The sequence below is a fragment of the Amborella trichopoda genome, chromosome 6 (genome assembly GCF_054954075.1).
Source record: "Amborella trichopoda isolate Santa Cruz 75 chromosome 6, AtrichopodaSantaCruz75HAP2 v2.0, whole genome shotgun sequence".
NCBI lineage: Eukaryota > Viridiplantae > Streptophyta > Magnoliopsida > Amborellales > Amborellaceae > Amborella > Amborella trichopoda.
Window position 1 is genome coordinate 34,685,704 of NC_142341.1, and position 72,089 is coordinate 34,757,792.

The following is a 72,089-nucleotide window of genomic DNA, read 5'->3' on the forward strand; positions in this document are numbered from 1 at the left end:
ATGAATCCGTAGTTATCCTGAAAAAATGTTTACCATAGTTTGATGAGTTTGGCTACTTAATAAGTGATCATCATAATCCTAAAAATAATCATGATTGAAAGATATCAATATTTTCCAAAATGAGATCTATTAGCAGAAATGCATCAACAGTTTCACTTTCAATAAATGCATAATTAAGTATAATCCGAGTAATTGAAATGCTTATAACACTTTTAACGGCAGTACATAATTCAAAGGATTTCACAAAATACCCTACTGGCGTCCCAAGTAGGTCACTTATATACCCCATCAGCGTCCTGATGGGTCCACTTAATCCCTATCGGCGTCCCAGATAGGTCCATTTAATTCCTGCAGGTCCACTTCTACCTCACCGGCGTACCGGATGAGTCCACTTAATCCCTACCGGCGTCCCAGATAGGTCCACTTATACCTCACCGGCGAACCGGATAAGTCCACTTGCATACTTAAATTATTTCTAAATCTCTTTAAACATTCGAAAGCAGCAATATCATGTACTCAACATATCACTGAAACCATTAATATGAATTTCACTCAAACCATTAATAACAGTCACTCTCTATAATATTTCAAAAATAACCAATCAAATATTTTGAGCTCAAATTTAGAAAGGTAGCAGTTTGTAAAGGCATTCTAGCATAATTGCCAATTTAATATGTATAGAAAAAAAAACTCTTATAAAAATTCAAGAATACGGAATTATCACAATTTATGGAATATCAATTCACAAATAAACATTTCACAACAATACTATAATCAATTGCAAAAATGTCAATTTTTAAATAATAAGGCAGTCATTTGCACATGAATTTTACAATGTCTAAATATTCAAAACAGTAGAAAGAAATACCACAATTTTACTAAAAGCAGAAATATCACATTTATTTCTAACAATAGACAAGAAAAATAAATAAATTTATTTTTCTAATTTACAGCATTCAAAATTTCTAACATAGATAAAATATCACAATTTTTATTAAAAAGATTATTTTTCAAGATAATGAGGTCACGTGCGCATAAAATTCATCGCGCCTAAAACTCATGATAATAAGCAGAAATAATTATTTCATTTTATTTTTTAAAAAGAATGGATTATTTTTCGAGACAATGAGGTCACTTACACACAAAACTGATAAAATAAAGATCCTAGACGGAAATATCACTATTTATTAAAAATAGACTATTTTTCAGAAAGATGATGTCACTTACCCACAATTATTTGAGAGGGAGCGTCCGATAAAAAAATTCGGTTCGAGAGAGAAGTTCACTGTGTTTCGACCAGAGAGAGAGATCTCAAAATTTTGTTTTAGGGTGGGAGTGCTCACATCCCCTATTTAAATTCTTATAACGTATTATTATATTGTTTTATTACGCGCTACCTCATACCTGAGGTGTCGCGTTAAAAGCAGACTTTTATCGTACGAAAACCACGTCCGCTAAAGGACGTTGCCAGTTGCAAGCAGCAGGAGGCAAAAGAAAAAAAGTAAAGGCAAAGGCAAATCTTTTGAAAATAGCGATGGTCCTCAAGGACCATCATATTCAAACAGAACATCACCTATTTAAAAGCATATTTTCTCCTCTCTTTTTTTTTTTTTTTTTTTTTTGAAATTTTAGGATTGTTACACTATTACAACCAATGCTTGAATACCATCAAGGTATTACTAGAGACATGGAGTCATGCAACCAATACATGGCTCCTCGGTCATGGTGAAGCAAGGATCTCCTTGATAGATTAAATTTGGGTCATTTGGTTCATATGAACTCATATGTGCATATGAGCTAGTAGGCTATTCTCAGCATTTTTTTATATAGAAAAATGCTGATATTAGCTCGCTACCTCATATGAACATATGAGCCCAACGGCCCAGATTTAATTTGGGCCGACCTAACTTTCACGACTTCATTTCGTGTTTGAATTTTAATATTTTTTTATACACATCCAAATAACTTGAAATTTTAGACATCCATTCTTCTCATCAAGACTCACCTAATAAAAATATTTTAAAAATAATTCACAATAAAGAAATTGAACAAAATACCCCAAAACATTTCAAGGGTAATTTGGTCAATTTATTTTTTGTAATTATTTTTTTTATATTTTTATTAGATTATTATATTTTTGAAGAGAACACGCCTAAAATTTCAAACTATTTGAATTTGTAGAAAAAAATAAAAATGAAAAAATAAAATGAAGTCGTGACCGTCAGATCGGCCAAGATTCAATCTAGGTCATTGGGTTCATATGAACTCATATGTTCATATGAGCTAGTAGGCTATATATATATATATATATATATATATATATATAGGAAGATACTACAAAATGCCTATAAGTGAAAATGAATAGTGATTTCGTCTACCCTCATCACCGTCCAAAGTTCGTCGCACCGTCACAACTGTCTGACAAGATTTTATTTTTCATTTTTCTAAAAAAATTAGAATAATCTGAAATTTGGAGCGTGTGTTCATCAAAAATAGGCTAATCTATAAAAGATATCAAAAAAATATTTTACATAAAACAAATTGACCAAAATACCTCCGAAAAGTTTCAAGGGTATTTTGATCAATTATATTTTTGAGAATTATTGTTTTATATTGTTTTAGGTGCGCCTCACTAAGATGTATATATGCTTCAAATTTCATGTCATTCCGATTTGTAGAAAAAAAATGAAAAATGAAACACTATCTGACAATCGTGACCATGTGATAAACTTTGGACAATGATGAGGGTAAGCGAAATCACTATTCATTTTCGCCTATAGGCGTAAGAACGATTTTTTCATATATATATATATATATATATATATATGAGGCCATAATTACTCAAGCTATTAGATGTTCTATTGAATTGGATGGCTTGAGGTGTTTCAAGAAATTCAACAAAAAAAATTTGAAACATCCCAACATGTTGGTTGGAGGGGCTGAAAATCTCATAATTCATTTCTAAAACATATGTCATTATCAAGTTCAAGTAGAAAGGATGGTAACTCAAGAACACCTTCTGGGAAGCTCCCAAATCAACTCCTTTGTGGCAACTTTCTAAAGTCCCCAAATCAACTCCGTTTTGGCAACTTTCTAGTCCCCATGTTGGACCCTACTTGCTTTCCCATTAAAAGGTCAATATAGTAGCTTTGATTACTTCCAAAAACGTGTCGTATGTCTCAAACTATCTAAAGATCAAGTTACTTCATATCCAGTTGAGTTTTATCAAAGTTGGTTTTCCATTAAATCTTAAGATATTTCCAATAGATGACATGCTCCTTCCAAAATCATCTCATATATTCTTTCGAACGCATTTGCACCCTTCCCTATGCCATATTTCCATATTTCTTCAGGGGTAAAGTTGGCATACGGATGCATCCGTAGCTGTAGAGGTAAGGTGCACCTTCAAATTTTATCATGGTATGTAATTTTGATGTAAAATGTTAAGATTATCTCAAAATCTATTTTTAAATCTAATTATAAAATTTAAATTTAAAAATTGGTTAAAATCAAGTAGATCTATAAACATATGAAAATCTTGAAAATAGACGGTATAGATAATATGTTGTAAAATGTACTATTACTGAGACTTAAAACCTTTTTATTTTTCATGGTCATACATCTCAATGTCGAGATGATCAATCAAAGGGTTTTTCAACATGAAAACTACTTTTTCCAATGGATTTTTGAGGTGCTCTGTAGTTCTACATTATAAGGTTGTATCCGTATATAAACGTTTTCCTTTCTTCATATTTCGTATTCAAGAACCTAAAGCAACATAAAAGTTTACTATTATGTTTAAAAAGTCGGCCACCTAAGCAGTTGGGAGGCCTCACAGCCTCGCACTGGGACTATTCGGCCCAATGCAAGAAAGTGTCCTTGGGCGGTCAACAAATAATCTAGGGCGGCTGACTAATCACCTAGGGCGGACTAATCGCCTAGGGCAAACTAATCTCCTAGGGCAAACTAATTGCCCAGAGCGGCTGACTAATCGGCCGACTAATCATCTTGGGAGGCCAATTAATTGCCCTGGACGACCCCTAACACCCGTGCCCCCATTCTTTTACATGATGACGGCCTATGTTACCAAGCTGCCACCCACGCGGTTCGGACCCTGGACCGCCCAGGCGGCCACCCCCGCCTTTTTTAACATTGTTTACTATTTCCATCAAGCTTCCTCAATTCAAGGTTTAACTTAACTAAACATTTCTCAGATAACTTAAAAAGGGTTTCCTTGCTAGACTATTGTGGAACCCACAATGAACACTTTCCATAGTTGTACCATCACCACAAGCGACGAGCTAGAGCATCCAATTTTCACCGAGTTTCACAAAATTACCGACATTTTATCAAAAAGTGTAAATCCTTTCCCATATTCTTAATTCATCATTAGTAAACAGCTCCAATCTACACCCCATTTGGATCAATATAACATGGAAAATGGTCTGATAGGGCTGCAACTTTAATTCAAGTGTTGAAAAACCTTTAAAATCAATCATTTCAGCATGAACATTATGATTTTAAAAAAAAATTCAAGTTTTAAAAATCATCTAAAAAAAAATTCAAGTTCTAAAAAAAAATTTCAAGTTCTAAAAAAAAAATTCAAGTTCTAAAAAAAAATTCAAGTTCTAAAAAAAATTCAAGTTTTAAAAAAAACATTATGTTGCAATAGTATTTATTGCAACAAATCATCTAGACCATCCCTTTCACTCTAAAATAAATGTTCACAAATCCACAAGATTTGTACTATTTTTTTAATTTGAAATTTTATTGTCAGTATTGAAAATTGCTTTTAGAGCCATCATGAAAATTTCCAATACCCAAAGTGCTTTTCGAATGAAAATTTACGGTGGGGCTTTATTTTGTTTTCATAAATCTTGAGCCCTATAAAAACTTCATATAAACTTACCAATGCAAGCTCAGCGACAGGCAATTTGTGCTTTATCCGTGGCTCATCTCAAACTTTTAAAGCAACAAAAAAATCCAACCCAACCTATTTGAGTCCTACTTAACACTCATAAAATTGTCACCATGAAGCTCTCCTGAGAATTACACTGCATTGGGATCAAGGTAGACCCTAAATTGCAAGTCCACTCCGAGACACACACTGGTAAATTTTCATCTGCCCTAGCCCAGCCCCAAGGCCGTAATTGGCTTGGAATGGCCCAAAATTTCGGGCCGGACCAAAAACCTGAGATCTGATCCTGGCAACATAAAGATGGCACAGTTCCTTATAATTGAACGCTTTTAAATAAACAATTTTATTCACCGAGAGATTTGAGGAAGAGAATGAGATTATGTCGAGCGCATGAGACATTTTTCAACTGTGTTTCACCAAGAGATTGAAGGACAGAGTGAGAACTTGTCAAGTGCATGAAACATTTTCAATTGTGTGAATCTTTACATGTTTTTCTTACTCCTTAACCATTTGCGCATTGTTTGTGCATAAAAGGAGGAGAGGCCATCGCCTCAACCTACTACCCGGTTTGCACCTCGACTTGCTATCTAGCAAGTTGTCTCACCACTTGTTTAGACACTGCTCGCACAAGTATGGCCCATCATACTCCTGCAGTTCCGGAAGCTTCCCATCGCTCTTGATTTCATCGCCAAAAATTGTTTGAGAGCAAGTCTTTGCCAATCAACTATTAATCTACAATGGCAAGCACCTCTTGTGTTGGGTTTATGTAGCCTTTAAAGGCCTTATGAGTTCTTGTAAAATGAAATGATATAGTAGAAGATGAACTCAGTGGAAGTGTGGTCCCTCGTGGACCATACTAAACAAACGACGGTTTGCTGATACCGATCTGTACTTAACGATCTAGGCCAGTCGGTTGAAAAAACTCATGTTATCTGCGCATGAAGAACAAACCGATGAGGGTTTATGAGTTAGCCCTTGATGAGGTAGGAGAACATGCCCGAATGAGTGAATCGAGGGACTGTGTTACCTTTGTGTGTGATGGTGGCCTACAAAGACGAGGGTCAAAGCCTCATCCATATGCCATCACACGACATGCATATTGATAGATCGTTCAGGAAAGCCAGATATCCACCTTTAGGTGAAGCGTATGCATATGCGAGAGATACCCCTATACGCCATAGAGTTGTGGTCGCATCAAATCGTGGTGACCTTAACTAGTCTCTAGGGGATGACCTGTAATCCACAGACTGGGATTGTGACCTTTTTGATTTATCAACCTGACTTTGGTGACCCGCTAATGAGCCCCTGCTTGGACTGTGAGTCATGAAAAACACTGGGTCAGTTCGATAAAGCTAGTGTGGTTTGTAGTCCATAGTTGAAGGTGGAGTACCCCGTTATTACAGATTGGATTCCTAAAACCATATAGATATTTTTCCCATCATATTAATGTAATTGTGTTCATTTATTATTGAAATGATTTTAGTTTTATTATTTGAATTTTTATGAATCTCTCGATATATTATTTGTGATTTTTGGACTTATAAAAATACGGTTATTGTTCTTACAAAGTTATAAAAATTCAAACATATATATTAAAATTGTTTTATTCAATTTTAAAAATAATATTTTTTAAAAATATTCCATGGGGGGCATAGTGCACATGAGCCCACCATGTGGCATGTGGGTGGGGGGCCCACATGTGCCACAAAAAGGTGGCACACCCCACCCTCGTTTGATTATCTTATTTGCTTTTAAGATAAGGTTAGTTTGATTTGTAGCATGGAGTCAAATCTTTGAAGGGATATATTGACCATGGCTTTATCTATTTTGTAACAAGTTTGAATTTGAATTGATATGGATCTTACCTTATTTATATTTGGTAGTATTTATCTACTTGATATTATTTGATATAACCTTATGGAATATGTGACATGGATCGTGCAATTTTATAAAATGCATGATATTTATTTTATTTAAATATATTGATAGGAAAATGGATTTTATAAAATGCATGATATTTATTTTATTTAAATATATTGATAGGAAAATGGTTTAAAGAAAGGGGGATAATGGTTCAAGCACCTTCCATAATGTTGATAGCCATCTATAGAATAGATGGCTCAGATCTCTCACCCCACAAGTCACCCTTGATCGACGGTCTATGTTCAATCTCACAAGAAGAGGCAAGCCAAAGAAAACCCTAATAAACCCTAATCTTATTCAAAAGCCTATAAACATGGATTGTCTTTACCAAAAATTCTCTACCCCTGAAAGAACCTAAGGGTTTCGGTTATGAAGTTCTTCTCTCCTATCTCTTAAATATAGATTTATCGCTAAGGGTTTTAGGGTTTGCAAAAAGAGAATTTATCTCTCTCAAACTAGGTTGTTAAGATAATTCACTTAGGGTTTGAGTTTGTGATCAAAGGGGTTCATGTTTCATTTGTGTAGCTTGGCCAAAATTTGCTTTTTCGGTTCGAGATTGAAGCTAGACCGTTAATCCCGTGCCATCGGATGGTGGTGACTCAGTGTGGGCCGTAATACGCCCGATTGAAGTAATCTCCGGCACTCTTTCTTTTGTTTCTTGCAATCTTATCTTTTATTCTCAAACATAAAGGATAGTTGTTTCAATGGGATCAAGTTGATAAGATTTTGGTTTTATTATTATGGTGATTTTATTTTGAAATTTATTTTATTATAATAAAAACCACCAATAAGTGATCTTTTGCCAAAAAGAAAGGCAAAAACAAAAATTGTATTCCTTGATAAAAGATCACATGGTCTTTCTTTCATCTTGTATGGCAAAGATGACTTTAGCATGTGGCCCTACAGGTCTTTTTTTCATCTTGTATGGCAAAGATGACCTTAGCATGTGGCCCTACAGAGGAACCTAAGGAAGATGTATGTACTTGAGCTATTTATCAATAAGGGGGTCTATAAATTTAGGGAGGTCCAAGAGGAGGAAGTCATGAAACTCATTCAAGATGTTGCGACCACCATACCATCCCAACGGTGAACATCTCCGGTCTCTGCATCTCCCTCACAAATAATGTGGTTTCCAGGGTCGATGAGTTGGTGAACATGTTCGCAGGATATAGTGTGGGGTACTTGTTCCCATCGATGGAGTCGATCATCTTCTTCACCATGACGCACCATCGCGTAAGAAATTTGTTTCGGTAATCTCCGGCACTCTTTCGGAAAAAGGGGCCACCTCCATTTCCCTCTCTTTTAATCTCCGGACCTCTTCCTTTTAAAAGAGAGGTAATCTCCGGCACTATCACGGAAAAAGGGGCCACCTCCATTTCCCTCTCAACCATGACGATGTCATGGCCATTATACTGGTTGCTGCCATCCTCATTTCTACCTCTCTTTTAATTTTTCCGCTGTCGTATATTAACTCTCTTGGGGTAAAATTGCTCTTTTTTAAGGGAGATCTATAAAAAGTTACACATAACGATTTCACCAATTAATATTTTACGAATATCTTTTACTTCAATTTCAAAATAACCATCAAAATACGCAAACATGAGATCGAATAGTTGAACAAGGGTGAAATGTCAATTGCTGAAAAGGTAAAGGTATTTTGATAAATTGCTCGTTTTTAAATTGGACGTTTAAGTTGCACTTTAAAATTATAGGAAAACAAAAAAACAAAAAAATCAACAAAAAAAAAACACATTTGAGCTTCTAAACATTTAGGGGTCGTTTTGATCCCAAGGTATCCAAAACCATGTTCTATACATGGTATCTTACATGAAAAACATATCTGTCAACTTTTTTTTGAATGTATAATCAAGAAAGAAAGTCAATTCACAGGTAGACGAAATAAATAAAAAAATTAGTTATCCAAAACATCACTTTTTGTAAGCATGAAAGAAGGAATACAATAGTATTTTCATACAACAAAGCTGCAACTTTGTTAAATACAATTAATTATACGAAAACATCCCCACAAATTAGAGAGAGGAACTTAGAGATAGTAACTATCTTAAAAGTTTAAAAAAGAGGAACTATTGAATATTTTTAGAGAGAAAAACTATTTCAATTTTTTTAGAGAGAGAAACTATATCAAATTTCAAGTTTTAGATAGATAACGTATCTTAAAATTTTATAAAGAGAAACTACATCAATTTTTAGAGAGAAAAACTATCTCAAATTTAGAGTTTTAGAGAGAGAAACTATATAATATTTTAGAGAAAAATTACCTGAAAACTTTTAAAGAGAGAAACTATACCTAGATTTTTTGAGTGAGAAAGTATATCTAATTTTAAGTTTTAGTTACAGAAAGTATCTTAAAATTTTAGAGAGCGAAAGTATCTCAAAATCTCATGTTTTAGAGAGAAAACGTATATTAGAATTTTAGAGAGAAACTATATCAAATTTTCGATAGATAAAATTCTTTAAAATTTTTAGAGAAAGAAACTATCTCAAATTTCAAGTTTTAGATAGAAAGTATTGTAAAATTTTGGAGAGTGAAACTATATAAAATTTGAGAGAGATAAACTACCTAAAATTTTTAGAGAGAGAATATCTCAAAAATTTTAGAAAGAGAAACTATCTTGAAATCTCAAATTTTAGAGAGAAAGACTATCTAAAAAAATTTAGGGAGGGAAATTATCTTTAAATTTTTATAGAGTGAAACTATCTCAAATTTTAAGTTTTAGAGAGAGAAAGTATCTTAAAATTTTAGAGAGAGTGAATGCTTAAATTTTTAGATAAAGACATTATATCAAAAATTTTAGAGAGAGAAATGATCTTAAATTTTAAGCTATCGTGAAATTTTAGAGAGAGAAACTATATCAAATTTGAGAGAGTAATTATCGTTTTTTTTATGGAGAAACCATCTCAAATTTTTAGAGAGATAAGCTATGTCAAATTTTAAGTTTAAGATAGAGAAACTATATCAAAACTTTGAGAGAGAAACAACCTAAAACTTTTTAGAGAGAGAACCATCGCAAAATTTTTAGAGAAAAAATTCATATGGAATTTCAAGTTTTAGAGAGAGAGAAAAAGTATCTTAAAATTTTTTAGAGTGAAACTCTATCAAATTTTAGAGAGAGAAACTCTCAAGATTTCTACAGAAGCTTATCTCAATTTTTAAGTTTTAGAGAGGGAAAGTATCTTAATTTTAGTGAGAGAAACTATATCAAATTTTAGAGAGAAACTACTTGACAATATTTAGAGATAGAAACTATCTCAAAATTTTTGAAGAGAGAAATTGTCAACTATGTAAAATTTCAAATTTTTAGAGAGAAAAATTATCTCAAATTTCTTGGAGAGAGAAACTATATCAAATTTTATTTTCGAAGGAGAAAACTGCCTCAAACTTTCAAGTTTGATATGTTCTCTCTATGTGTATGGACAGTAGCAAACTAAGTTATACAAACAATGATCCAAACATGAGATTTGCATAAAGTGTACCATTCAAAGCCAACCAAGTTTGACGGGTTTTGATTCAGAACATAGGTTTGTTAACCCAAAAAGCCAAACGAGCCCTTAGTTTTCACAACCCAATGATTGGAGTTTTCAATCGTATAGCGTTATTATTTTTAACGGTGTTTTCAAGCTCGGTGATGTAGACTCGGACTCGTCCCCTTCGTGAACCGAGTACCCATTTACAACTCGGGATAGGTAAGAAAAATAAAAAAATCATATAAATAAATAAAATATGGAGCTGATGTATAAAAGTTCTATATGTATTTGTGGCAAATATTTATGTGGTTTTCTTGCCATATACCCACCTTTTTTATTTTCCACGTTTTCTAGATTTTCTAACATATCTCCAACTATGAATCAATTCGTCTAAATGTATTTTTGTTTGTCTTTTTGGCGCTTTGTTTTACATTTCCTATTTTATTTGATTTTTCATTTTCTTATTTGATTTTATAATTACTTTTACTCTCTCTTTTGTTTTTTAGGGGCTTTTAGGCATGGAATCACCTAAGAACGGGACTCAAGCCAGGGCCTTTTAAAAACATTGCGTTTTAGGAGTGAATGGAGTGGATAAACTTGTTTTTGTCTTTTTGAGTTGCTAACTAGGTCCGTTCATAGAACAAAAATTTAGGGTCCTAAAAATAAAGGTGTGGTTTCGATAAGGTTACAACTTTAAATAATCCAATTAAGGCGCACCTCCAAATTTTATGATAGGATTATCTGAAAATCTATTTTCGTATCTAATTATAAAATTTTAAATCGCAAAATGGTTAAAATCAAATAGAATGGACATTCTAGACAATGTGTTGCAAGATGCACTATTTTTGGGACTCAAAATCTTTTTTTTTTTTTCATATTCATACATCTCGATGTCAAGATGATTAATTAGAAGGCTTTTCAACATTAAAACAACTTTTTCCAATGGATTTTGAGGCACATATTTGATTTTACATTTTAAGGTTGTAACTTTATATAAACTTTTTCCTAAACTTAATTTGATTTTTGTTTGTAATAAGTATTAGCATCACTTATTACAAACAAAAACTCACGTAAAAGATTATCTGCTTCCGTAGGAGCATATCTGCTTCCTAAGATTATCTAATATGCTCCTATGGAAGCAGATAATCTTTTACATGAGTTTTTGTTTGTAATAAGTGTTAGCATCACTGTGCTGCATTTATAGATACGTATGATGCCTTTTGAGGTGGATACAATTGTTGAAAAAATTAACCTTAAATTTTTGTTTTTTTCCAAACACATTCTCATTTTTATCAACCTTAATTCAGTAGTCTAATTTTTATTGGTATTAAAAAAAAATTGCAGTAAAATTTCAAAAACAATATTGCAAAGGAAATATCTAAGTTTATAAACTATCAAACTCCACTTAATCACCATGTCATGTGGATCTAAGTAGAGAATCATACGCATTTGTTTATGTAATTTAGCCGTATCCTTTTCTTTTTGAAGGGAAGGAGATTTTGTAGATCGGTGAAGCTAACTTGCCAAATCCAATAGCCCACTCCTTTCTTCTTCATTGGGTTGAATATTTGTTTCTCTGCCTTCTATTTGTCGTAGTTTTTTATTGCATGAACCGGCCAAGGACCGGTATGAGCAACTCGGAAATCGGCCGGTTCACCCAGCTTAAGTGAGCAACTCGGAAATCGGCCGGTTCGCCCAACTTAAGTGGCCAAGTCCTTGGCAGGGCAAAAATTATTAATTTTTTCTTTAAAAAATACAAAAGCATTTTAAAGAATATGAAAAACATAGTTAAATCATAAGTAAACAGAACACATCCAACTTAAGCTTATAAGTAGTGAAAAAATGGGTTTTAAAAATCTATTTGTGCTAGGGGTATTTTAAAAATTATTTGAAAAACGAAAAAAAAATATAAAAATAAATATTCATGGCCGAAACACATTCCAATCTGTGTCAAAGTGATGGAAAATTAGATTTAGACCATGGCTTAGTTCTCATTCATTAATTAGCAATGGGATTCTACTACCTTATCATCCAAAAAAATAAATTTTTTTTCCTATTTTCATAATTCTAAAGTGCAACTTAAATGTTCAATTTAAAAACGGGCAATTTATCAAAATGCGTCTAACTTTTCAACAATTTAATATTGGGTTATATAAGGGTGTTCACATTATAGAGTAATTTATCATTGTACTCAACAAAATTTGGACATATATACCTTTTACCTTGTACATGGAGCATCTTTTTAGTAAAGGTAGTGTTGGTCATTAGGAGGGATGTAACGCCATCTACATGGGATGTGACAATACCCACATGGAGTATTAAATGCCATTAAAATGATTCATGTGGATCATGTCACACTCCATATAGATGACATCACACCCCTCCTAATGATAAAAAATATCTTCATAAAAAAAATATTCCATGAACAAAACAAGGGTATTGAAGTGTCCAAAATTGTTGAATACAATGATAAATTACTCTATAGTGTGAGTACCTTAACATAGAGTAATGATTTTATAGGACCCTCCCACACTACAAGCAGAGAACCTCAATGGATCACCATTGAATTTCTATCCAAATCTCAAGATAAAATTTCAAATATCTTGATAAATATTTTTTTGTAGATGTTTGACTATCTAATAAAGATCCTTCTAGCAAATCGCTATTCTCTCTCTAAACTTGATGAAGGGAATTGATGGAAGGCTTCTTGATGAAGGGAATTGATAGAAGGTTTCTAATTCTTACCTATCAATCGCCTTCTTCCTCATACACCTCATATGCTTCTTCATGCCACTATCCTCTTCCTTGTACTGTAAATCAATTCTCTCTACCACAAACTCTCTCTCTCTTCCTTGCATTGCAAACCTTATCTTTCTGACCTAAATTCTTTTAAACTTTCCACCCCATACCAGTTCTCCTCCTCTTCCTTTAATAGCAAAACCTCCACTCTCTAACTCATATAACTCCTCAACCCCCCATTCGCATACTCAACAGTTGTCACCCATTTTCAGTCATCAGCACCATTATTCTCTCTCCTCGACACCTCTCTCTACTCCGTCAAACAACACCAATACCCACTAAGCCTCTTCCTCAACCCCAAATTTTAAGAAAAATGTATAACTTAAAGAGGATTTCAATTCAAACCAGTAACCAACTAGCCAGGATTTCAATTCAAAATAGTAACAAAAACCTAGGTTTTTAAATAAGTAACTCAGGTTTTCAATTCAAACCAACAACCTTCCAGACTCAGCTTTCTCTCTACAACGCCAAGCCCTACAACAATTTTAATTGTGATTTTCTCTCTCCTCCATTGCCGTGCTTCTCCAGAGCTCCCATCCTTCATATTCTCTTTCCCAACCACCAGTTGGGTTTATGTGGCCTTTAAAGACTTTATGAGTGTATATTGAAATACTTTTATTATAGTGAAACATAAACTCAGTGGGAGTGTGGATGGTGTTTGCTTATACCGGACTGTGTTGATCGATCTAGGTCAGTCGGTTAGAAAACCCAAGGTACCTGGGCATAAAGAATTAATCGAGGAGGATTTTGGGTTAGCTCTTGATGAGGTCGGAGCTTATGCCTAGATGAGTGAGCCGAGGGACTGTGTGACCTTTATGTGTGATGGTAGGCCTAACGGGGGCCAAAACCTCATCTATGTTCCATTACACCGCATGTATATCGATAGATCGTTCAGGAAAGCCAGATATTCACCTTTGGGTGAAGCGTATGCATGTACGAGAGATACCCTTATGCACCATAGAGTTGTAGTCGCATCAGGTCGTGGTGACCTTGATTCGTCTTTAGGGGAGGACTTGTAATCCACAAACTAAGATTGTGACCCCTTGATTCATCAACCTAACTTTGGTGACCTGCTAATGATCCCCTGCTTGGACTGTGGGTCATGGGAAACACTGGATCGGTTCGATAAAGCTTGTATAGTCTGTAGTCTACATATGGAGGTGGAGTACCCCATATTTACAGATTAAATTCCAAACCATATGGATCATTTTCCCATCATATTAATTTTATTGTGTTCATTTTATTATTGAAATGATTTTAGTTTTATTAGTTGAATTTTGTTGGATCTCTCAATATTTTAATTATGATTTTTGGACGTATAAAAATACAGTTATAGATTTTACAAAGTTGTAAAAATTCAACTATATATATTAATTCGTTTTATTTTAAAACGTTTTATAAATTCCATGGAAGCTCAAAGTGCACATGGGCCCACCATGTGACATGTGGGGAGCCCACTTGTGCCACAAAAGGATGGCACGTCCCACCCTTTGGATTCTTTGTGATCAAGGTCTTTAAGATTATGGTAATTTTGATTTGAGGCATGTGGTCAAATCTTGGAAAGGATATAGCGGCCATGGCATATTTTGTAATATGATAAGTATGCTTTAAAAGGGATATAGTCATTTGAATAGATGGTAAATATTGACTTTATCTTGTTTAAAATTTTTTGCAGTATTTATTTACTTGATAATGTTTAACATATCCTTATGGAATATGTGATATGATCATGTTATTTTTATGGAATGCATGATATCTATTTTATCTAAATATATTGATGGGAAAATGGTTTAAGAAAAGGGGGATAATAGTCCAAGCACCTTGATGGCCCATCTATGAAATGGACGGCTCAGATCTCTCAACCTACAAGTCACCTTGATCAACGGTCTAGATTTATTCTCATGAAAGAGGCAAACTATGGGAAAACCCTAAGAAACGCTTAACCTAAATATTCACTATAAATAGGGGTGCTCTCTCCCAATATCTACACAACCTCTATCTCTCTCCCATAACCTCTCTCTCACCTCTCTCTCTTAGAGGGGCACGCCCCACTCTCTCTCCTCTGAGTTTCTCTCTCTAACCCTCTCTATCTTAAAGTTTCAAGGGGGGGCCACGCCCCAACTCTAGCTACTACTCTTTTTCTCTCTAGACCTAAGAAGAAACTAAGGGTTATAGAAATTAGAGGGAAGCCTAAGTTATTTTTGGAGGTTAGGGTTTTGGGGAGAATTAAGGATGTTTACATAGTTTAGCCAAAATCAGCTTTCCCGATTAGAGATTGAAGCTAGAATCGATGTGGGGTGTAAGAAGTCCGGTTGAGGTAATCTTCGGCATCTATATCTTATACTTACTTGTTCTTTATTGCATATTCTCAAGCATAGTATTAGGTTGTATCAATGGCAGCAAGTAGTTGAGATTTATTTTATTGTTGTATTATTTATTTTGGAATTTCTATTATTTGTAATAAGACCATCTGTGAGTGATCTTGTTGCCAAAAATATAATGGGTTATTATTATAATTAAAAAAAAAATTGTATTTCCCTGACAAAAGATCACATAAGTCTTTCTTTCGTTGGTATCAGAGCTAGTTTTACTTGATTGCCATTAAGAATCTTTTCTTATTTTTGCTTGAGAATAGAAATATATGGCTGCTCCCATCTTCATCTCTGAGATCCTCAAAATCGAAAGGTTTGATGGGACCAACTTTGCTTCATGGAAAAGAAAAATCAAATTTGTGCTCTATGAAGAAAACTTGCATGAGGTACTCTTTGAGGACTGACCTCGTCGTCCAACTGACGACTCATCTCAAATAATCAAATATGAGTATGCCAATTGGAAGAGGAGGAACTTGAGATGCAACCACAATCTTTTATGTGCCATGACTTACTCGTATGCTTCTGAGTATGAGTCAATCTATAATGCAAGTGACATTTTTGATAAACTTGAAAGAGAGTACGATGAACCCTCTTTCATGAAGCAAACTATGTCTATGAGAAGGTACATTGATTTAAAAATGATAGAAGGTACCAAGTTTGCAGATCATGTGCACGTATTTCGTGCGCTAGACAGAGATTTGGAAGATGCAGGCATGAAACCCAATGAATCTATGCAAGTGATTCATTTAATTAATTCTCTTCTTAATTCATGTGATACTTTCATCTCTGCTAGAAGAAAGGCACCAAAATTGGAGGAACTCATCACGGCCATTAAATCTGAAGAAGAAAGGAAGGGTTCAAGGCAAACCATAAGGGATGCTGTGTATACGGTAAAATCTCAACCATCTTTTAAATTTAAGAATAGAAAAGAAAGAAATACTTTTGCGAAGAAAAGATATTTCAAAAGAAGAGATTTTGGAAATAAGGGAGCAAAGAGAGAGACTTGAACTTGTTTTTTTTGTAAGAAGGTGGGCCACATAGCCAATAGTTGTCGATTCAACAAATCTGGTGGAACTAACAAGGAATTTACATGTGTGGTTTTTGATTCCATACTAGCTGACCCGAAGGGAGCTTCTTGGTGTCTTGACTCGGGCGCTACGGCCCATGTCACAAACACCAAGGAAGGTTATCGTTCTTTCACTCCCATAGGGCCAAGACAACAACATATTTATATCGGAGGAAATCAAAAGACCGATGTACTTGGAGTTGGAGATTTTGAGTTGAAACTGAAGAATAGGAGCACCTCGATCCTAAAGCAAGCACTTTAGGATCAAGGTGGTCAAGAAGGGGAAAGATGTGATTATGACTGGACGACTTGTAAACGGGCTATTTACTATTTAAATAAAAGAGAACGTTGCTTATGTCTCGTCCCCTAATGAGTTAGATGCTACCCTACAGCATATGAGGTTAGGACACATTAATATCAAATGAATGGAGAGATTAAAAAGGAACCGGATTCTTCAAAATTAATAAGGGAGATTTATCGAAAGTGTGCGAGTCTTACGTGCAAGAAAAATTAATAAGAAAAAATACCACCGGGGCAAAATAGCTACTAGCATATTGAAAATCATTCGTATTGACATATGTGGACCTATGAATGTGACCACCAAAAGTGGAAAAAGATATTTTATTTCTTTTATAGATGACCACTCGCGATATGGTCATGCGTATCTTATTCATACAAAATTAGAAGCCCTAGAAAAATTCAAAGAATATAAGGCTCAGGTAGAAAATCAAACCAACCTGAAAATTAAAGTCCTTAGAACCGATAGAGGGGAGAATATTCATCTGACCATTTCAAAGAATTGTACGTTGAAAGTGGGATCATCCATCAATACACCATGTCTTATGCTCCTGAACAAAATGGTGTAGCTGAGAGAAGGAATAGGATCATAGTGGAAATGGTAAGGAGTATAATGGGCCATATAAATCTCTCATTGGAGTTTTGGGGAGAAGCCATATTAACGACATGTTACATCCTTAATCGGACTCCCACAAAAGCTGCCCCACTTACTCCTCACGAAATTTTCACAGTCGTACTCCCTCCCTTGAACACTTGAAAGTTTGGAGTTGCTCAGCCCATGTCCTTATCCCACATCAAAATAAAACCAAATTGCAACCCAAAACTGTCAAATCCATTTTCATTGGTTACGCAGATTATGGTAAGGGATATCAATTCTACAACCTTGAAACATGTGCGGTTATTGAAAGCCGCGATGCTCACTTCTTCAAGGAATAGTTCCTTGCAGCAAGGGTGAGTAGAAAACAAGCTAACTTTTATGAGGAGACCCAAAACAAGGATGTAGTTCGAGACCCTAAACCTGAAACATTTAAACCAACCCAACCTGATCCTGAACTCCCTATAGAAAGTGAACTTTTACCTGAACCAAGACGAAGTAACCGAATCAGTAGAACACCTATTTACCTATAATATTATGTCTACCTTGGAGAACATTTTGATAAGGTTGGAGAAGATCCAGATTCAGAACCTAGAACTCACCATGAAGCCTTGACCTCTCTTGAAAGGGAATACTGGGTAGAAGCCATGAAAGATGAATATGCTTCCATTAACCAAAACCATGTATGGGAATTAGTACCCCTACCTCAAAAATATGAGGCCATTGGTTGTAAGTGGATTTTCAATAAAAAGTTGAACTCTTAAGGGAAAATAGAAAAATATAAAGCTAGGTTGGTTGCAAAAGGTTTCACCCAGAAAGAATGGATAGATTATGGGGAAACTTTTTCCCCTGTTGCTAAATTTCTATCCATCTGAATCCTTATAGTTATAACAGCCCATTTTGACTTTGAGGTTTATCAAATGAATGTCAAAACAGCCTTTCTAAATAGTGATTTAGAAGAAGAAATTTACATGATCCAACCTGAGGGATTTGAGGAGAAAGGGAAAGAGAACCTAGTATGTAAACTCAATAAATCCCTTTATGGCCTAAAAAAAGCATCGCGACATTGGTATATAAAATTTCAGGTGACCAGGGTTCTCCACAAATAATGAGAATTATTGCATATATCGAAAGGTTAGTGGGAGTGATGTGGTCTTTATATCGTTATATGTGGATGATATGTTAATTGTTAGTAGCTCAATTGCCCTAGTAGTAGAGACGAAAAATTTCCTTGCACAACACTTCGATATGAAGGATCTTGGAAAAGCGTCATATGTGTTGGGCATCAAGATAATAAAAAATAAGAGAGAGAAGACTATCCAACTTTCCCAGGCAACCTACTGTAAGAGGATTTTGGAAAAGTTTGATATGAGTAAGTGTGAGCCCATGTCTAACCCAATTGACAAAAAGACGAAGCTTAGTAATAAGATGTGTCATATCAAAGACATAAATATAAGAGCCATGGAGAGAGTGTCATACATGAGTGCAGTTGAGTCCCTTATGTATGTCATGACAGGAACAAGGTCTGACTTGTCCTTTGTCATGAGTCTGGTGGGCCGTTTCCAAAGTAATTCATGAGAGGAGCATTGGAAAGCTGTAAAAAGAATTCTCAGATATTTAAAGGGCACCACGAACTATGCGCTCACATATAAAGGGGGAACTGAAATAGCAATAGAGGGATATTCAGATGCAAGCTATCTCGTGGATCCATATGATGCGAAGTCTACATCTGAGTATGTATTTATGCTTGGAGGGGGTGCAGTTTCTTGGAAGTTAAAGAAACAAGATATTGTGGCCTTGTCCACTATGGAATCCGAGTATGTGGCATGCTGTCTAGTAGCCAAGAAGGCCGTATGGATTAAGAAGTTTTTTAATCAACTTAATTTTTATCTTGTACGTTGTGAGGCAGTGCGAATTTTCTGCGACCACACTGCAGCTATTTATGTCTCTAAGGAGCCTCGGTTTCATAAGAACTTCAAGCATATTAAGCCTTCTTTTTATCACTTGAGAAATGAGATGAGATTGAAAGAGATCAAGATCAACTACATATCTACAGATTTGATGATTGCAGGCCCTCTGACAAAGGGAGTTGTCCCTAATGTGTTCATAAGACATGTGAGAGAAATGGGGATGAGAAAAAGTGAAGAAGAGAGAATGTAAGGCCTTCAAAAGTCAAATGTGAGAAGTTGGGTTTATGTGGCCTTTAAAGGCCTTATGAGTGTGTATTGAAATACTTTTATTATAGTAAAACATAAACTCAGTGGGAGTATGGTCCCTCGAGAACCATACTAAGTGAATGATGTTTGCTTATACCGGATTATGCTGATCAATCGATTAGTCAGTTGGAAAACCCAAGGTACCTGAGAATAAAGAATTAACCGATGAGGGTTTTGGGTTATCCTTTGATGAGGTCGGAGCTTATGCCTAGATGAGTGAGCCGAGGGACTGTGTGACCCTTGTGTGTGATGCTAGGCCTACTGAGACAGGGGCCAAAACCTCATCCATGTTCCTTCACACGGCATGCTTATCGATAGATCGTTTCGAAAAGCCAGATATCCACCTTTGGGTGAAGCGTATGCATGTGCAAGAGATACCCTTATGTACCATAGAGTTGTGGTCGCATCAGGTCGTAGTGACCTTAGCTCGTCTCTAGGGGAGAACATGTAATCCACATGCTAGGATTGCGCCCGTTGATTCATTGACCTAACATTGGTGACCTGCTAATGAGCCCCTGCTTGGACTATGAGCCATGGGAAACACTGGGTCGGATCGATAAAGCTTGCGTGGTTTGTAGTCCACAGTTGGAGGTGGAGTATCCCATATTTACAGATTGAATTCCTAAAACCATATGGATCATTTTCCCATCATATTAATTTAATTGTGTTCATTTTATTATTGAAATGATTTTAGTTTTATTATTTTATTAAGATTATCGTAATTTTGATTTGAGTCATGTGGTCAAATCTTGGAAAGGATATAATGGCCATGGCATATTTTGTAGTATGATAAGTATGCTTTAAAAGAGATATGATCAATTTGAATAGATGGCAAATATTGACCTTATCTTGTTTAAAATTTTTTGTAGTATTTATTTACTTGATAATGTTTAACATATCCTTATGGAATATGTGATATGATCATGCTATTTTTATGGAATGCATGATATCTATTTTATCTAAATATATTGATAGGAAAATGGTTTAAAGAAGGGGGATAATGGTCCAAGCACCTTCCATAATGTTGATGGCCCATCTATAGAATGGATGGCTCAAATCTCTCACCCCACAAGTCACCTTGATCAACGGTCTAAATTCAATCTCATGAAAGAGGTAAACTATGGGAAAACCCTAAAAAACCCTAAACCTAAATATTCACTATAAATAGGGGTGCTCTCCCCCAATCTCTACACAACTTCTCTCTCTCTCCCATAACCTCTCTCCTTCCTAAAGGGGTACGCCCCACTCTCTCTCGCCTCTGAGTTTCTCTCTCTAACCCTCTCTATCCTAAAGTTTCAAAGGGGGGTTACGCCCCATCTTTAGCTACTACTCTTTTTCTCTCTAGACCTAAAAAGAAACTAAGGGTTGTAGAAATTATAGAGAAGCCTAAGTTATTTTTGGAGGTTAGGGTTTTGTAGAGAATTAAAGGTGGTTACATAGTTTAGCCAAAATCAGCTTTCCCGATTCGAGATTGAAACTAGACCACAGATCTCGCGTCATTGGATGTGGTGACTCGGTGTGGGGTGTAAGAAGCCCGGTTGAGGTAATCTTCGGCATCTTTATCTTATACTTACATGTTCTTTATTTCATATTCTCAAGCATAGTATTAGGTTGTATCAATGGCATCAAGTAGTTGAAATTTATTTTATTGATGTGTGATTTATTTTGGAGTTTCTATTGTTTGTAATAAGACTATATGTGAGTGTTCTTGTTGCCAAAAATATAGGGGATTATTATTATTATTAAAAAAAAAAATTATATTTCTTTGACAAAAGATCACATAGGTCTTTCTTTCACCACCTCTCTATTATTCTCTCTCCTACATATGCTTTATATCTTTCTAAGAGATAGGGCTTCCGATAACAGATAGACAAAGGGGTTATCCTTTTAAAGAGGCGGCTTTCTTGAGAGAGAGAGAGAGAGAGAGAGGGTTGGAGTTTCAGTTGGTAGTGAGGGGCCTTTGCCAAAATGAAAGAGGGAGATGAGTGGAGAGAGACGCAAGGTATTGCAGGGATGAGAGAGAAAATATTTTTTTAATGAAAGAAAAAGAGGGATTCAAATTTTACCTTGACATCTGAATCCAAATCCCAAAGTGATCGACAAGGGGGTGCCATATTTGGGAGAGTCCTATAAGATCATTACTCCCCTAACATAAATATTGTACCCATGTTCAACTATTGGACCTCATGTTTACGTATTTGATAGTTATTTTGAAATTGGAGCAATAGATAGTCGTAAAATTATTAAATTGTGAATCTACCATGTGCAACTTCTAATAAATTTCCCTAAAAAAATCATCCTAGGCAGCACTTATACCCCAAGGGAGTAAGTATATGGTATCAGAAAAATTAAAAGGGAACTATAAATGAGGTTGGCACCAACCAGAGCCTTCACATTGTCATGGCTGAGAAGGAAATCAAGGCCGCCCCTTTCTTGGCTTTCAAGAAGATAGTTCACAAAGTCCTTTCTCTTCTCACCATCTTTGTGTTGTTTCAAGTGCTCCTGCACAATCCTGTCAAGGAATGCCTCCATCCACCGAAACAAATACCTTAGCGCGAGTGCGTCGCGGTGAAGAAGATGATCCATTCCCATCGACAGGAACAAGTCCCCTACAGTGTATCCTCCGAGCATGTTCGACACCTCATACACCATCTCTGCATACTAACCCACACCTTTCTCTAACTGTGCAGGATATTTTTGACGAGGGCAACCGTGGAAACCACATTATTTGTGAGGGAGAACATGAGACCGCAGATGCTCATCGTACCAGTACCAGTGGCGGTTGCAACTCAATTACACACATCTTCCTTAGGTTCCTCCAGAACACACCGTAAGGCGACAGACTGAGGTCGCCGCCGTATAAGAGGTATTTGTCATTACAGATAAGTAGTGCAACAACATGTTAGCTAGCAAGTAGAGGTTTCCATTCTTTGGGAGCCTCCAAGGACCAGGTGGTAGCTTGACGTGATGACCTCTCCTACTTTGATTCACAAATAGTTAGAGTTACTAGAAGTGCGGCGGATTCGTGCCACCAGCAGTAGGGCTGAGTCTAGTTAGAGTTACTAGAATTGTAGCGGATTCTTGCCGCCATCGGCAGGGTTGAGCAATGACAATGCACAATTTAAGAGCCAACAGAGTAGGGCATTGCACTTTGCATGGAGTTGTGCCTCATAAATTTGCTCAGCACTTTCTAATTACTCGGAAAAATCATCTTAAGAAGATGTCCATGTTCAAGTTAGTGCTCTTATCAGATTTCATTTAAAAAGATTATCACTAAAAAAAGGGCAAGAATCATCACTATTATTTTTTTCCTTATTTTTTTTTCAATCCTTTGAACCTTAATTACAAGAGTCATCACTGTTAGAGAATTTTGCGAAACATAGAAAGATTCACACAGTTGAAAATGTTTCATGTACTTAATATGATCTCACCCTCTTCTTCAATCTCCCGGTGAATAAAATTGTACCTTTGGAACTACCGAGGGCGTTCAATTATTGGGAACTTTACAAATGAAAAAAAAGAAACGGACGCCCATGTTGCAATCTTTATGTTGCTTATAGAGTTATCTGTAGAAAACAATCCACAAAAACAAGAAAGAAGAAACAAACAACACAACGCAAACATATACGTGGTTCGACAACGTGCCTACGTCCACGTGAGATGAGAACTTCTTAACTGACAATGGAGAATAGGGTTACAATAGCTTGCTTCTTCACGTATCTCTGTTCTCTCTTATTACAAAGAGATACGCGTTTTTCCCTTGACGCTAAAAAACCTCATCGCAACAATATATATCGAGTCCCAGATAGATGGTATAAATTACCAAACTACCCTATGTACAAAGATATATATCGAATCCCATGTACAGATATCCAAAATTTTTCTCGACTCCTGCAGGGACCGAGTCAACCAAGTCTGCCTACCCGAACACTCCTCCGAGCTTTTAACGGCCCTACGGAGTCGTCCTTTTGACTCAACCAAGTCTACCTGCCCGAACACTCCTTTGAACTTTTAACGGCCCTCCGGAGTCATTTTTTTTACTCCACCTTGGCAGATCTATTTCCTCATAATACAAGACATCAATCCTCAACACTGCCAATGGTGCGAGCGAAGCCTTGGTTTCTAATACTCATTTCGAGCCAATTACGGGTTTTAGGCCGGGCAAAGAAGATAACAATGAAGCTGAAAATTTATCTGCGTCCAATAACCGACAAATACAACTATGTTTAGAGAGACAAAAAATAAAAAGAAAATAAATTTACCGACAGCTAACAACCAAGAAATACAACTACGTTTTAGAGAGACAAAAAATAAAAAAAAAATTACAAAAAAAGAGTATAAATGTGGGGATCCAAGACTGCCACGCATAACAAGCACAAGAGCAAGAAAAAAAAAAAATTTCCAAAAAGCTCTCTCGCTCTCTCTAGCACGTTAACTGTTTTTTTTTTTCCATTCACCAAAAACTAACCATTACATTGCACGGTTTTTGTTGTTTATATCACAACTATCTCCAAAAGATATTCCCAATCAAAAATACACTAGGAAAAGATATGATACTTCCTAAACCAACACCCCACAAAAACGTGCTGAACTTCTAAGGGTCAACTACTCAACATTGAAATGTCGTCCAAATGTATGATTTTTTCATTCAACATCCTCGATTCATCAAGGTATAACTCCCCTAAAAATATCACCCATCTTTGATCACAAATGGCCCAAGTTTAAGTTCACCATGAACAACAATTTATCCCTATATAGCAGGCTCACAGTGAACTTGACATCACCGCTTAAGACATCCAAACTCCATGAATTTCAGGAAATGGCTTCAAAATATTATTTCAGGTCTTTCCACAAAAATCTACACCATTCAAGCACTCTTAAGTCGAAATTGTTGAGTTGACTGCGTGAGCCTATGTATATAGCTTCATAGTCCTTGAAGTGAACTTGACTTACCCTCATAGATGCATACAAACCTCCTAGAATTTGGGATACATCATAAAATGGTATTACAGGCATTTCCACAAATTTTTAGACCATTTGGTCACCGTTTATTTTAGAATGTCAAGATCGGCACAAGGCATTATCCATGGCACAGTGAACCTAAAAAAGCCCAAGTTTCCACACACCGAACTTTCTGCCTTTTTAACACATTATCATATTTGATCTTTTCATTAGCATTACCATGGTTCTGAGTTGTTTGGAGATCCCTATCATAGTTTTCTGACTTCAAGACCATGGTCATTTCAATATTTATTGTCATCCCAAATGCAAGTGGCAGACCTCAAGCACAACCTACTCATCAGCAGAAGGTGAAAATTCATGTTATTGCCACTGATTACTCCCATAAATCCTCCAAAGTATAAATGCTTGCAGTAAACGCTTGATGACACTTAAGTTGACCAACATGATAATTTGCTCTAAAGCTCAAGGTTTACAGATAGAAAACTCCCAACCTATGCGCAAGACATCAAACCATTTACTTTTGATACAAGGCTACAATCATCAGAGTATTGTTTTTTAAAATAAAGTCAAATAAATTTCCCAAATGGTGTGATATACTTTCATTTCTTAGATTTTTCAAATTCAATGATTTGAGTAACTGTAATCTCTTTGTACCAAAAATAAACGGTCTCATAATATACAATCCCATAATAATAATCAAAACCCGCTTCGAATTTAAATGCCTCTCACCTCTTCTCTCTCTGGAAAGAACAATCTAACATCCCGTGAGGTTGTACTTTTTCTTCACAAGGACAAAAATGAAATAGGAAATTGAAGACAAGAAAAAAAATAGAAAATTTCAAATAAATAAAAAATGACAAGAAAATTTATTTAAAATAAAAGAAAGATTATCTCTTCAAATACAAGAAAGATCTCTCTCACTCTCCCTCACACACAATCACAATCTACAATTTCATAAGGTTGTATACTTATTTGGGGAGTGAGGTCCCTTTCACAAGGTTGTCTAAATTGATGCAACATATGAGGCATAGCCAAGTGTATCTAACCTCTATAAGAGAACAAAGAAAAAGCATCACAATGAAACCACTTGGACATCTGCGTTATTCATAAGACATGATAACGCTGGCCTATCCCGATCTGACTAAACAGAGTCTCTCTCTCTCACACACACATACAGTGGCATATCCTGCTCTGACTTTAACAGAATCTCCCTCTCTCTCTCTCTCTCTCTCTCTCTCTCTCTCACACACACACACACACAGGGGCATAGAATAAGCCACCATTTCATAAAATTATAAAAATTGTTGCTACACAATGTTAAATGATAACAACTGAAAAATGACAAAGTAAAAGCAGAGTGCCAAAGAGAAACTAACTTCCACACGAACAAAGAGGGGAAAAAAATCCTTTTGACAGCAATCCAGTATCAAAACTATATTTGCTAACCAGTATGCAACTCAGAAGTCTAAACACTCGCGAGTAATTTTCTTTTTAGCCATTAAGAAACCCAAGATCTCCAATCCAAGAGGAAAATATGAGATCAAATTATAACAGCCAAAGTCAGAAAATTGCAAGTAGTTGAAGCAAGAAACCTGTAAAAGATGCATAAATAGATGGTCCTGAAAGATAAGAGGAGCTTAACAAAACTGTAGATGTAGTGATTCAATAAATACATTTTTAATGTCACTCATCATCCTCACTCTTTTTCTTCTTTTTCTTCTGTTTCTTCTCACTAACAGCTGCTCCAAGGCCATTGTCAGCTTCTATCTTCTTCTCCTTCTTCCTTTTCTGAGTCCCATTCTGTTCGAGATTTACCCCATTCTCGTTATCTAGAGCTCCTGCAGCCTCCTCTTCCTCCCCCCTTCTACGCTTCTCCTTCTTCTTCTTCTTCTTGTCATCTCCTTTCCCATCCACATCCATTTCCTTATCCTCAACAGGCACAGTCAACTCCACATTCATGTCTTTGTTTTTCTTTTTCTTACTTTTCTTTTCTGAGACATCATGGACTTCACCATTTGCCAAATCCTTCTCCCCACCTGCACGTCATGATAGTAGCCATATATATTTACAGCATCAGCATGAAATATTGATTTAAAACAAAAAATTCAGATAATAGTCTCGCCAGTCTTCCAGCAAAAGAAGCAGTTAATACTCCTGCCTTATTGATTTGAGTACATGAGAAACAGTTGCAACATCAGTACCACAAGTTTTTCATCTGAATAGAGCCAGATTTTGAATGAGAATCTCCAGGCATATGTACAAGATGAAACATCTGCTGAAACTCGAATATATTGAAAATTTTGAGCTCTCCACTACTAGTAAGTGATTGAACGAACTGACCAGTTATGAACCAGATGTAATACTCAGGCAATGATCATTCCTATTTCAAAAAGAATAGAACAGCATTTCTTGAGGACCATCCCCCTAGCCAGATTTCTGTAGCATGATCGTACTTCCAATACATGAAATGAAGTGAAGGAATGACAATCAATGAAATAAAGTTGTTGACTATAAAATAGCAAATGTTTCCAACACTCGCAAATGGAGGAGAACGAACCATGCAGGTCTATTCCTATAGCAGCTTCTAGACGACATTATGCTTAGTGACCAACAAGCACCTATTAAGACTGCAGTTAAGACCAGAAATCATAGTTTTCTGGTAAAGTTACACAAGCAAAAACATGATGACATTTAAGAACCAGCCCAACTTCAAACGCAAGTGCTTAATTGGGCAAGGACTACAAATGTTCAACAATCAGTAATGATGTGAATGTTCTAAGATGGCACAAGTAAAACCAATGCACCTTTCCAATTGCATACTGAAAGAAAATAAAAACTGAAGAGAGAACCACAATAAACAGTTACCTTCATTAGTTTCACTCTTTGTACCATTGAGAGCCTCTTTCATCACATCAACATTCTTGCGAGGCGCGACACCCTTATCATAAAACTCCAATCTCTCCTCAACCTGTTCCCGAAGCTTTTCCCCAAAAACTGAGGTACGAGTGTCCATTTCTGCGGACAGCAGGTATAGGAATTGCATAGTGAGAGGTTAACGAGCGACACAAACAAATGGAAAGAATAATAGCAGAAACCTTAGACAGAAGCAACCCAAACTTCACCTGAGAAACAGTCAATTCGAGATGCAATGGAACACTTATTAGCAAGGTAACGGGCTAAACGTCCTTTATTACGAGTGGATGCACGCCCGATAAAAGAAGAATGGAAGATAAGACCATATTTTGGAGTGTTGCCTCGAGTTTTCAAAGCCCTAAAGATGTGCAAGAGCCGATTAACACATGGACAGCAAATGCATTCCACAAACAAGATGACAAAACATAGAGGCCATCAAATGCATCCACAAAAAGAACCATCGCAAAAAAAATGAAACAACAGAGATTCTCTATAAATAAGAAGATAGCACTAAAACAGAACTGTAATATTTTGTGAAATGACTATTAAAAGTGAGGTGAACAATGCTTTCAGAAGAAATGATGGATGTATTTCGAAGAGAAAAGAGTGCTCACAGTCCGGCAGCCCTCCCTTGCTCTCCCACCCCCCCCTCCCTTCCCTCTCCCTCTCCCCCCTCCCCCCCCAACAAGTGCGCTCGGGCATGCCCGACAAAATATGCTGGAAAGAATGTTACTTTTGAGTTAATGTGGGAAAACAACCTGCCTTAACTATTGGTGATAAGCACATCACCAAGTGAAAACAAGTTCGCTCATTTCCTAATTTCCTAAATTGTGGTTTTTCCTCTCGCAAGTATAAATTGCAATCTTTCTGATGTTTAGAGGAATAGAACAACAAAGAAGATACTGAAATTTCTGAATTAAACAATTGCAGATATACAATAGTGACTCTATACACTTTTGACAAAGAAGAAACCACTTCCTTGTTTTCTTTGACTCCAAAATCTTCGATTTTTTGTGAAAATAAAGAAGAAAATAATTCAACTCTGAGAGAATTCTTTAATCAGGACTCACTAAAAGTTGCATCAAAACCTGTAGTAATCAGTAAACAGTAAATAATTCGTAAACACTCATCATCCTTTTTAAAGAAGCAAAAATATGAGTGATATGATTCTAAAAAGACACGAGAAACCAGTGGATAATGGTATTGATAAGAAAAAAGTACCTGAAAAGGGCCTTTTCTGCCCCAAGAATTTGAAGTGTAGAAGAAGGGCACTTAGCAAGATTGGTAAGACTTCCAGCATGGGAAATCAACCGGGCACCAACCATTTCACCAATCAAAGATGCCAAGTTTGGTGCAATATCTTGCATTTTTGTGACAAGGTAACCATGGAGCTGCTTCCTATATTCAGACAGTTCCAAAACTCTCTGGGCGAATTGCTCGACATTGATCAAGTCTATAGGGGACAAATCCTGCCCTGTCAAAGCCAAGCAGGAGATGAGGAAAAACAAAGTACAAAAACAAAAGAGATACCTTGCATGAAAGATATTAAGTACCCATGGAAGCTCTAGCTGCTTCAATAATCTCCTTAGGCTTGTCTTCATCACCAAGTATCTCAGTTAACTCAGGAATGGCCTCCTCTGTTAAGTTCGACTTGTCCCTCACATATTTTGCAACTCTTGCATAAAGATAGTTGTCATTGACAATTTTCACTAACTCAGGAAAATGCCAGGAATACCATTCTCTGCACAAAAGGTTTCCTCTGGTAAATATAAGAATGGTGAACAGCTTTCACATAAAACACAAAGAAAATAGAGGAGATAAATGACATTAGTAGGTTGTTGTAGTTTGGTGGTGAAGTTACAATAAAAAGCTGACAAATGTCACAAGAAGTGATGGCCAGATCAAGGCTCCAAATAAAGAGAACCAATGAAAATATCCCGTGGTTTTCTATTATCACTATCAACTAAACAAGCATAAAATAGCTAAATTTGAGCTTCATAATGTGTTTAAACAAAGACTCTCTCGCTGATCTAACTCCATCATTTCATTAATTATACAATGATACTTAATAGCAATGTTGTCAACTTTGCTTTGCCAAAGGCCTTGGCTTTTTCACCATAGCCGAAGCTAAGTAGGGTGGGTGCACAAACCCTTTTTATGTATTATTTGTCCAAACACCTTGCGCTCCAGCAGGTATATGCTTCTATGGGTAGATAACCAAACTAGGAGTACTTTTAGGACCACAAACTTTGGGGATTTAACCTTGTCAACGTCAACCCATTGTTTTAAAAAGCGCTAGGCGGCACCCCGGTGGCCGTCGGGGTCTAGGCTGCCCAAGTTGAAAAAAAAAAGATAGAAGTCAAGAAGAGAATTTTGATAATTCATAAGACCAAAATCCATATTTTCATACAATGCTAAAACAGTAAAACCATACAAGCATACACTGATTGTCCGATACATTGTAGACTGTACACAGAAAAGTTAGATAGTAGAACTAGAAACTAGAAAGTAGAAACTAAAAATGAGAAAAAGAAAATATACAGAAATTCAAAAAATATACAGTCTAGGACACAATAGTCAACACTCAACACCAAGAGTCTTCAGTCATCATTAGAAGGAATTGAGTAAGCCTCATCATATGCATCAAATTCAAGGCCATCATCATCAAAGTCATCTCCCTCTTCAATATTAGTCCTCTTCTGTTTCTTCTGAATCTGCATCAAAATCTTGGCTACTCTACCATTTTCTATCTTTTTGTGCATCCTTGAATTCAAATAATGAGTAATCTCCTCCCTGGTAGCCTCAAGAACATTTTTCCATGAGGCAACATCCCCCTTAACCGGTAAGGTGTTTTTTAAACAGGTAAATGCCCCCATTCATATCATTTCCACAATAATTACATTTAATACGATTTTTATCATTCGGATTCAGGTTATAACCATACTTCCAACCCGGATCACCACTTCTAGAAAAATCTGGATAAGATATTTCCATAGAACAAGGCTCATTTTCAACTTTTTCTGGTTCTTTTAAATTCAGAAACTATCTAATCTCATCCCGAATAGCTTCAAGAACCTTTTTACAAGAAGCAACATTCCTTTTAATACTGACAAGGTGTTTCTTGACTGGGTTAATACCCCCATTGGTATCTTTTTCACAAAAATTACACCTTATACAATTTTTATCATTTGGTTTTGAGTTATAACCATACTTCTAACCCCGATCACTTCTTCTAAAAGAACTAGAAATAGATCTATTCAAATGACAAGGATTTTGTTCTTGTTTTTGTTTTACAAAACTCATATACTGCTTAATCTCTTCTCTGATAGTTTCAAGAACATTTTTACAAGGGCCAATATCCCCCTTAATACTGACAAGATGTTTCTTAAATCGGTTTATGTTCCCTTTTGTATCTTTTTCACAATAATTGCATCTAATGTAATTTTTGTCATTTGGATTCAGGTTATATCCATATTTCCAGCCCGAATCTTCACTTCGACTAGATCATGAAGAAGACATCTCAAAATAAAACAAGCAATCTCCAAAAATAAAATTTTTCACTTACTTTGATTGCTCGAACTCCAACCTCCCATGTTTTATGATGCTAAAATAATAAAAAACACCCTCTAATAGTATTAAAAACCTCCAAAACTAAATCTAATCTACCTGGGTGATGTTTGGATCCATTTTTTGTAACTTTGAGAAACACTTCGATCCAATGAAAATCACAAAATTTAGCTTTTTTGAGGTTTCTTTCTCTCTTAAATGAGTTCTTGTGGGTTTAAGTTGCAAATGAACCTAAAACCCATTTCCACCCCTAGGCGGGGCTCAGGCCCTTCAGGGCTGAGCGTTGGGCGCCCACCTAAGCGGGGTTCCGTACCGCCTAGGGCTGCCCAAGGACTGCCGCCTAAGTGCTGGGCGGTCCGCTTTTTTGAGCAATGCGTCAACCTAACAAACAACCAAGACCGACCAGTTCAACTGGTTCCCAATGGTTTGGTCCACTCCCCTAGACCACTCTATCTAGTGAAGCATGACTTGACCGGTAAATCAATGACACAAACTGGTGAACTAGTGGACAAGCTGGTCTCGAGGAGGGGTGGAAAATCCCCCACCCCCCAGGAAAAAAAAAAACTCTAAAATGATCTGCATCATTTTACGGGGGGTTTTGTTATCCTTCTAAAAGTGCAATAGGGCATTTTGGCCATTTAAATGTTTTGGAAGTGTTTGGGAGTTAAAAAGATGGTTTCTAGAAAGAGCAACTATGGCAATTTTTGAGCTCTCTAAGAGGTCGTTTCTAAAGACAGAAGCTGTGGCAATTTTTTAGCTCTTCATAAAGGATGGTTTCTAGAGACAGCAACTGTAGCCATTTTTTAGCACAACAACTGTGGCAATTTTTTAGCTCTCTCTAAAAGATGGTTTCTAGAGACAGCAATTGTGGCCAATTTTTAGCTCTCTCTCTCTCTCGGCAATCAATAAGGTCATTTTCCAGCATGATGATCTTCACTAAAATAAATTCCAAGTAAGTATTTTATCCCCTTTTCTTCCATTGATTATTTTAAAATTGAAAGAAATAGAAAAAATTTCAGAAATGAATTTTCAACTGTTTCTCTTTCCAAAACAATGTCTTAGATTGAACCATCCAATCATATTAATGATTGGCTTTGGTTGACTTAGTACATTCTTGTTGTTTTTCGCTATGTTGTTTGCTTAAATGCATGGTTTTGTGTATTAAAAATCAGTCCTTTTTTTAACTTTTTTCTGGTTTCGGAATTTCATTGTTGGTTGTATAAAAAAATATCAATGGAATTAAGCTTTGAGCATTTTCAAAAATTGACATCTAAGGAACTATAGTAAATATTGAAAGAACAAAATTGAGCATATAAGTACTTAATTATTTTTTATTTCTTATTTTAATGGGCACTTTTTTTCTTTCTTTTTTTGGTAAAAATGACTTTTCTATAAATGTTTTTTGTTCATGAAAAATATTGAACCATTAAAATGTCTTAAAATTAGGATTTTGTTATCTTTTTGTATTTTTGGGTTTATTTGCAGTCCTAAATTGATATATTGTGTTTATGCCATGTGCACAAATGGTCATTTTTGTTCAAATGTTTATTAATTTTAATAATCATTTCATACTCATTCAATATTTTTCAATAAAACTAAGGGGTTATTCAATGTTTCATTGATATATTATTAATTCGTTTTTATTTTTTCCATTTATGCAACCAGACAGACAGGTGAAGCAATTCATTTCAACGGGTAAGACCAAAAGAGTAAGACCAATCCGGTGATCTCACCAGCCCGGTCCTGATAACATTGGACCTTACCATCCTAATCACCTCTGCCTGGAGCCTGTTCTCTCTCCCAACAGAAAATTTGATCACAACCTTCATGTTTACTGAGCCTCGTAGTCAATGTTCACATTGAGAACACGTTACGAACGTTTCATAGATTGTCTTAGGGTAGCAGCAGGTAGAGGCAAATGAAATTTAACAAATATATCAAACTTGAAGAATGTATTAAGAAGTTAAGATTAAAAATGTTACAGGCCATGTTCCACTTTGTGATATATCCACTTTGTGATATATCATAACAAGGATGATATAAGGACAATTATGTTTCCTTTTAGAAGCACATAGACCAAGACTTATTCCCTTCCAATAATGGAATCAAGAACAAGGTACAGCTTTAATAATTAAAGAAGATTTGTGCCCAAATTCTGCCAGTGGTAGCAGCTGGCATCTCTCCTTGAAGACAGTGTATCACGAATTCACCACCCACGAACACCAACTACACCATAAGTCTCCTAAAAGAGATCTAGACCCAATGATTGGGAACTCACCTTGGCCAAGGCAAGTCGAGTGCTGTACAGGGCCAAAACCCCAAAATCCATTGAAAACAAAATTGAGAAAATAAAATGAAGTGACTAGAAATTATATAAAACCAAAAGCATCCTTAAAAGACTACAAATAAGCTTAAAAAGTATAGAAAAATTGAATTTTAAAAAAAAATGACTTACAGCTGGGAACATTTTAAAAAACTCAATAAAAAGAAAATACAAAAATAGGGATTATGCCTAAAAACTCACCAATCTTTGCCAAAAACATCAAAATTGTATATAAAAACAGTTTTAAAACCCCTATTTTTTTAGAATTTTTAGGGATTTTTTGAAATTTCTTTTTTATGTACCCCAAATTGTACACACAAGTCGGGTAACCCAGCCTCGTCCATAGGGCGAGGCCGAGTTACTCAGTCGAGTCCATTTGGACTCGGACGAGTCCTGTAACACTGTCTAGACCCATAGGTTCCCTTGTCTAAGTGATTAATATGTTTTATCATATAGAATGAATCTGCATAGAGTGATCAATTTATGGATATAAAAGAAGAAAAACGACTTACACAAGAGTTTAGATTCAGATACATTCGGAGAAATGCCATCTTAGGGTAATGCTCAATAACTCAAGGGAACATGTTATTCCCTCAATCATAACAGATTGATTATATCTGTAACAATATATCGGTAAGACAAATAAAGTATCAAAGAGACCACAGTTTCTTTGCCTTCTTCTGACAATTACGAGACGCAAGAAAAAACTACGCTCATGAAGGGCATGTCTTTATTTTGAAAAACCAGCTGTAGTTGTGCTCTTTGTCCTGCAATCTTTCAGTATCTTCTAAATATAGCAACTCACAAGGGTACCTTTCTCCTTTATTTTCCTAAGTCTCCCAACAACTTAAAAGAAAAAACAAAGTGACACAAAATATCACCTAACATGTGAGAAAGATACATAATGCACAAGAAGATTAAACTCATTTAAATGAGAAAACTTACAATAATTAATTGCTTACATGCAACATTAAAATTTGCAATAAAAAAGATTAGGGTTTGTCTAGATGTGGCAATGAAACATGGCTCAGCGTCAGATTGGGCGATGAGCCATTTACATTTTTAGTGGGTGTAACTTTATTCCCACTTAGGTGTGCATTTACTCATAAAATTCTGTCATTTTCTGAGTTGGATGAGCATTGAAAATATCAGGTTTTCATGCAACCTAGAATATGCTTTAAGTGAACCATCAGCCAGAAGATGACCGAAACTCATGTGGTCATCCAAGGTTGGGGTCAGAAAACAATTACACTCATTGAGAAAATGCAAGGAATAACTTCTTTTGCAGAAGATAACCGTACAAAAATAATTTTTGAACTTGGAAGGCCATAAAATAGCTTAATTACAATGAATCTAAAACAAATACGTCAATACAATCTCATTTCAGATAACCAAAGCGAAAAATAAAAATTTCAAATTTCAAGAGATCTTACATTTTATACAATTTTGTTAGAGTTTATGCATCTTTATAAATATTAATTTATACAAACAATTGCATTAAATGACTAACAAAGAACCAACAATTATTTTATGGGCTACAGAAATTTGACATGGTGAGGCATACCTGGCTCCAAATGCTGATTAAAACAGCTACATTATTGCTACTCCATACAATAATACGAAGTTATCCAAAAGCACCCATCACGGGAGCCTATGCAGCACCCTGACGCAGATTGACATCCTAGACAACTTGTCTAGGGCAAGGCAGCCGCCTAAGCAGGCGGCCGGATGCTTACGTGACTGAGGCGGAAACCAGTGCCTCAACTGAGGTGCCACCTTTGTCATATCCTTTACGAGGGCAGAAAATACCCTAGTGGACTCCTCTAATCCCTCCATCTTATCCCAAAAAAAAAATCTTAATATTTGGAAAACAAACGTGTATTTAAAAAATCACATTCAATTGGAGATTTTTAATTCAATCTAGCTTGGGAAATCAATAAAGGTTACAAGTGCTGTATGAAATGTCAATTGACATTATTTTCAAGCTGTGAATTTTTTAATTTTCTTTCAGTCATTCGATGTATATGAATATGTTCTATAAGTCTTAGTTAAAAAACATATTTGCTTATATACAGATATATACAAACAAAAACATAAGGGAGCCTCAGTCTTGAGGCACCTGCCTTGGCAACGAGGTAGGTGCCTAGCTTGCCAACCCCTCTGGCCAAGGTGTGTTAGCTGCCTATGCCTTTTTTTACAGTGATCATAAGTCATACACATATATTGGTATCGACTTTTACACTAATGTTACAGCAGTGCATAATACATATCCAATAACTACAATTTCAACCCATATTCTGCAAGTATAAATTGGCATAAAATTCTTAGCAATTATCAAAAGGAAGAATAGTGAAAGACTTGCACTCATCCTTAGGAAACATAAAGGTATCATCAGGGTATCACCAATTCAGTATAACCTTTTCTACTTCAGAGTAGGTCCTATGAATTAATCAATTAAATTACATCATTATAGATTTGGAAGAGTTGATGTGGCAAATACCATAAACTGGATGATTTGACATACACCCCTTGCTCGCCATGGAAAATAAAGCGCAAACATTGGATCAGTTTGAAACAGATGATGCCTCAAAAAGGGGATACTGAAGAAACCCAAAACACACGACAAAAGGACCACACAAGGCACTTGACAATATACATGTAAGGCCTATATCACTGGCTACAAAAAGGATGGAAAAATCACTCTTTACAAGAGTGAGTAACACGTCCACCCAAAAGAGATAATAAGATTATAATTTTACCAGTGTTTCAAAAAGAGCTAGGCAGCACCTAGGTGGTCTAAAACCCACAATTTTTCCAAATGATCCAAAAATTACCCTCAACGAACCATTATTCCATCCCTAGGCGCAGTCATTGAGCAGGCGACTAGGCGGGTTCCATAGGTGCCTAGGCAGGCGCTCGGGGATATCCGCCTAATTTGACCGCCTAGGCCTGGGCGATGCGCCCAGGGACCGCCTCAGCGGCCGCCCTAGGCGGTCTGCTTTACAGAGATGAACCTTCTTCCAGTAAAGTTTCTCTCAAAAAAATCCTTCTTCCAGTAAAGGAATTTGGTTTTTTCAATAACCAAATACAATTGGCACAATCAAGGAATGAATTCTGGCATACCTGACCCTCATAGAAAAGGTGTTAATATCTTTGTCCAGGGTGTCAAGAAGGAAGATGGCCTGGATGACCATATTATCAACTCGATTGACATTGAACTTGACCTTTGCACGACTGTAACTATGTCCAAGGCCTAGTTGAGCTTTCTCCAAGTCCGATTGCTAAAAAAACAAAAAACATCATCTATTTATATCAGGCATTGCAAGATGCCAAAGAGGACAATACAGACAAGGACTGAGGCAAGTACACAAACCTTCAGTTCCTTAATAAACCTGTCAAAATGCATCCTAATTCCACGAATGAGCTCCAAATCAAATTTGCTTGAATGGCACGGAACACCGGTGACCTCGGAAATATGAGACCCAATCTTTGTATCTGAAACACCCAAACTGAACTTGGGTTTCTTTCCATCCTTGACTTTCGGAAGATTCAGCTCCAAGAAGTTCCTTAGTTCATCTGTCAACTCCCCTGCAAGACAAAATGCAAAAGTAACCGGTAAGTAATACATTTACCAGCCCCAGAAAGAAAAAGCAAATCTTCCTAAGCTCAAGTGAATAACCACAACGAAATGGAAGCTTATGAAACTCAGAACCCTAAATAAACGAGCCCAAAGTGCAGAATATAGAAACCCCGAAGATACAAAGACACAGGCATTGCATTTTAACTCTAAAACCTCCAGAAGGCTAAAGTATTCAAACTAAATATTCTGAACAAAGTGCACGAAGACTCTGAAACTAGTAAAGAAAAAATTAAAAAAACCTCAAGAAAGCCCTAAATTCAAAAGACTAGGTCATCAAATTCCAAAGATTAAAACATATAAACACATCAAAAGCTGAGAATACAAAAACTTCACATCCTGAATGCTGAAAACCCATCAGTTGAGAAAAAATGAACATGAAAACCAAAACTGATCATCAAACGCTTGACCTTGAAAAACGCCATGGAAGCAGAAAACAGACTCTACAAGTACTGAAACCATAGAAAGACAACAGAGAAAAAAATCTAAACCCGATAATCCCTCTGAAAGCCAACCAACCGAAACTTTCACAAAAACCGCAGAACTCCATAACCTAGACCCCCAAAAACACGAACCGACTAAGTCTAAATAAACAGTAGAGGCCATTGCCGGTACCTTCCGAGACCGCATTGCACTGATTTAGAGCATCAACGGCAGAGGCGAATGGCTGAAACGCAGTGAGCTTCACCACTTTTCCGAAGCGATTGAGGTCCAAAACTGAGTTGCGAACCCCTTCAGTGTCCTGGCCAATCTCGTCCAAGCCATGAGCACAGAAAAGAGAATAACCAGAAGCCGACTCATAGAGCAAATAAAGCGCCATTAACACTGAAATGTGAAGCAAACTCAGAAGGTTTCAGAGAGAGATGGAGCAGAGAATCGCTACTTTACATATTCGTGCGCCACGGCTGTCAAAGGGGCAGCTCGTACCCTCTCTATCACCCTCGTTCTGGCTTTTAGGGTTTAGGGGTGAGGGGCGGCCGGATTAATACAAAAGTTCTCAAGTTTTTAGGGCTCGTTCCACATACATAACAAGTTGCGGTGTTTCGTCACTCATCGTAAACTGAAGGCAAAGGATCCTGAGTACGTACACAGAAGACAAAGGATAATGAGTACGTACAGACTGCACATGCGGTATCACAAAAACATTTTGGAAAAAAACTTACGATTTTCTCCTTTTGAAATTGTTACATGCTTGACAAAATAAAATCTTATAAGGGACCATTTATTTTTTGTACAAAGAGGCCATAATTAGTACTAACTTTTACACTTTAAATTCGATGGCTTGGGGTATATCATAAAATTCGAGAAATTTTTAAACTTACAATTTAGTCCATGATATACTTACCACCATCCGATTTAAAATTTGATAAACAAAAGTGATTGTGATCTCTTTGTATTAAAAGTAAATGGTCTCTTTATGTACTTTTTTTTATAAAATCATATAAGAAATGTAAGGAATAAATGAATTTTTTATTTTGTATATTTAGTTTTTTAAAATTATTCACTATTTTGAACACTTAGATGTGACTCAAGAAAAACTTTGATGATCACAATCAATATATTGAGATAAGGTTTTCAAGGCACAAAGTGTTTGTTATATCTTATTTGGAATAAGTTTATATAAGATATTAACTTCATATTATAGAAGTGAGGTGCTCCTCAAAATCGGGCAAAAAAAATTATAAATTAATTATAATATTATTTTAATCTCGTTAATATTTTCATCTAATTAATATTTTTCTAAAAATATTATATCTTAATTATTATCTATCATTATAATGTTTTTTAGATAACTTTTTTTTTCAACAGATAGTAGATAACTCTTCAATCTTTTGGATAGTGAGAACCACTTCTCAAAGATTCTCGGAAAGAAAGCGAAATGTTAGAGAACTACCTCCTCCCATCCCTTTGTATATTAGAGTTTCATGACCATAGAAAAATAAAACGAAAAAAAAACCAGTCTCAATCGTTTTAGAAAAGCCCTAACTCTTTGCAGTTTATAATCCAATGACGTTGCCTATCAAGTATTTTTAGCGTGTTCATCTCCTTCCCTACATAATACGTTTTACAATTATGATCTATGTTATTTTGGTATAAGTAGAATAAACAATTATTCGGAGGAAAATATGCTTAAAAGAGAGAGAGTAAATATCTGAGTAGGGAAAAATCAAATATACATTTAAGAGTGATTATTTAAGAGTCATTCCTGTCTTTTTCCCATTTGGGTCACTTTCTCGGTGGCGTTTTTTGTTACAGTGTTACTACTACTATTGTTTCTTGATTTTGTTAAATCGGTTGGGATCCAACAATAGGGGTTTTGTTATACTTCTTCTTTGCTACAATAGACATGGTCCCTGAATTTGTTATAGATGCAATTTTTAAATCATTTTTATTCTTAGCTCAATTATGTTAACTGAATTACCACTTTGTTTGTTTGGCACGCATCTTGATGATACGAGGAATTGGCCATCTTGGTTTAGGGGATTGGTCCTAGAGTGTTGTAAAATTGTCCTTCTTTTTGGGGAAGAAAATATTTTCTTTTCTTTGTAGCATAATTTTATGACAAGTTTGATTTGAAATATTTTTTTTCATGATGAATTTGATTGAAGTGGTAATAGTTTGCTTGTCATTATTATGACCTAGAGATTTATTTGTTGGGTGAGTATGGCCATTAAAGGTGTTATGAGTGTTTGTAAAATAAAATGATATAGTCGAACATGAACTCAATGGGAGTGTGGTCCCTTGTGGACTATATTAAATAAACGATGATTGATGATACTAAACTATGTTTGACATGCTAAGTTAGTCTAGTAGGGAAAAATCTATGTTATCTTAACATAGAAAACTATCTGATAAGGGTTCTCATAGGTCATCCATTGATGAGGTCGGGGTATGCTCGGATGAGTAAGCCAGGAGACTATGTGACTTTTGTGTGTAATGGTGGCCTTTTAGAGACGGAAAAACCTTATTTATGTACTAGCACATGGCATGCATAATTATAGCCATTTTCTGAAAAGTGAACCACCTTTTAAAATGAAGCTTATGCATCTGTGAGATATACCCCTATACATCATATGAGCTATGGTCGCATCAAGTTTAAGTAACCTTGACACGTATCTAGAGGAGAACTTGAAATCCATAAAACTCAGATTACGACCCCTTGGCTCATTGGCCAGGCTTTGGTGTCCCACTAATGAGCCCTTGCATAGATTGTGGGTCATGAGAAACAATAGATCGGTTGATAAAACAAGTATGGACCGCAGTCCATAGTTGAAGGTAGAGTGCCCCAAATGTTTATTCCTAGACCATATGGATCTTTATCTCATCTAATGAATTTAATTGTGTTTATTTTATTATAATATGATTTTTAGAATGATTATTTGAATTTTCTAGATCTCTGGATATTTTATTTATAAATTTTGGATTTATAAAAACAGAGATATTGATTTTTTACTGTTTTAAATATTCAAATTAATTCTAAAATATTTAATTATTTTTAAAAAAATATTTAAAAAGCATTCGAGGCCTATTGTGCACATGGGCGCACTATGTCCTAAGTTGGTGGGATTCTTGTAAACCACCTTTTGGGTGGCACGCCCCACTTTTAGGAGTATTTCTTAGTTTATAGGGGTTAAAGTTGATAAAAGTAAGAACTTTGGCTTGGAGGCCAAGTTATTATGAGATTTGGAAAGGTAATTTATCTTGAGAAAGATTTGAATGAATTGTTTAGAAAACATAATAAGGCTTGTGCATATTTTTTGATAAAGCACAACATTATGATTAATATTATTTTATTTTATTTATGTTGATGGGATAATGGTCAAAGGAAAGAAGGGGATAAAGGTTCTAGTACCTTTCATAGCATATTGATGATTCATCTATGGAATTGAAGGCTCATATCTCTCACCCCACAAGTCACCCATGATTAATGGTTCATATTCAATCCACAAGAAAATGTAAGCCATATAAATCCTAAAGAAACTCTAAATCTTATTTTTGCACTATAAAAGGAGGACCCTTTGCCTATAATTCTTAATACACCAAACTTTATATTTCTCTCTCTCATCCATCTAGGGAGCACGCCCCACTCTAAAAAGTCTCTCTCTCTCTCTCGTCTTGGAACTCTCTCTCTCTCTCTCTCTCAAGAAAGCCTAAAGGGGCAAGCTCCACTCTCTCCACCTCTTAGGTCTCTCACTCTCCCACATTGTGAAAATGGGCTAAGAGTTTAGGCTATAGAGTTCTTTTCTATCTCATTCTCTCAACTATGGATTTATGGTTAAGGGTTTTAGGGTTGTAGCAAAAAGAGAATCAATCTCTCTCAAACTGGGTTACTAAGGGAATTCACATAAGGTTTGAGTTTATGATCAAAGGGGTTCACGTTCCATTAGTGTGGCGTGTCCAAACTTGCTTTCACGGTTGAGATTAAAGGTTGACTATTAGATCTCGTGCCATCAGAAGATGGTAATTTGATGTGGGGTGTAAAAAGTCCGATTGAGGTAATCTCCGGCACCCTCTTTTTGTTTCTTCCATATTTATTTATTATATCTTTTACTCACAAGCATAGGTTGTGTCTTTTCTTTTGTTAATGAAAAATATAGCTTGAATGGCTTCAAGTACTTAAGATCCTATTATAGTCTTTTCTTTTATTGATGTTCAAGGGAAGGACATTTCAGGTGTGAAGAGTAGCCACAATTTACATGTTGATAAAGCTATATAGTGCAATTCATGTCACCGGATCGAAATTTCGAAAGGAAATGGATGACGGTGGCAGAAAAGCGAATGACAATGGTTTGCATGAGGCTGATTGTGTGAATGACTCACCAAAGGATGCGTTCAAATTCAGTGAAAATAGGGAACAACAGAAACTGATACAGGGTCACATCAATGAGGACGGCTCACCCATGGAGAACCATGCTAGAACAAACACTATAGGTGCAAAGTATTCGCTTAGGCCCAAGCACAAACTAAAGATAGTGACATTGAAGGCACAAAAACTCGCAAAGAAAAAATCCAATATTGCGCAAAGGGAGGGGGGTGATTATCCCAAGGTATGTCCTTTGCCCGTCAGTAATTTTATCGTGTCCATTATATCTTGGAACATTAGAGGGATTAATAAAGTTGGTTGAGCATCATATATCCGAAATATTATTTTAAACTATGATGTTAGATTATGTTTTCTTTTGGAAACCAAAATGCAAATGCAATTCACATAACTGCAATGTGAGGCCTTAACAAAGGACTTCTCCTTAGAGGACATTAGAGAGTGTATTGGGACATGAAATCGGAGAGCACTCTAAGACCAGATGGTTTTGGGGTGGAATTTTGCAAGTTTAGTTGGGACGTTATCGAGGCTGATCTCTTGAGTGAACTTAAATACTTTGTTGGTAAAGGAAAGTTCCTCAAGGAGGTAAACTCGACTTTCATCTGTTTGATCCCCAAGGTCACCTGCCCTACAACTATGAAGCATTTGAGACCTATTGGCCTATGCAATGTCTTTTATAAAATTATAAGCAAGATTGTGGCAAATAAGCTAAGGAGGGTTCTTGACGACTTTATTCACCCATGTCAGGCCGTATTCATTAGAAGAATGTTGATCGCCGATAACGTCCTCATAGCAAACAAGCTTATTTCCTTGTGCCATAAAAACTCAGCCAGACCAAAGATATACCTCCAGCTGGACCTTAGCAGGGCATATGACAGGGGCTCATGGACATTTATATTAGATATAGACTGTATGCCACCACACCCTCCTTTTCTATCATGCACACCTCCCCCCTGCTTTTCCTTCAGGATGTAACTATGGGGTCAGTCACCTCCTTTATGCAGATGATGCCCTTATCTTTTGCGAGGTATCAGTCCCAGTGGCTATTGTCATTAAATAGATCGTTGATAACTTCTGTGGGGTCAGAAATTAAATAGCAATAAGAGCAAGGGAATTTGAGAGCACAAGGGCTTCATGTACGTTAGTTAGGACTAGGCGACCTTCTTGCTAGGTATCTTGGTCTCCCTCTCTTCCATGGCACACTGAGACATCTACACTGTCATAGTTTTATTGGGAAAACCATTAGTCCAATAGGCTATTGGCAAGCTTTATACTTATCCTTCGCAAGCAGGCATCAATTGCTGAAATCAGTTCTTTGTGCCTCTTCCACCTACTAGTTGCTCTCTTTCTACTCCCCAGCCGCACTTGCAATATGATCAAAAGACTCCAATGCAATTTTTGTGGGCAAGGATGATAGAAAATAGGGGCTTACAATTGGTGAGTCAGGAGACTATATGTCAAAAAACTTATGAAAGGGGCCTTAGGATTCATTAGACTCGTGATTTTAACATGGTGGGCATGATGAAGCTGGCTTGGAGAATCATTACTAAACCCTCCTCTCTATTGTGTTAGTTCTTCAAGCATTGATACTTTCGCCATTTATCAATCTAGTTTACCCAACCTAAAAGCTACTCTCATGCTTGGAAAGGTGTGGCCCTGGGATTGAAAAGACTGCAAGGTAAGCCCATGGCATCATATTATATCCAAGGCACACCCTAATGGTGGTCTCTTTTTACTCCTACCTCATTCCCTCTCATTTGTGCCTAAGAGAAGGTTTATTCTCATGTGCTATTGCTCCACCCATCTTAGGAACAGTTAGTATGGATACACTTAGCTCATGGCAAGTTCTCAGTGGCCGGTGCTTGGATCACATCAAGCAAAGTTCCTCGACTCTACCAGCCTTCATGGTCATATGGAAAACCCCATCCCATTCTAGAGGGAAGTTTTCCTGGCTTGCCTTGCAGTCTCGACTCCCTACCATGGCCCTGCTCCAATCTAGGGGGCTCCCTTTGGTCACCAGGTGCCCCTTTTGCCTCCAAGACGAGGAATCCACTAACCATATTATTATGCAGTGTGTGTTTTCACAAGTGTTATGGCGGTCTATTCTCTGGAGGTTCAGTAAAAGTATGTCGCTCGACCAAACCACGACCATGATGATGACAAGATGGCTCAAATTTCGTTTCGAATCCAAGGGAATGGAGAATATCTAGCTCTCCACCTCCTCCACTACTGTCTGGTTCCTATGGGCAGAGTGCAATGCACGTATCCATAACGGTCGAAGGTGTTTGAGGGAGCAACAGTTGGAGAGCATCACTCACTTTGTCAGCAAGCTTGCGGAGTGGAAGGGATGATCCTTTCACCCATCAGAATTCCACATCTCCACGAACCTCAGGCTTCAATGGCATGCTAAACTCCCTTCCACCTTGATCCAAATTCAATGGTCCTTCCCTCCCATGGGGCACTTCAAGCTCAACATCGATGACTCATCCCTTGGTAATTTAGGCACTGAGGTTGTGGGGGGATCATCAAAAATGACATAAGAGGTCTTGTAGCAGCATTTTCCACCCCTATCGATCTCACCTCTAATAATGCAGCAGAATTTCATACTTTGGATTGCGCATTTCTTTGGCACAGGAATTGGATTGTCGTCCACTCATCATTGAGAGCGACTCTAAATTGTTTGTGGAATCGCTCACCCACCATAGCTTGGCCCCTTGGAGGCTACGCACCTTGCTGTCCAATTGCAAGACAAAACTCTTGTCCCTCATTGATCACCATTGGAAGATATCGCACACCTTCCGAGAAGTGAATATGGCTGCTGATTGCCTGGCAAAGAGTGTGACATCTATGGCTCAAGCTATGGTATGATAGGCCCATCCCATAGATTTTGTGATTCCTTTCATTTTGTGGGACCTTGCCAACAGCCCCCTCGAAAGGGTCATGTAGTGCTTGTATTTGTAACCGTCCACATGTAATATTTATTAATAGTATTGATAAAAATTAAAAAATGGGTAGGGGCTCGTCATTCCGACTGATTTACACAAAAAAAAAAAAAAGGTTCTTATATAACTCTCATTGATCACATGGGAGTATCAAACCTCTCAACATAATAACAAGAAGTCCACAAAGGATTTTGAACATGTAAACTCTTCAGCGAGAGTTCTAAAATTTATAATAACTCACTCGTTTTATATGCAATGAAAGGACAAATATATGGACGGGTTTTGATGTACTAGTTCATCAGTGAGTACTAAACATTTCAGCTACATACTAGATACAAGTTGTATCATACAACAATCATGTTGATATCCAAACTCTTTCAAGTATATTAAGAAAACTAATATAACTAATACATAATATTTTTTTGAATAGTTTGTATGTTAGGAGAGCTTTGTGGTCCCTTGTGTATTGTTGTAGACTTAAGAGTAAAGGCCAAATCCTCAACAAAATTTCCGCACAACATGTACATATACCAAAAAATTCCATTGTTTATTGACTCATATTGGCGGTTCAATCATGAGCCCTTGCACATGGTTGTGGGTCATGGGTCTAATTGAGTCAGTTTGAGAGAACAGTTGTGGATCATGGATCTTGGTACAGGTGGAATTCCCTGACAGTTACTTATTTTTTTACCTATTGGTACCAATCCACTTCTAGATGTATTTATATGTGTGTTTTAAATATTTCAAAAGTATGTTTTTTCTTTTCTTTAATTATGATTATGAAAAAAAAAAAAATTTATGTAAAAATCTAGAAGGGCAAAATTGATATTTTATAATTTAATAGGGGCTTGATTTTTATATGGGATCCATGCGAGGGGCCAGGTGCCTAGCTCCCACATGTGGGTAGGCACATAGGGTGGCAAGTGGCTCCTACAAGGGCCACACTTCCCACACATATATACAAAATGAGATGCCCTAATTAAATTTAAAATATTTATATTTTATTTAAATAGTGGTAATTGAAATAGGAGTCCTATTCCTAATCTGACCAAGGGTCTTAAAAAAATTTGTTTAAAGTGTCCTAATTGAATTAGGAGTCTCATTTATATCATGATTCTTACTTGGACTAATAGTCATAGTTTAATTAGAATTCAAATCAAATTAGAAGTCTATTTTATCTAGAACTAGATATAGGTATGAGGTTCCTAAAATTGTCCATAAATCATCATAGTTGATTTGAATTATGGATGACTCATATTATTTCTCTCACCTCATAGATTACCAAAATATTTTTTAGATATTGTTGAATCCTAATTTGATTGGAACACACTAGGACTTTGGAGGTCTATATAAAGAGGGGATCCCCTGCCCTCCCCTTATTCTCTGCACTTCTTCAGACCACCAGCCCCCCCCCCCCCCCCCCCCTCATTATGCCTCCCCTTATTCTCTGCACTTCTTCAGACCACCAACCCCCCCCCCCCCCCCCCCTCATTATCTCTCCTTTTGATGCCATCTCTCTTTATTTATATCTCTAGCTCTCTCTCTCTATCCTTTCTCAGTGGCGCACCACCCCCATAAGCACATTGGGGTCGTATGCCTCACTAAAAAGGGATAGACAAAGGGGCATCCACCAGCCCTAGATTAAGATAGGGCTGCCACTTAGTAGCATGCCCTAAGGATTGAGAAGGGCTCAAGAAATCATAATCGTCTCATGCTTTCAGCCATATAGACTTCAGATAAGGGTGTTCCAAAGGCGCTTTCCATTTCAGATCGGTGGATTCTATAAGGTCTGAGGACCAAGTGTACCATGGTTAGGTGATCGAGTGTGAGGTGTGTCAAGTTCTAATGGGGTAACCCCTAGGCAATATTTTACGAAGTACTCACAAGTTTTGAGTATTATTTGTTTCCTAAGTTGCAAGTTCGGGTTCACTTTACAATAAATTTTATTTGGCAGTAAGATTGAAAGATTTTAGATTGTAATAGGTTTAACTTTCTATTTCGAAGTTATACAATAGCAATTGTACGTAGAAATTTCAACTATTAATAAAGAAAACAAGAAAATATTTGAATCTATACTCTGAAATCCTACACAGCCCCATATTTCACCAAGTCCAAACAAAAAAAAGAAAGAGTAAAATATGTGTTTGGTTCCCGATCCAGCAGCAGTAAGTTTTCCAACGCTACTGCACACAGTACACAATGCATATCCAATTGTAACTATTATTGTAGTGCATAATACATATACATAGTAGAACCGCGGGATGATGAATACAAAAACATGGAGTATTTGATATTTCAGCCATCCATCTAAAAATCGATTTGCTCAAAATAAGAGCATTGGTTTTTAATAGAGTTCTCATCCAAAAAACCCTATATTTCACTAGATAAAACCCGTGTTGAAAATGGGCTCACTTCTATGGGACTAAAGAGCCATACAACCATGCTATTAGATAAACTTGTCTTAGCGCATATTGGACTGATAATGGGTTGGAAATTATTGTTAGAGTGGTTTATAATTTCGCCGAGTATCAAAACATAAGGTTTTTTTTTGGAAAGCCACCCATGTTGTATTAGAAATTCATATACCAATATCTTACTGCAGACACTACGGGCATGTTTGTTTCACGATGAATAGCACTATGAGAAAGTTCTTTTCACATGGCCAATCTTTTGTCATTTTTATTTTTTGGGAATGTATTATTGTTTTCTAGGCTCCGAGAAAGAACTTTGACTAGATGCAAATGTATCATATGCATATATTGCCAATTTGCCATGACATTCATATTGTCGAACACCAATATCTTATTGGGTCACCTTATGCCATTGGTACTTTGAATGCAACTATAGTAGGAGTATAAAATTTCACTACAAATTGGTGTTTCCAAATATCGCCATTTTACTATAAACGTCTTATGAGGTATTATATTTCTGGAACATCAATGTCTCAGAAAACAAGCCACCATAAGATATTGGCATTTTTTAACAGGGTGTTGTTTAGCATAAGATATCAGTATTAGATAATATTGATATCTAGTATAGGTATTTTTCCCTGAACCGATCTGTTTTAGAAGCAGGGACAAATTTAGGAGTTGCCTCTAATATATAATGTTTATTTAATGGGTGGTTTGTATAAGGCAAAGTATAACATACCTTCAAATAGTGTTAAAAGATGTTATTTAAATACTGAAATTTTTGTGATGGCCTTAAAATTTATTTTCATCCTTAATTATAAAATTTAAAATTTAAAAAATAGTTTAGAACAAGTAGATCTATGGATACTTGAAAACTCTCGAAAATTGATGGTTTAAAAAATACATTACATGCACTATTTCCAAAACTTGAAATCCATTTTTTCTCATGTGTATACATCTTGAGGTCGAGATAATCGACCCAAGGAATTTTAGACATCGAGACAACATCTTCTAGTGAATTTTTTAGGTGCCCCTTAATTGGATTGTTTAGGACCTCACCCTTATATAAAATTTTTCCTTACTTTGTACTTTGGTGGACTTCTGGAAAGCAAGAAAATGCGATAGGTGGAACGTTAAAATATTACGAGCGCAAATAATGATCCATAGGTGGCTTTGAATCATAGTGTGTCAACTCTCTCACCATCACCATCCATCCATGTTTAGACAGATGATGCCGCCCATGATTGATTCTTTTTCTGTGATCTCACGGAGATTAGTCAACATTAGGATCTATAATGAGCTTCACCAATTGTGAAAAGGAATGGTAGATGCTCTAGTGATATTCCATACACCATTTATGTAAGCCAAACTACATTTTTCGGCACAAATTTTAATATTTTAGAAAATTTACATAAGTATCTCGTATTTGTTTAGAATTTAAAATATGTTCCCTATATTTATGTTCATGTCTCACTTTTTAAGAATGCATTTACACATAAGTTTGAAGTTAAGGTCTTTTTTGTACTTCCTAATGGCCGATCTTAATTACTTCATCGTCTTTATTTTTGCTATTACTAAACTTGCATTCCATATACTCTGTCTTAATTCGACTAATTTTAAAACTTTTGGATTCTGAAGTATCCCTGCAAAGTTTTAACTTTGTATTGATGCCGTTTCGGGTCTTATCGATCAAAACTATGTCAACTGCGAACAACTTGCACTACAGTACCTCATCCTGTAGGTGTCTAGTTAAGTCATCCATAACTAAGATAAAGAAGTACAAACTCATTGCTTACCCTTGACGTAGACCTACCGTCACTAAAACTCACTCACATTTCTACTAGTTGTTCGCATACTAGTTAGCGCTCCATTGTACATATCTCTCACTAAGCCAATGTAGTGTCTGGAGACTCCTTTATTTTCCAATACCCTCCAAATCAAATCTCGAGGTACTCTATCATAAGCTTTCTCTAGGTCAATAAAGACAATGTTGAGCTCTTTTCCCTTCGTCCTAAACTTCTCAATCAGTTGCCTAAGTAGGAAAATGGTATTGATTATTGACCTTCTTGGCATAAAATCAAATTGATTTTCAGATACACTCGTTTCATGCCTTAGTCATTGCTCAATTACTCTCTCTCAAAACTTCATAGTATGGCTTATAAGATCCCTCAATAGTTCGTACAATTATTTTATATATATATATATATATATATATATATATATATATATATATATATATATTGTTCTTGTAAATAGGTACCACAATATTTTTTCTCCATTCAACTGACATTTTCTTTATTCTCAACACCTTATTGAACAACTTCGTCAGTCAGTCAATCAATGCCAATCTCCCTCATGCATTTCCAAACATCTATTGGGATACCATCTGGTCCTAATGCCTTTCCTATCTTCATCCTTTTCAAAGTTTTTTTCACTTATCACATCCTAATCCTACAAATGTATTTATGACCTCTGCCCTCATTTATACTAAAATTTTCCTCTATCGTTATGTTCCTATTGTGTTCTTCATTTAATAATTTATTTTTTAAAATAAACTGTCCACCTATCATTGACATCATCATCCTCCACCAATACCCTTTGACCTTCATTCTTAATGCATTTAATATAGTTTAGACGCATACATTTTTTCTCTCTTATTTTTGCTATTTTAATATAGTTTCTAATCAATGTTTGCTAAATTGTTTCATGTGGCGGGGATCGCATTTCTACATTTACAGTCCCCGAGGTATAAAGCATCCATCTTAAAGATGGATGCAAATGTGTGGGCCATCTAACAATAATTAAATTAACGGTCTAAATGTTTTCTTAATAGAGTGATTATTTTTAATTTTTAAAATTTATTTATTCATTCATAACTATGATCTCCATGTTAGAGATTATATGGCATTAAAAATTATATCAAAAAATCCATCTAAAAAATAAATTTTTAAGAGGCGACTCATTTCTACATGAACTCATAGAAACCATATCCTTTTAAAGACCTATAATGCCCGCATGATTTTTCATTTTTACTAGGCTAGTGGCGAAGTCAAGGAGTTACATTGGAAAAATTTGGAGCTCTAAAACTACTTTTAAATGGGATTTTACTCGAGGTAATTGATGGATGAGATTATGATCTTTTCGGCTTGCGAAATAATTAAAGGGTACACTTTCCATACGGATGGTAGGTTAGAGGTAAGGTGCACCTTCAAATTTTATCATGGTATATCTTTTGGATGTAAAACGTCCTTAGGACTCAAAATTTATTTTTATATCTAATTATAAAATTTTAAATTTTAAAAATGGTTAGAATCAAATAGATCTATAAACATATGAAAATCTTGAAAATAGACGGTGTAGATAATATGTTGTAAAATACACTATTTCTGATTCTTAAAATCTTTATATTCTTCATAGTCATACATCTCGATATCTAGATGATCAATCGAAGGGTTTTTCAACATTAAAAGTACCTTTTCCGATGGATTTTTGAAGGACATCCGTAGTTCTATATTATAAGATAACATCCTTATATAAACTCTTTCCATGATTAAATGCTTGATATCAAATGGCACACCGAGTAGGGGCAGGACATTGTCTTGGACTCTGAGAATATTGACATTCAACATAGAGTATACTCTGTGGTAGCATATCAATTTTAGGGCAGTGGTCCCATGTAACGGTTGTATCATAATATAATGCAACTACATGTAATCCATGTTTGTGGTATTTCAATGATCCAAAATTTTGCACACACACTCTCTTCATCTTAATAATCAATCTAAAAAAAAAACAAGTTCAATTTGAACTATGAATATGGTCAAAAGGAGTCCTCTCTAACAATGAATCTAGACCATTCATTTGATGAATTTCAAGATCTTACACTTTGCAAACTCAAAATCACATTTTTCTTTTTCAAGATTGTTCATCTAATGATAATAAAGCCATAAAAAAAAATTGGAAAAAAAAATATCCTTCTAAAACCCAGATTTAACAATCTTATCAAAATATGGTTAATTGGGCTTAAAAGATACTTTTTAAGTTTCATTTTCAAATATTTGTTTTTTTGTGATTGTTCATTAGAATGAAAAAAATGTATATATCAAAATTTGAATAAAACATATAGCCCTATCATAGCTTTTTAGTATTGTTGCATTATATTAATATGCAACCGTTGCATGAAATCACTAAGTTAATGATAAAAAAGGTTATGATGGGTGTATTTATAAAAAAGATCATTATTTTTTGTTTTAAAAATTATTTTAATAAGTAACTTAACCATAAAGCAAAAGTAAATTTGAAATTTTTACCAAAATACAATAACATTTTAAAAGTTAGTATCTTGCGATTTATTTGTAGATTGTTTTTGTCCTTTAATAAAAATTTCAACTTTATCTTTATAAATATGACAAAACTACCTTTTGTCTTGTAATAATATTTATACAATTACTCTTACTTAATGAACAAGATATCACAAAAGCAACTTTTTAAAAATAAAAAAAAAACCATAAAATTAATAAATCCACCCATTGCAATTTTAAAAAAATTAAACCATAAATTTAATAAATCTACCCATCACAACTCATTATATTCTTAACTTTTGTACTTTTGTAATCCAAAAAGTTGTGAACTTTCGATGATCCCATAATAATAATAATATATATATATATATATATATATATATATATATATATATATATATATAAAAGCAATACGTAACCCTCATAGGCGAAAATGGACAGAAAACAATACGCAACCCTCATAGGCAAAAATGGACAGCGTTTTCACCTATGGGCTCATCACCATCCAATTTTTTTTGGATAGTGTGAAAAAATGTCTACTGCAGTGCGGTCAAATTTCCACACAAAACCGCCAGTGGCGAGCCAAAATTTGAAAGGTGTATGCGTGCCATAAGGAGTACCCATTTTTGGTGGTGGTGATGAATAAAATTCCATTAGGAGTACCCATTTTTGGTGGTGATGAATAAAATTCCATTAGGAGTACCCATTTTTGGTGGTGATGAATAAAATTCCATTGGGGGTAGGGGAAACGATCTTCTCCAATTCACCTCTAGAAATTGGAGTCCGGTCCAAAACAAGCAATTTTCAATTATAGAATAAGCGAATTTCAAAATAGTAGAGCACGGGTCTCCATGCAAATTCGTTAGCAGCAAACAAAATAAATAAATACACAGAACAAACTGATACGCACTCAATGAGCAAACTCATATTCAGTAAGCAAAAAACTGATATAAGCATCATAAGAAACTACCACCACTTTTTCCCCGTTTTCCCCCTTTTCTCATTAAATACCAAAATTCAAAGTCAAAATCGTCGCACCGCATGAATCATAAGAAGAAATAGTAAAACCTTTCCTCTTTTTTGAGGGTTAGCAAACGAACTCGAATAAATCGAACAACAGATATATGAATGTCAACACTTCTCGGCCATTCTAGCGCTGACAGCTCTCAGCTTAGAATAAACCTTACCTGCAGGTGATCCTAAGATGAGACTGCAAAGAGAATCCCTAGCAACTTTAATGTTCAAGAATGAACCTAATATGTGGATCTTTGTGTCAGCTATAACAATCCTTGTTTGAGTCGAATTCTCACTTGCAAACTTGGTCTTGCCACCTTTACCAGAGAGCCTTCCAATTGCCCTAGAAAGGTGCTCACCTCGCAAAGTCTTGACATCTTTAATCTCAAAAGAATCAACATAGAGATCATCAAGCCTCAAAAGGGCAATGGCATCAGGTAAATCGAACCCGAGCATAATGCATGTACAAAATCTGCACATTTCTGAAGGTTGCTGATGTCTGGTGTGTCTGATCGTGTCTTTAGTTCCACCTTCTAGCCTTGACACAAGTAAGAGCAACAAAGGGTCTTTTAAGCAAACTGAGAGCACAAGCTCAAATTTTACAATTTTAAATTTATCCCCCCCCCCTTCCAAAAAAAAACAAGAGAAAAGAAATGGATATCAAAATGTTTTAAGGGTGCAGTTGGCATACGGATGCATCCATAGGTGTAGAGGTAAGGTGCACCTTCAAATTTTATCATGGTATATAATTTTGATGTAAAATGTTCTTAGGATTATCTCAAAATCTATTTTTATATCTAATTATAAAATTTAAATTTCAAAAATGGTTAAAATCAAGTAGATCTATAAACATATGAAAATCTTGAAATTGGATGGTGTAAATAATATGTTGTAAAATGCACTATTTCTGAGACTTAAAATCTTTTTATTTTTCATAGTCATACATCTCGATGTCGAGATGATCAAACAAAGGGTTTTTCAACATTAAAACTACCTTTTCCAATGGATTTTTGAGGGGCATCCGTAGTTCTACATTATAAGGTAGCATCCTTATATATACTTTTTCCATGTTTTAATCTGATAGACATTTTCAAGATTTTGACTGTACACTGGTCACAAGACTAGGTGACATAGTCACACTAAGCTATTTCCACTTCTTTTGAGAAAAGGATGACTAAGTTGTTTCCCATTTTCAACATGTGTTTTGTAGGGGTGGAAAGATTTTGGCCAGAGCTCCGAAAGTCCATGAAGAAATGGATTCTTGAAATGAGGGGAAAACAAGGATACTTTGTAAGGGAAAAGGCCAAAAGTCATGTGGACTAGGCTACTGCACCATCCAAATGGAAAAGATGAACCATCACTATAAAGAAAAATAACGTATAAACCTAGCTTGTGTTTCCTAAACATATTTCCCAAGAATAGCAAAAGAGAACTCAAGGACTTTTAGGGCAGCTCTTAAGGGCTAATCTCAAGCAAGGTATAGTTTCCACTCGATATTATCATGGAGAACTCCATTAGTAAGGTAAAAAGAGAAAAAAGGCCGGACTACTTCTGAGCAGCTTTATATGGACCATAGGATCTACTTACATTATGCACAATAGACTCTAGTTTATTGCAACATGATATCTTAGAGAGTGATTGACATAACTTCAATTGGATGAAATGAGAGAAGCATATAAGATTGGAAAAGCACTCCATAAAGGTCTAGACTCTAGGAGCACCTATCCAGCAGCTTAAAGGAGAAGGCTAGTCAAGCAATATGATTTAGCGAAAACACTAAAGAAAGGAGGAAAACTCTATCGCTGATTCTCTTGCTTGCTTTGATGTGGGTTGAGAACTAAAGTTAATACTTTATTAGAATATCTCAATGTCTATGCCCCACAGTCATAGTTTCATCCGGTTATGCACTTTTGTTAGTTCTTTCTTTATTCCTTTTGTTCTTTTCTGTTGCTTGTACTTGTTTTATTTGAAGCACATGCAACATATAAACTATCTGGGTTATACTTAATCAAAATCAGTTCCTCAAACAAAAAATAGGACCATCCAACATCATGTCAAGCTGTAAGAAAGAGAAAATTTATAGTAAAAGCACGAACAAAAGCAACAATAACTGTCAGCACAGTGACGACAAATAACTAGGCGTCCACCAGCTTGAGATAAACATACTGAAACTCAACATGAATACATTATAGGTTTCTTTGGAGAAAGGTCATTTTCAGAAGATATTGAGTTATAAATAGATAAGTAAATGAACAGGCAATGCTATTATAACGGGATTTTCATCTTCCTACCACATGCTTGGATTTCTAAAATTTAGTATTAATGGCCAGTTTTAATATTAAAAAGAATTCTACAAATAGCAACTTTTTATACATGAAGTCACAATCCAACAAGGTTTTCAAACTTATGCAACTCATCAAACTGCTTCGAAAAAGCACAAAGCTACATTAACCAGTGTCTTTACTCGAGATAAATTAAAACAGTTCAAAGAGCCAATAATGATACATAAATTTAGAAAACAAATACCATAATTACTATTGGGAAAACCATCCAAACACATGCACCCTATCAAAAGGGATACCACAATCCTATAGCATGCAATTCACTTAATCGCCTGAATTCAAGAATCACCCTTGAGTAGACAATGTATGTTTCATTTTTTTAACCTTTCACTACTTCAGATGTTACTCTTTTTCTCTTTTGTGTGTCTTTTCCTCCTTGCAATGTTTTCATTTTTTTTTTTTAACAAAATAAAATGAATCATAATTGCAAAACAATTCCAGCACTTCTATAAACTCAATATTCCAAATCCCAAACCCACTACATCTATGTGACATGACCTGTTGTTTTTTCAGAGCATGTGACATGATTTATTGTTATAAACAGAGAAGTGCCAAAGTTACAAATTGCATGTCTTAACATCATCCTCAAGGATGAAACACTCTCTCTCTCTCTCTGACTCCCTCTCTCCCCCCACCCACGTCTCTCTCTCCCCAATCCAAAATCCCAGAACAATTACCATTTCACCAACCAAAATCCCACAACAATTACTAGTTCGTGATACCATGTCCCACACCCTATAAACCTCTCCAAAACAATCCTGAAAAAGTTCACAAACCACAAAATTTAAACCCTAAAATTGCACATCTTAAATCCCAGCCCCAGATTCCAATTCCCAAACACTCCCGTGAAGACACTTTAATTCCAAGCTCATAACAAAAGCTCTCATACTCCAAACAGTAAGAATAAGAGTAAACCCTAAATCCAAATCCCCAAATTCAACATCCATGAAGAACACTACCAAACTACCAAAAAAGGAACAATTTTTTAATAACTCACTGTACCTTGAGGTTCATCCGAATATCAATCTTCATTTGCTCATACACAGGAGTGTAAATTTCCATCCATGCTTTCTTCAAAGGAGTGAACCTATGTGCAGGCACCGAAACCTTCCGACACTGAACCCTCCCATCGCTCATCTCATGGGCCTTTAAGGATTCGAACTTCGGCCTGGTTTGAGCTTGGGCCTGGTTGACCGCCATGGATTCTGGAGCTTCAGAGCCTTGCATGCCTGAAAGCCCCCACAAACAATGAACCTTCAGGCACAACAACCCTAAAAATTGCAAAGCGTTGAAGCCTAAGGAGAAAGGAGTTTCAGGTCTCAAGAATCTGGGAAAAGCTTGCCCATTTTATACCGGGCGCGGTTTCTATGCGGCCTGTCCGCATGTTGCAGAAATGCGGGCTTGGCAATAAATATATTTTTTAAATATAATTTAATTTTAATGTTTAGAGAATATATAATTTTTAATATGGAGATCATGAATATAATTTTTTTTAAAAAATAAAAATAAAAATTATATTAAGACAATATTTGGATATTAGTTACACTTGTTTTTAGATGGGACACCTATTTGCATTCATCTTGAAAGGTTGATGCTTTATACCTCTAGATCACGTATCGTAGAAATACGGTTTAGCCCGTATTAAACGTTTTTTGTATACAAATCAAAATTTTAAAATGTTTACTTCTCAATGCAAAATGACATAAAAAAAAAAGAAAAAAAAAGACTAATACACCATTGTATAAAAGGGAAAAGTTTATATAAAATATCCACCTTGTATTCTAGAAGTATGGTGCACTTCAAAAACCTAAAAAAAATTGATTTGACACTACAAAACGTTTCAATTAATCATCTCAATCTCAAGATTTATGGATATGAAAAAACATTGATTTTAAGTCCTGAAAATAATAGATCTTGTAACACATTATCTAGACTAATCATTTTCAAGATTTTCAAATACTTATAGATTTACTCAATTTGTACTTTTTTTTAGAACAACAAATTTCATGAATGGGGATAAAAACAAATTATTAGGCCATCACAAGGGCTTCCAACATAAAACCATATCTCTTGGCACAATTTGGAGGCACGCCTTACTTTGATTGTTTATATTGACACCTCATACAAACTGCACCCTATATGAAAGGACACGGTTTCTATATAGCCAGTAGGCATAATGTAGAAATGCAGGCTTGACAATAAATATATTTTTAAATATAATTTGATCTTAATTTTTAAGGAATATATAATCTTTAATATGGAGATCATGAATATGAAAAAATAAAATAAATAATTTGAAAAATAAAAATAATAATTATATTAAAAAAATATTTGGACTGGTAGTTACACTTGTTCTAAGATAGACCACCTATTTGCTTCCATCTTGAAGATAGATGCTTTATACTGCTGTGGTGTGGTTGGCCGAAGCATGACTCTCCGCCCACTAGTGTAGGGTTACCTGTGTGCTAGGACCCTGTTGGTTTTGATAGGTACCTTTTGTTGGCTGCCTGAGCCGGGTCCGGAGTTACTGTCGGCCAGTTGATTAATGGATTCTTCAGAAACAAAATCTTAGTCATCATCAGAGGTTAATAGAACTTGACAGAGTTGCCTTTTAAGGCCCTCATTAATGTTTAAGTTATTTATCTTTCTTTTGGTTCTACATTTATTAGCATAATGCCCAAATTTACTACATTTTCTACAGATGCTAGGTTTCCTTTTATTCCTTGGAGAATTATTCCTGGGAGATTTTTCCTTATTATCTTCCTCAACCTTTTTCTTATTTAGAAAAATTTTTCCAATTCTTTTAGATTTTCTCTTGTATGAATTTAAAAATCCTTTCTTATCAGCTTGGGATTTGTGGGGTTTTGTTTTTATGAATTCAAAACCAAATTGTTCACAGAAATCACCTAACTCATTTCTTCTTGTTTCCTTTTGTTTTTCTAATTGTTTCTTGAGTTTAAGGTCTGTATATATTTCTAAGCCTGTAGCACAAATTTCTGCAGACAGTTCACCTAGAGTATAGAGATCATAATTCAACTCACCATTATTTTTAGCTTTTAGCTTGTTTTTAACTTTCTCAACAAATAACCTAGGAACCCAACTATAAATTGTCCTTTCCAATAACTAGCTCTACAATCTTTAACTGTAAGGAGTCTGGACGTAAATGTATATGTATACCATTTATAATAGGAAAGTGTAGGACATCTAAGGTTTAGCAAGAGGTCAGACTGTCTTTGAGTCAGTATACTTGTATTCCCTATAACATGAAGGGCAATAGTATATAACATGAAGGCAATAGTATATAACATGAAGGGCAATCGTATATAACATGAAGGGCAATAGTATATAACTTCATCAAAAAAATTTGAACTTACAGGCTGTAATCTAAACCTGTTTTTAGGTAGTTCAAGTGAGGGTTTAAAGACTAATGGAGCAGTAGGTTTTATGGAAGAGGGTATTACTTTTGAAGATGAAGGTTTATCTTCCATGGTATCTAGTTTAGATACTAAATCTTCTATTATGTTGGTTTGCTCTCCTTTGGATTTGAGATAGATATTAATATAATTATTTTTTTCTATAATTGATTTAAATCCTTCCATATTAAGATAATCAGAAGTTTTTTTATATGGGACATCAGTGATTTCCTTAACATTCAATATAATATCGTCTGGAGGATGCCTAGATTTTATTTCTCCTTTAGAAGTTTTATAAGAATTATATTGAGAATTTAACGTATTATTATCTAGAGATTTTTTGACATATTTATTTCTTATATATTCAAATGGAAATGTTTGTTTATGTTGTTTGACAAAAATTTCTCCAAACCATCTAAAAAAGAACATGTTTCCTTTAGCTTTATTCATAGCCTCAACATATTTTTCTTTTATATATTGACGAGATCTATCAGTTCCTTTATTAAGAAATCATTCTCTGATATCTCTATTACGATCAGAATTAAAATCAACTTCAATTTTTTTTATAATTAATTTGAAATGTGTTAATTTCTATAACATTAATTTGAGGATCGTATTTCACATCAGAAAAAGTTGGTTCAAGTGAAGTGGGTGTGGAATTGTCAGTCTTTGGAATTTCAATATTATAAATAGGTTGTTGTATTTCATCAAGTCTCCTTAACTCCTGTAACATTAATATGTTAATGCTCATACTCCATATTTGGAATAGAGGAAGTAGAACTTCTAGCAGGAATTCTAAAGCTCTGTGAGGCTATATGAATTCTAGCACTTCTTTGAAGATTGAATTAAATTTGGACTTCCCCATTTGGGAATTCAACTATAAAGTTGACATTAGAATTTTGCACAAGTCTAGAAGGAGTTTCATTTTGTAGATTCCACTGTGCTGGTAAGTTAACTTGGTTCCAAGTTATAGTCTTAGGAACATTAAATTTGATTTGTCAACATTAGTTTGGAAATATACCCCTTTTATCCATTTTCTTGACATCAAGGCAAATTGTTTTCATAACCTTATAACATATACGATAAATTATAACAATATTTTGCGAGCCAAATTCCATATCAAACCCTTGAGTTTTAAGTTTTAGAGTTAAAACCTTTAAAAGGTTGGGATCAGTTAAAGAAATTGAGAAATTAGGATAACAATTGAAGTATATTGGGCCTTTACAAAGGCTAGATTCCACAATTCCTAATAAGGAATCATAAAAGTTTATATGTCTAATATCTCCAAAGCAGATAAGAACAAAATTATTTAGTCCAGTGCGAGTTAAAGGTTTAACAACAATTTTGACTAACCCTATATGTAAGTAGTCGTATCCTTTCTTTCTATGTTCTTCTAATATGTCTTTATGATAGTAGGGAAAAAGTATCTTGTGATTCAAGGATGGAAATGGTTTTTTCTACTGTTTTTATAGCATAATCACTTTTAAAATGAAATGATACTTTTCTATATATTTCACAAATTGGGACCTTATGATTGTTCCAATTTTATATACTTTTTTCTATATTGGAAATAACAATTTCTTCAGTATTTTTAATATTACTAGAGCTGGAAGAACTAGCTTCATTACTTAAAGTTTGAGATCTGCTCCTAAATAGACTAGCCATTGAGTCAATAATGCAGTTAACCTTTTCCTGTTTAACAATTAATGGGATAAATGCACTGGCGTCTCTTATACGCGTACGTGCTCAACCACGATTTAGGGTTTCACAGGATTGGGCATACTATCACTTACGACTTTAATTGCTGGCTTACTTTAGTTAAGATCAAACTTTAAGTAATAAATTAGTAACTTGGCTCTGATACCACTTATGTAATGGGGAGATACAGATGTAATAAACTTTAAGCTACAGTTTCTTTAAGTTTTGTAAAACTATATATATATATATATAGCTTGAAAGAGTTTTTAAGCATTAAACCTGTGGAACCCTAAGCAAGCTGTTATTGTTCAAACTTTAAGCAATAAACTAATGCCAAAAATCGGATTTTAGTTTGAAGCAATTTAATCTTTTTGGCTGAGACTACCAAAAATCGGATAAAAACTGTTGAAAAAACTATTTCTATCGTAGAATCCCAGGCTACCTTTTCTCTTTTATCTAAAGATAGATTAGAGGATCATAAAAAGAAAAGATATAACTAGTTGCATATAGGATTAGTCCAAATTGTTGTTAAACCTTTAACTCGCACTGGACTAAATAATTTTGTTCTTATCTGCTTGGGAGATATTAGACATAGAAACTTTTATGATTCCTTATTAGGAATTGTTGAATCTAGCCTTTGTGAAGGCCCAATTTACTTCAATTGCTATCACAATTTCTCCGTTTCTTTAATTGATCCCAATATTTTAGAGGCTTTAACCTTAAACCCTAAACTCAAGGGTTTGATATGGAATTTGGCTCACAAAACATTGCTACAATTTATCGTATTTGGTATAAGATTATGAATACAATATGCCCTGATGTTACAAAAATGGATAAGATGGGCCAAACTATATATTTTTAAACTAATGTTGAAAAATGAAATCTAATTGTCCCTAAGACTATAACATAGAATCAAGCTAATCTACCTGCACAGTGGAATTTACAAAATGAAACTCCTTCTAGACCAGTGCAAAATTCTAATGTCAACTCTATAGTTGAATTCCCTAATGGAGATGTCCAAATTCAATTCAACCCTCAAATGAGTGTTAGAATTCATATAGCCTCGCAAAGTCCTAGAATTCATGCTAGACGTTCTACTTCTTCTATTCCTAATACGGAATATGAGCACCAACATATTAATGCTATGTTACAAGAACTAAGAAGGGTTGGAGAAATACAACAACCCATTTATAATATAGAGACACCTAGGACAGACAATTCTAGACCCAGATCGCTTGAACCAACTTTTTCTGATGGTGAATATGATCCTCAAATTAATGTAATAGAAATTAGCACATTTCAAATTAACTAGAGGGACAACAGGTTCTTTCTCTCATGTATAAGGAGTATCCAACTGTTCAATTCTTATTCTAAGCTGTTTTATTTCTTATTAATATTGTTTACTTCATATTTCAATTCTTCCACAGTAGTTTATTTGGTAGAATCTTTTGATTTTTTCTTTTGTTTCATCATACTAATAATATTTTTAAATTCATAAGTGGGTTTAGTACAGCAATTTCTTTGTTCAGGAAAATCTTCATTCTGTTTTAGCTTAGAAATATAAGTAAGTAAAGCTTCTCTTTTAGCAACAAGATCCTCAATTTTGTCGATAATATCTAGAATAATATTTTGTTCCTGGGTTAGAATATTAATTTCTAAGTCATTCATAAGCTAGATTGATTATAATAATCACATTAGCAATTAGAATACTCATCAATGGAGGAATCAGATTCATCAATAATATTAATAGATCCTTCAGAAAGAGAACCTGAGTCATCATCAGAGGTTAAAAGAACCTGGCAGAGTTACCTTTTAAGGCCCCCATCAATATTCAAGTTATTAATCTTTCTTTTGGTTTTACATTTATTACCATAATGGCCGAATTTACCACATTTTCTACAGATGGTAGGTTTTCTTTTATGCCTGGAAGATTCTCTGGAATGTATTTTGGTACTTCCTTTCAAAAATAGTCACACATATGCTTTTAAACAAACACTCTTAAGACTCTCAAAGTTCACAGACTCAGAACATATACTTAAAACACTCAAGCTAAAACCCTCAGACTGCCATCGATACCTTGAAATGAGGCTTCCTTCTCCTTTTATAGACGAAAGTTGGACTTCAAAGTTTATTTTGGAGTTCGAAAAAGGATGATAGCATCTCCAAGTGGCTAATGGCAATAGTAATTCTTGGATTATTATGCCGACAATACAGTAACCTGTCCTTACTACACGACTCTTCAATTATTGTGCCAACATTGCAATAACCTGTCCTTGCTACTGTAACCTATGTCGGTGGAGAGTGTCATCATGGCTTACATCATCCTCTTTGGGCCTTCGTGTCCTGGATTGTTATGGAGTCGGGCCCATTGCACTTGTTTATCGTCTGATAGGTGTAAGGACTCCATAGGAGTCATCTTCATTTTCTTCCGCATGGTCTACCTCCTTGTCTTTTGAGGACGTTAAGGACATATCATCGACTCTTCTTCATTTAGAGCTAATAATAATTATCTTTTAATATCTTTATTTGATAAACTTGGATTATGCTCTTTTAAGAGCTTAAAATATTCATCAATCCTATTAGGTTTCAAAATTAACTTGTATAAGCTTTTCAAGTTTTATACTTTATGGGTGAAGATAAGTTTCCACGAATGAATCCCACCATTTTATCATGGCCCTCCTTTCTAAATAAGGGAGATAATCTCATTCATTATTATTAGGAGTTATCATATATTCTCATCTCTGAATCCAAGGGATTTCATATAGTGCTGTAAAATGCATACATATATCTCCTTGATTTATTTCTCTATTAGAGGCCTGAAAGAGCTCATATGATTCTTTGGGGTTTTCTGAATAGATGTCTAGAGTAGGTCCCCAATGCAACATCCATCGTTTAAACCAGTGCGAAAATACTCTTATTTCAGTGATTAGTCGGAATTGTAAAAACCAACTATGGGTCATTTGAGGATTTTGAAATAGCAAGACTACATCCCAAATTTTAATATAGTCATAATAATTATAAGCCCTGAACTTTAGGGCTCTTGAAAGATATTTATGTTTCAGATGATCAAATCCTCATTCTTCAGAAGTAATGATCTTTAAGATCTTAAAATTTGAATAGCCAATAATTTTGCTATTCCTATTATAATGGATTTTCCTTATTGACTCTGTTTCAATCAATATTCTTTCATAATATTCTCAGGTTTTATATCCTGTTTCAGGATACATATTATCTATAAGATAAAGATCAGCTACTTGATTAGGCTCTTTTAGAGCATACTTATTTTCAATAACCATTATAGGTATTAACGCCTTTACAATATAAGGTGTTCTAGGCTTCGTATTTGGGTTTTTAGCCATTTCACTGGTCTCCTTATTATATGGAGAAGATCTATTCTGATTGTTGCTACTGGATATATTAGCTTCTATTTTCCTTCGAGTGTCCCTGAAAGAACTCACAGGTTAAGAAGTCAGGCAGGGAATTAGACTCTCCCTTTATATATTCTATTGTAAAATCGAATGACGAAAGAATGGCTTGCCATCTAGCAAAAATCTTTTTAGATGCTATGTTTTTAATATCTTTTTCTAGAATATCTTTAGCAGCTTTGCAATCGACTCTTATAAAAAATTCTTGATTTTAAATATCATTTTCGAATTTTGTAACACATTTGACAATTAAAAGAATTTATTTTTTAATGGTTGAGTAATTTTGTTGTGCTGGGTTCCAAATTCTAGAGGTATATCTTACTAATTTTTCTTTTTCAGTTGGTTGAAACCTTGGTTTCAAGATACCACCATAACCGAGTTCAGAGGCATCTGTTTCAATAACTTTGAAAGCTTTTGGATGAGAAATAACTAGACAAGGGAGTTGTTCAGCTTGGCTTTAATGTTTTTTAGTACGAGAGTATGCTGCTCCCCCCAATCTGGTAGATTTTTTCGAAGTCTTTTAAAAAGGGGCTTACAGTCAGCCACCAGATTTTTATAGTAATGCACAATATAATTGAAAGACTCTAAAAACCTTTGTAACTGGGTTTTATCTTTAATTTCATCAGGAAATTTGTTAGCAAATTGCAAGACTCTGTCAATAGGAGTTATGGTACCTTGAGAAATATTGTGTCCCAAAATTTGGATATTAGTTTGAATGAGTTTAATCTTTTAGCTGAGACTACCAAACCAGCATGCATAATAATCTTATGGAAAAGATGCAAGTGTTTCCAATGTTGATATATAAGTGTTTCCAATGTTGATCTATAAGTGTTCCAATGTTGATCTATAGATTAAGAGAATATAAGTACATTATCAATATAAAAAATTGTAAAAGTGGTATATGGATTGAATATTTCATTCATAATATTTTGAAAATTCATAAGGAGCACTTTTTAGTCCAAAAGGCATTACATTCCATTCATAATGTCCAAATGGTACAGTGAATGCAATTTTGTACTTATCTTTTTGGGCGATCTGAATTTGTTAGTATCCTGATTTCATATCAAATTTGAAGAAGATCGTAGCTTTAAACAGTTTGTTCAGCAAATACTCGTTATTAGGGATTGGATAACGAATCCATCACAACGCCTTGTTTAACGGCTTGTTTAGTGGGTTTAGTATAGCAATTTCTTTGTTAAGGAAAATCTTCATTGTGTTTTAGCTTAGAAATATAAGTCAATAAAGCTTCTATTTTAGCAACAAGATCCTCAATTTTGTCGATAATATCTAAGAATAAAATTTTCTTCTTGGGTTAAAGTATTAATTTCGAATCCATTCATAAGATAAATTGATTTATAATAATCACATTAGCAATTAGAATACTCATCAGTGGAGGAATCAGATTCATCAATAATATTAATAGATTCTTCAAGAAGAGAACCTGAGTCGGCATCAAAGGTTAAGAGAACTTGGCAGAGTTGCCTTTTAAGGCCCCTAACAATATTCAAGTTATTAATCTTTCTTTTGGTTCTACATTTATTACCATAATGTTCAAATTTACCACATTTTCTACAGATGGTAGGTTTTCTTTTATGCCTGTAAGATTTGTTTTTATTACCTTCATCAGTACTAGACTTTTTCTGTTTTAGTAAATTTTTCCTAAATCTTTTAGATTTTTTCTTATATGAATTAAAAGATCTTCCCTTATCAACTTGAGATTTGTGGGGTTTTGTCTTTAAAAATTTAAAACTAAATTGTTCACAGAAATCACCTAACTCTTTTCGTCTTGTCAGGTTTTGTTTTTCTAATTGTTTAAATTTGTACATATTTCTAAGCCTGTGGCACAAACCTCAGCAGATAATTCTCATAGAGTATAAAGATCATAATTTAGCTCACCATTATTCTAGGCTTTTAGCTTGTTTTTTACTTTTTCAGCAAATAATCTTGGAAGTCCAGCAAATGAATTGACCTTTCCAATAAATAGCTCTACAGTCTTTAACTGTAAGGAGTCTGAATGTAAAGGTATCTTTATACCCTTTGTAATGGTAAAAGGAAGGACATTTGAGGTTTTGCAAGAGATATGATTGTCTTTGAGTCAGTATACTAGTATTTCCAATGAAATGAAGGGCAATAGCACATATTAACTCGTTTACACACTCATATTTAGTAACCTAATGTTTGTATTTGGTGAGATTGTATTGCTCTAGTTCTTGCATATTGCTTTTTAGCAGTCATGATATAATGTTATTTTGTCTCAGTGAGATAATTATCCCACCAACTTCTAAGTTGTCATGTAAATCCTACTATAATTGCTTTGGCCACATCTGGGTCTTGGTTTCCATTATTAATGCTAGTTGTGGTATACATCATCATGTGTCTAAGCAAGGCAAGAGTCTGATATTCACTATGAATATCCAAGTTCCATTCTACAATTTCTTTGTCATCATACATGGCATATCCCATCAGGATGTCTTTTTTATGTTGGATATCAACAGGAGAAGGTCTCGGATAATACATTTTTGTAGGAGCTGTTGGTCTGGTTTTAATCTCATATAATATTTTATTGATTTCAGAAAGCTCAGTGTTGATTGAATGTTTAAATATTTGCTCCAGACTATCAATATCTTGTTTAGAACAGCTATTAGTCATGTCTTCAATCATATTATTGGAAGTCTATGGAATTTGTCAACGGATTTACCTTTTTCATCTATTTTCATATTTCCTAATCTAGATATAACTTCTTCAAGAAATTCTAAACTTACAGGTTGTAATCTAAACCTGTTTTTAGGTAATTCAAGTGGGGGTTTAAAAACTAAAAGAGCAATAGTTTTTATGGAAGATGGTATTTTCTTTTGAAGATGAAGGTTTATCTTCCAGAGTATCTTTTTTAAATACTAAATCTTCTATTATGTTGACTTGCTCTCCTACGGATTTAAGATATAGATTAGTATAGTTATTTGGCTCTATAATTGTTTTAAATCCTTCCATATTAGGATTATCAAAAGTTTTTTTATACGGGGCACCAGTGGTTCCCTTAACATCTAATATAATATCTTTCGAAGGATGCCTAAATTTTATATCTCCTTTTGTAGTTTTGTAAGAATTTTATTGGGAATTTAATGTATTAAGATCATGAGATTTTTTTATCATATCTCTTTCCTATATATTCAAATAGAAATGCCATTTTATGTTGTCCAACAAAGACTTCCCCAAACCATCTAAAAAAGAACATATTTCGTCTAGCCTTATTCATAGCTTCAATATATGTTTTCTTAATATATTGACGAAATCTATCAGTTCCTTTATTAAGAAACTATTATTTGATATCTTTATTATGGCTAGAATTAAAATTAGCTTCAATTTTTTCATGATTAATTTGAAATGTGTAAATTTCTATATTCTATATCAGAAAAAGTTGGTCCAGGTGAAGTAGGTATAGAATTATCAATCTTTGGAGTTTCAATATTATAAATAGGTTCTTGCATTTCATCAACTATTATTAACTCTTATAATATAGTATTGATATGTTGATGCTCATAATCCGTATTTGGAATAGAGAAAGTAGAACTTCAAGCAGAAATTATAGGGCTTTGTGAAGCTATATGAATTCTAGCACTTCTTTGAGGGTTGAATTGAATTTGGACTTCCCAATTTGGGAATTCAACTATAGAGTTGACATTAGAATTTTGCACAGGTCTTGAAGGAGTTTCATTTTGTAAATTCCATTGTGCTGGTAAATTCACTTGGTTCCCGGTTATCGTCTTGGGAACAATTAAATTTGATTTTTCAACATTAGTTTGAAAATATATCGTGTGGCCTCTATTATCCATTTCTTAACATCAGGGCAAATTGTATTCATAACCTTATAACAGATGCAATAAATTATAACAATGTTTTGCGAGCCAAATTCCATAGAGTTTTAAAGTTTAAGGTTAAAACCTTAAAAAGGTTGGGATCTGTTAAAGAAACTGAGAAGTTGGGATAACAATTGAAGTAAATTGGGTCTTAACAAAGGTTAGATTCAATAATTCCTAATAAAGAATAAAAAAAATTTCTATGGCTAATATCTCTTAAGCAGATAATAAGAAAATTATTTAGTCCAATGCGAGTTAAGGGTTTAACTGAAATTTGGACTAATCCTATATGAAAATAGTTGTAACCTTTCTTATTATGCTCCTCTAATTTGTCTTTAGATAGAAGAGAAAAGTTATTCTGTGATTCAAGGATGGAAACGATTTTTTCAACTGCTTTTATAGCATAGTCACTTTTAACTGAAATTATCCTTTTCTATATATTTCACGAATTGGGACCTTAGGAATATTCCAATTTTGTATACTCTTTTCGATATTGGAAATAACAATTTCTTCAGTATTCTTAATACTACTGATATGAGATCTAGAAGAACTAGCTTCAATGCTTAAACTTTGAGATCTACTCCTAAATAAGCTGGTCATTGAGTCAATAATGCAGTTAACTATTTCCTGTTTCACATTCAATAGGATAAATGCACTAGCGACTTTTCTGAAGCGCGTACGTGCTCGATAACGACTTAAGGTTCCACAGGATTAAGCATACTGTATATTACGACTTTAATGATTGGTTTATTTAGGTTTAGATCAAACTTAACGGAATAAACTAGAAACTTGGCTCTACTACCAATAATTCTAATCAAATAAACAATATTCAAATCACACCATAACCATTCTATACTAGGTAGAATTTCCAAACAGGACAGGAAAGAAATAAAGCAGGATAGATATATCATATACGCAATACAAAATTTTGTTATAAAACAAAGAATTACATTTCACATATACATAACCTTGTGAACAGCTTTAACTGCTCTGGAATGTATTCTGGTACTTTCTTTCCGAAACAGACACACATATGCTTTTAAACAAACACTCTTAAGACTCTCAAAGTTTAATGACTCAGAACATATACTTAAAATACTCAAGCTAAAACCCTCAGACTGCCTTCGACACCTTGAAATGAGGCTTCTTTCTCCTTTTATAGGCGAAAGTTGGACTTCAAATTTTATTTTTGAGTCCAGACAGAGATAAGGATGACAACATCTCTAGATGCCTAAAGGTAACAGTAATTCTTGGATTATTGTGCCGACACTACAGTAACCTATCCTTGCTACAATAGTCTTCAATTATTGTGCCAACATTACAGTAACCTATGTCGGTGGAGCGTGTCGTCATGGGTTATGTCATCCTCTTTGGGCCTTCATGTCCTGAATTGTTATGGAGTCGGGCTGGCCCATTATACTTGTTTATCGTCAAATAGGTGTAAGGACTCCATATGAGTCATCTTCATTTTCTTTCGCATGGTCTTCCTCCTTGTCTTTTGAGGAGGTTAAGGACATATCATCTAGCTCTTCTTCATTTAGAGCTAATAATAATTGTCTTTTATTTTCTTAATTTGATAAACTCGGATTATGCTTATTTAAGAGCTTAAAATACTCATCAATCCTATTAGGATTTGGGGTTTCAAAATTAGCTTGTATAAGCTTTTCAGGTTTTATATTTTGTGGGTGCAGATAAGTATCCTCGAATGAATCCCACCATTTTATAATGACATTCCTTTCAAAATAAGGGAGATAATTTCATTCATTATTATTAGGAGTTATCATATATTCCCATCTTAGAATCCAAAGGATTTCATATAGTGCAATAAAATGCATATATATATATATATATCTACTTGATTTATTCCTCTATTAAAGGCCTGAAAAGCTCATATGATTCTTTTGAGTTTTCTGTATAGATGTCTGGAGTAGTCCCCAGTACAACATTCTTCTTTTAAACCATTGCAGAAATGCACTTATTTTAGTGATTAAAAGGAATTGTAAAAACCAACTATTGGTCCTTTGAGGATTTTGTAATAGCAAGACTACATCCCAAGCTTTAATGTAATCATAATAATTATAAGCCCTGACCTTTAGGGCTCCTGAAAGATATTTATGTTTCAGAAGATTAAATCCTCAATCTTAATAAGTAATGATCTTTAAGATTTGAAATTTTGAATGGCCAATAATTTTGCTATTCGTATTATAATGGAAAATCCTTATTGTCTCTGTTTCAATCAATATTCTTTCAAAATATTCTCAGGTTTTATATCCTCTTTCAGAATGCATATTATTTATAAGATAAAGATCAACTACTTGATTAGGCTCTTTTAGAACATGTTTATTTTCAATAACCATTATAGGTATTAACGCATTTTCAATATAAGGTATTCATAGCCTTTTCACTGGTCTCCTTATTATAAGGAGAAGATATATTCTGATTGCTAGTACTGGATGTCTTAGCTTCCAGTTTCCTTCGAGTGTTCCTGTAAGAACTCACGGGTTAAGAAGTCAGGTAGGGAATTAGACTCTCCCTTTATATATTTTATTGTAACATCGAATGAGAAAAGAATGACTTGCCATCTAGCAAAAATCTTTTTAGATGCTATGTTTTTAACATCTTTTTCTAGAATATCTTTAGCAGCTTTGCAGTCGACTCTTATCAAAAGGTCTTGAATTAAAATATCACTCTCGAATTTGTAACACATTTGACAATTGAAAGAATTTCTTTTTTAATGGTTGAGTAATTTTGTTGTGTTGGGTTCCAAATTCTAGAGGTATATCTTACTAATTTTTCTTTTTCAGTTGGTTGAAACCTGTTTTAAGATACCACCATAACCAAGTTCAGAGGCATCTGTTTCAATAACTTTAAAAGTTTTTGGCGGCTTTTTTTGAAATCTTTGAAAAAGTGGCTTACAATCAGCTGCCATATTTTTATAATAATCCGCAATATAATTGAGAGACCTTAAAAACTTTGTAACTGAGTTTTATCTTTAATTTCATCAGGAAATTTGTCAGCAAATTGCAGGACTCTTTCAATAGGAGTTATGGTACATTGAGAAATATTGTGTCCCAAAAATCGTATATTATTATTAAAGAGTTTAATCTTTTTGGATGAGACTACCAAACTAGCTTTCATAATAATCTTATGGAAAAGATACAAGTGTTTCCAATGTTGACATATAGATTAAGAGAATATAAGTACATCATCAATAAAAAAAATTGTAAAAATGGTATATGGATTTAATATTTCATTCACAATATTTTGAAATTCACAAGGGGCATTTTTTAGTTCAAAAGGCATTACATTCCATTCATAATGTCCAAATGGTACAATGAATTCAGTTTTATATTTATCTTTTTCGATGAGCTGAATTTGCCAGTATCCTGATTTCAAATCAAATTTGGAGAAGATCGTAGCTTTAAACAGGATGTTCAACAAATCCCTTTTATTAGGGATTGGATAACAAATCCATCTCAATGCCTTGTTTAGCTGTTTGTAATTAATTACTAATATGGATACTCATCTCTCTAATTCTGCTGCTTTTTCAACATAAAAAGCTGGGCAGCTCCAAGGGGAATAAGATTTCTTTATAAGGTTTATATCTAATAATTCTTGTATTTCCTTTTTACAAATTTCCAATAATCGACTATTCATTTGAATATGTCTGGATTTTGTAGGAATATGTTTTTCCATCAAAAATTGGTTTATATGGTAGTTCCACCATATGTTGCTTTCTGTTCCGAAAGGCATTAGGGATATCTGCACATACTTTTTTTTCAAGTTTTTTCGAAAATATTTTGATTTCCTTTTTAATAATAAAAGATTTTTAATTTTTCCTCTATTATTTTATAATTTATTTCTTCCTTTAGGGACAATAAAAAATTTTCTTTATTTTTCAGTTTATTTTGAACCTGATTTATTTCTTTTACTTTTGGTTTGTCAATAATCTCAACTTTTACTTTATGACCATCAATTTGGGATTCTATACCTGTATGGTCCAAAAGTTTTATTGGATATAAGAGGTTTAAAAAAGGTGTTCCAAGTATGACAACTTGTGACAAAACTTTAACCATTATGAACAGTAATATAAAACAGGCTCCATTATTGAAAACTGTTACATCAGAAAGTTTATAATTAATCATCATTCTCTTACTGTCAACAGTATTCAATATTTGTGTAGTTTTGTCAATATATTTAGAAAGGGACAAGGCCTTCATTAATACAATTTAAATCTGCGTCTGAGTCAATTAGGGTGATAGTCTAAAAGTTAAATTATTAGTTTACCACAATTGTGACATAAGTATGTCATTTTTGTGATATAATCCAATCAACCAGATTAACGTATGTCAAAGTTTTCAGATTTTTATCAGAAATATGATTGTTTTCCGCTAACGGGACGTTAAGGTCTTTGAATTGATTCACTAGAGGGATAACGAGTTCTTTCTCTCCTGTATGAGAAGTCTCCAACTGTTCAATTCTTATTCTAAGCTGTTTTATTTCTTGCTTAATAAGTGGGCTTAGTTAACAATTTTTTTTTTCAGGAAAATCTTCATTGGGTTTTAGCTTAGAAATATAAGTAAGTAAAGCTTCTCTTTTAGTAATAGGATCCTCAATTTTGTCAATAATATCCAGAATAATATTTTCTTCCTGGGTTAAAGTATTAATTTCTAATCCATTCATAAGACAGATTGATTTATAATAATCACATTGGCAATTACAATTATTGGCATCAGAGCCAAGTTTCTAGTTTATTCTTTTAAGTTTGATCTAAACCTAAATAAACCAATCAT

At 34.7% G+C, this 72,089-nt stretch overlaps 2 protein-coding genes and 1 long non-coding RNA gene across 3 annotated transcripts; 1 reads left to right on the plus strand and 2 right to left on the minus strand.

The window, feature by feature from the left end:
* The first annotated feature begins 7,762 nt into the window (after positions 1-7,762).
* Positions 7,763-23,196, plus strand: LOC148781714 (uncharacterized). Its single transcript, XR_016057795.1, has 2 exons — positions 7,763-7,940; positions 22,363-23,196. It is a non-coding gene; the product is annotated as an uncharacterized LOC148781714 (long non-coding RNA).
* Positions 23,197-26,041: 2,845 nt separating this feature from the next.
* LOC18435032 (nucleolar protein 56) lies at positions 26,042-38,073 on the minus strand. Its single transcript, XM_006845089.4, has 8 exons — positions 37,690-38,073; positions 36,811-37,025; positions 36,561-36,718; positions 29,101-29,288; positions 28,769-29,021; positions 27,757-27,905; positions 27,500-27,649; positions 26,042-26,670 (listed from the first exon to the last, which is right to left on the minus strand). The coding sequence occupies exons 1-8, from the start codon at positions 37,892-37,894 to the stop codon at positions 26,318-26,320; spliced, it is 1,671 nt and encodes a 556-aa protein (XP_006845152.1). The 5' UTR covers positions 37,895-38,073; the 3' UTR covers positions 26,042-26,317.
* Positions 38,074-52,526: 14,453 nt separating this feature from the next.
* LOC18435034 (uncharacterized) lies at positions 52,527-56,222 on the minus strand. The gene is given in 3 exon segments (XM_088869814.1): positions 52,527-53,022; positions 53,025-53,094; positions 55,900-56,222. Coding segments are annotated over 3 exon segments (645 nt in total). The 5' UTR covers positions 56,134-56,222; the 3' UTR covers positions 52,527-52,681.
* Positions 56,223-72,089: the final 15,867 nt, after the last annotated feature.

Excerpts from the sequence above, each read along its gene's own strand:
- LOC18435032 (XM_006845089.4), bottom strand. The coding sequence starts at position 37,894 with ATGGCGCTTTATTTGCTCTATGAGTCGGCTTCTGGTTATTCTCTTTTC. Across the intron at positions 37,026-37,689 it reads GTGCAATGCGGTCTCGGAAG|GGGAGTTGACAGATGAACTA; the intron begins GTACCGGCAATG and ends TTTGTCTTGCAG. Across the intron at positions 27,906-28,768 it reads GCAGAAAAGGCCCTTTTCAG|GGCTTTGAAAACTCGAGGCA; the intron begins GTACTTTTTTCT and ends GCACATCTTTAG.